General features: G+C 54.6%; 2 protein-coding genes and 1 pseudogene across 6 annotated transcripts; 1 reads left to right on the top strand and 2 right to left on the bottom strand.

The window, feature by feature from the left end:
- Positions 1-6,986: 6,986 nt before the first annotated feature.
- LOC138402103 (actin, cytoplasmic 2-like) lies at positions 6,987-8,567 on the top strand (annotated as a pseudogene).
- Positions 8,568-15,300: 6,733 nt separating this feature from the next.
- On the bottom strand, positions 15,301-25,640 carry HERPUD1 (homocysteine inducible ER protein with ubiquitin like domain 1). 2 transcript variants are annotated; one of them, XM_069497804.1, is made up of 8 exons: positions 25,416-25,640; positions 22,758-22,835; positions 22,594-22,668; positions 21,337-21,467; positions 19,237-19,359; positions 18,309-18,659; positions 16,920-17,025; positions 15,301-16,057 (listed from the first exon to the last, which is right to left on the bottom strand). In XM_069497804.1, exons 1-8 carry the CDS (start codon positions 25,554-25,556, stop codon positions 15,893-15,895), a joined length of 1,170 nt encoding a protein of 389 aa, XP_069353905.1. In that variant the 5' UTR covers positions 25,557-25,640; the 3' UTR covers positions 15,301-15,892. The 2 variants fall into 2 exon arrangements, with proteins under 2 accessions (XP_069353905.1, XP_069353906.1); XM_069497805.1 differs by having other exon boundaries at positions 22,594-22,665.
- Positions 25,641-33,073: 7,433 nt separating this feature from the next.
- Positions 33,074-67,305, bottom strand: SLC12A3 (solute carrier family 12 member 3). Of its 4 annotated transcripts, none has more exons than XM_069456681.1 (26): positions 67,024-67,305; positions 65,931-66,077; positions 64,517-64,592; positions 63,681-63,776; positions 63,270-63,409; positions 62,784-62,894; positions 62,144-62,255; positions 61,831-61,961; positions 58,805-58,889; positions 57,783-57,937; positions 57,354-57,461; positions 56,789-56,912; positions 54,988-55,089; positions 53,850-54,005; positions 53,123-53,222; positions 52,183-52,294; positions 51,737-51,877; positions 50,682-50,788; positions 49,220-49,302; positions 48,059-48,136; positions 47,305-47,406; positions 46,488-46,599; positions 45,859-45,945; positions 42,707-42,842; positions 41,221-41,288; positions 33,074-35,176 (listed from the first exon to the last, which is right to left on the bottom strand). In XM_069456681.1, the coding sequence occupies exons 1-26, from the start codon at positions 67,303-67,305 to the stop codon at positions 35,035-35,037; spliced, it is 3,093 nt and encodes a 1,030-aa protein (XP_069312782.1). In that variant the 3' UTR covers positions 33,074-35,034. The 4 variants fall into 4 exon arrangements, with proteins under 4 accessions (XP_069312782.1, XP_069312784.1, XP_069312783.1 ...); XM_069456683.1 differs by having other exon boundaries at positions 47,305-47,395; positions 48,072-48,136; XM_069456682.1 differs by having other exon boundaries at positions 65,931-66,074.
- Between the last annotated feature and the right edge of the window lie 1,919 nt (positions 67,306-69,224).

Genomic DNA, 69,224 nt, shown 5'->3' with positions numbered 1-69,224 from the left:
CTCCACTCAAGGAAGAAAATATTCCTCAAACTGTGGAAACCCCGTGTGCACCCCTCATGGCTTGCGTCATATGATTTTGGTTATCAGGAGTCATGTGTAAGAAACAATTGATCCCAGTAGAGGTGGTGAAAAGAATCTGGAGGTCTCAGAGGCCCCCAGACCCCTGCCCCAGTGGCCCATCTGTGGGCCAGGTCCCCTGCTCCCCACCTCCCCCTGCACCCACCTCACCTCTTCAAGAGTATAAGTCACAAAATGCCACCTGCCTGGGTGTGGGGAGAAGAATTTCACCATCACAGAAGAACTGACCATGACGCCCTTGTTTTGACAGGAGATCTTGGGCATCCTGAGGCAGTGGATGGTTCCTTGGCTGTGGCTGCTGGGGAAACCGCTGACAAGCGATGGAAGACCCGGGTCCCGTGGCCAGGACAGGGGACCGTCAGAACAGTGGCAGCTGCTGCCCCCAGAGATGCGAGGGATGAAGCCGACTTGGGGTCCCAGGGCTGGGAAAAAAGAAGGAAGCCGCCCGGGGTAGTGGCTCAGGGCCCGGCTGGGCTCCGAAGGCCTGTGCCCTCGGCCCTACTCCATCACCAATTGGCCACTGACTTGGTGAATTAGGACTCTTGTCCTCTCTGACCCTCGGTTTTCTCATCTATGTGCTAATGAAGTTATTCCTCGTCCTGTCCACCTCTCAGGGTGTGGCAAGGATGCCCCCAAGGGGAGGTGGGGAGCACTTTCTCTGGGAAGGGCAGCGGTGGGGGGTGTCCAGCCTCCTGGGCATGACCCAGGACCGCAGTCGGTCAGCTGGCCTCACTTCAGGACCAGCTTCAGGGTGAAGGAGATGAAGTTTGTGAACAGCGCCTTGATCCACTCGGGCTTGGGGGCAGCAAGTGCTACGGTGACCCCCTGACCAGTCCTGTGTGTCCACTGAGCGCCTTCTGCGTGCCGGGCCCCTTTCAGGGCTCTGCTAGCCTCAGAGTCCTCGTACGGCTCAGGAGGAGGAATTATTGCTCCCCATTTCACAGCTGAGAACACTGAGCCTCACAGAGAGCCCCAGGCCTGAGCGTGAACCATGACACCATCCCAGCATTCCCGTGACGCCCACACCTGTCACACACACATGTCCATCTGCTCCAAGGGGCGGAGAAATGCCTGAATCGAGGGCTCTTCCCCAGGCCCCACCCACCAGCTCCCTCCTGCATTCCAGGGTTGCCGTTGGTTGTGTGACTTGGGCCTCTCTGAGCCTCAGTGTCTTCCTCTGTGCAACGGGGCTACTTACAGCTCCTTGAAGGAGGGGTTTAGCCAAGACAAAGTGCCTCGCCCTGGGACGCAGGAGAGGAGGGTACCCGGGAGCTCAGGTTCCGGGGTCGGAGGATGCTGGTTTAAATCCTGCTGCCGCCCCCCGGTGGCGGGCCGTGTGTCCTCAGCAAGCTATTTAGCCTGGCTAGAGTTTTAGCTGTGAGTTAGTGTGATGCCCGGGATGATGGATATGAGTTCTTCTTTTCCTCCTAACTGTTCTGTGCCTCAGTTTGCCCGTATGTAAGCAGCAGGATAATGACAGAATCTATCTCCTGGGGTTGGGTTGTGAGGATCAAATTAATTCATGCACAGGGCTTGGCACACGGCAAGTTCTCAATAGCTGTTAGTTGTTTCTTCCAGCCTCTGAGGGTGTGTTGATGGGGAGGGGTGGAAAGGACCCACTGACGCTATCGCTGCCCCAGGTTTGGCTGCCCGCAGGCACGCCCTGGGTGGGGCTGACCTGGCGGGGCTGTGGGCGCGCTCACAGGATGGGGCACGTGCGGGAGAGGGGGCCACCGAGGTGGTGTACTCACCCGCGCCCCCCTCGGACATGCAGGGCCAGCGTGTGGAAAGACGGGAAGCAGCCGGGCGCCACTGGTCCGCACGCTGCGGAGCCGCAGGCTGCAGAGCGACCCCAACACCACACCAGGGCGGCCTCAGCTACTGCGTGGGAGCCACGTGCTGCTGGGCAGCTCTGGGCTCCCGGACCCCGCAAACCTCCCAGGCTGGGCCACCTTGGGTGGCCTCACCACCCTCTGCCTGTACAGCCCCCTCCCGCTCCGCTGGGGCCACCACCCACCCGAGTCCAGCCTCCTTTCCTCCCCAGAGGACGCTGGACACGTACTCAGCTGCGTGGGTATTTTTTTTTTTTTTTTTGCCTTTTTAAAAAATTTGAGAATAAACAAATGTTTCGGTTTGCACCTGTTGCCTTTGCCCACCGGAGTCAGAGCTACAAGCGTGTCCATGCCCCACTCAGCTCTGTGTTGACAGGGAGGTCGCTGGCGGAGTTGGTCTCGTAGGCGACAGACTGATCGCCGCTTAACCTGCAAAGAGCCGAGGGCCGAGGACCCTCTTTCCGCCTCTAGCCCAGAGAGGGCCGGGGCGTCGCGCCAGCTGGGCAGGAGCGCTGACCCCAGGCAGCCGTGCAGCCTACGGCAGGGCCCCCTTGGCGTCCCAGGCACGTCCTGCACAGAGAGGAGGACGGACTGGGCTTCGCCCGCTCTTCCCTGCTGCTGGTGTTGGACAAGTGGCTGCCCTGGCTGCTGGGAGAACAATCCCAGTGAGGAAGGCGGCAGGGGCCCAGGAGGGGCCGGGGGCTGCGGGAAGGGGGCCGGGGGTGGTCCCAGTGTCATCACACGGCTGTTGGAAGAGGAGAGAGGGGGAGGTGTGACTAGGGAAGAGTGGCCAGAGAGACACAACCTCGCTGGCACGGACATGGGGCAGGGCCGCGAGCCACGGCACGGGGGCGGCCTCCAGAAACCGGAACTCTCCCCGGAGCCTCCAGAAGGGGCCAGTCCCCCTGACACCTTGACTTTAGCCCAGTGAGATCTGTGGTGGGCTTTTAGCCTTTTTAACTGTAAAAAAAATAAACTCGTGTAGTTTGAAGCTACTAAACTTGTGGTAATTTGTTACAGCAGAAAATAGGAAGCTAATACAGAGGGTTTCGCTGAGATGCCGCCGGGGGTAGGGGAGGGGTTTGGAGGGTAGTCGGTGGCTCAGGCTGGAACGGGGCCCCAGCCGGGCCCGGCAGGGCCCTGAACGCAAGGAAAAGAGCCGGGCCTTGGGTCTCAGGGGTGGGCACGATGGAGGATCTGTGCTGCAGGGGGCTTGGGCAGGGACCAGAGGGCAGGGACCAGAGGCAAGGTGGTCAGTGGGACACACTCAGATTCTCTGGCCCTCTATCCACACCAGCCTCTCGCCAGGGTCCCGGCTCGAGCACACAGAATACGAACCTATAAGAGCAGCTACCACGTACCAAGCATGTGCTGCGTGGCCGGCACTGTGCTGAGAGCTTGCACGCATTTCCTGGTTTAATCCGCAAAGCCACTCCGTGAGGCCGTTCCCATTGTTGTACCCACTGAACAGAGGTGGAAATGGCAAGGACAGCTCCTGGGCTGTGATCCTGGGTCTGCTCCACTCCAAATCCCGTATGTTAAGCCACTATGAATAACAGTTATATATTAATGAAATCTATTTTATGGCAGTCTAGTCTTACTGAATTATTGATGATTTATTAAGGATAACAGCAATATTTCTTTTAACCTCTCAAGGCACTTTTGCCATCTTCGATCTCTTTTGACGTTGGTCTAGGATGGCATTATCCTCTCTGACAGAAGGGTGACCTGGAGCCCAGGGTCACACAGAGCAGGAGCTGAGCGGACCTGGGTCCCCACCCCACCCACTTAGCTGCAGGAATTTTCGTACAGAAGGTAGAGCAGCACCGCCAGCGCCCCCTAGTGGCCCAGACACATTGCCAAGGCTCTGGTACCTTGTATCTGCGTACAGCAGAGCCCACCTCTGCCGAGCCTGTAGAGGGGGCTGGGGAGGAGGAAGTTGGCTTTAAGATAAAGATCAGATCCCCTAACAGTGTCTGCCCCACTCCTGGGGCCTCAGACAGACACACAAACAGTGACCCAGGCTCCGGGACAGCCTGGCGTGCCAGGAAGGTGGCTGAGTCCCTGAGTCTCTGTGCTCAGACTGGGCCTGCACGTGAGCCCGGCCACTTCCCCTCTCTGTGTATGACCTCCAAGCCACCGAACCACTTGGAGCTCCCGTTTCCTTCTTGGTCAAGCAGGGCCATTGGGGGATATGAAAAAGATAAAATGAGATACTGTTTGTAAAGGCCGGGCCACTGGCCCACCCTTGGCTGCTATCATCAGCCCTGGGACTACAGGCGCGCGCCACCACGCCTGGCTAACTGCTTCCATTTTTAGTAGAGACGGGCTCTCACCCCTGCTCAGGCTGGTCTCAAACTCTTGAGCTCAAACGATCCTCCCACCTCGGCCTCCCAGAGTGCTGGGATTGCAGGCATGAGCCACTGCGCCCGGCCAATCATTTTTATTATAGTGGAATCATATTTACTACTTAGTGAAATTTCACCATGTTTATCATTTTAAAGTGTAAAATTCAGTGGCACTTAGTACACTCACAGTGTTGTGCAGCCATTGATTTAGTTCCAGAACATTTTCATCACCCCCAAGTAAAGCCCCGTAGCCAACAAGCAGTCACTCCCCATTTTGCTCCCGCCCCCCTTGGCAACTACTAAGCTGATTTCCATCTCTCTGCATTTGTGTTTTTGCGCATTTTGTGTAAATGGAATCATGTAATAAGTGCTCTTTTGTGCCCGGCTTCCTTCACTTAGAATAATGCATGTGAGTTTCATCTACGCTGTGGGATGTGTCAGCATTTCCTTCCTTTATGTGGCCAACAGTCCACTGCGTTGCTCTACCCACTTTGTTGGCTCCTTCAACCAGCGGTGGACATTTGTGTTGTTTTCTGTCTCATTTAACCTTCACAGCTACCGCCTGAAGTGTCTTGATTGCCTCCGCTTTATAGATTAAAGAGCAACGTGCTCTAGCTCACACAGGAATGTAGAGCCAGGATTTTTAAAAAATTTTCAGAGATGGGAGTCTCGCTCTGTTGCCCAGGCTGGTCTTGAACTCCTGGCCTCAAGTAATCCTCCCACCATGGCCTCCCAGAGTGCTGGGATCACAGGTGTGAGCCACCACACCAAGCCCTAAAGCCAGGATTTGAACTCAGGAAGTTGGGCTCCAGTGCTGGAGTCCCAGCCACTGGGACACACTGACCCTTTGTTCTTTGACACCCATCCTCTGAGAATAATGGAGTCAGAGGACAAGGACCTCGGCAGCATGGCAGCCGGGGAAGGGGCTTCCTGGGGCAGGGAGGGGGCAGGGAGGGGGCAGGGAGCGGGCAGGGAGTGCCGGGCCACAGGATAAGCTGGCACATCCTCCCATCTCCCTAATTCTAACCTGCACAACTGTGTCGTGGAGGAAAAGGTAAACCCCATGTGAACATGTAATAGACTCTAATTTTTTAGAACAGTTTTAAATTTACAGAGAGACTGAGCAAAGTTCACATATACATCCTATGCCCAGTATAAGTGAAATGATTAACATCTTGCATTAGGCCGGGTGTGGTGGCTCACCCTGTAATCCCAGCACTCTGAGAGGCCGAGGCAGGAGGATCACTTAAGCTCAGGGGTTCGAGACCAGCCTGATGCAAGAGCAAGACCCCGTCTGCACTAAAAATAAAAAAATTAGCCGGGCATGGTGGCGCATGCCTGTAGTCCCAGCTACTCGGGAGGCTGAGGCAGGAGGATCGCTTGAGCCCAGGAGTTTGAGGCTGCTGTGAGCTAGGCTGACGCCACGGCACTCTAGCCTGGGGAACAAAGTGAGACTCTGTCTCAAAAAAAAAAAAAAATCTTGTATTAGTGTGGTACATTTGTTACAACTAATGAATCACTATTGATACATGGCTATTAACTAAAATCCGTGGCTATTCAGATGTCCTCAGTTTTTACCTAATATCCTTTTCCTGTTCCAGGATGCCACCAAGAATACCACATCACATTGAGTTGTCGTGTCTCCTTAGGCTACTGTTGGCTGTGACAGTTTCTCAGACTGTTCTTATTTTTGATGATCGTGACAGTTCTGAGGAACACTGGTCAGGCGTACTGTGGGATGCACCTCTGTTGGGATTTGTGCGATGTTTTTCCATGGTTAGGCTATTTGGGTTATGGGCTGTTGGGAGGAAGATCACAGGTCAAGTGTCATTTCGTCACATGGTATCAAGGGTACCTACTATCGACATAATTCATGGTGACCTTGACCACCTGACTGAGGCAGTACTCGTCAGATGTCTCCACTGGAAAGGTAATTATTCTCCCCACGCTCTTCTAAACTGTACTCTTTGAAAGAAAGTCGCTAAGGCAGCCCACAGGTATGCCTGTCCTCCTGTAGGGTGAAGCATCTATGTGATTTATTCGAAATTCTTCTGCATAGGAGATTTTTCTCTTCTTCCCCACTTATTAATTTATTCAATCATTTATTTATGTCAGTATCGATTCATAAATACTTACTAAGGTAGAATGGAATTTGCCAGGGGCTGGGGGGAGAGGGGATGAAACTCTAAGTACAGAGTTTCAGGTTTGCAGGATGAAGTAAGTTCCGGAGATGGGCTGCACAACAGTGTTAATGTATTTCATGCCACAAAACTGTGCACTTAAAATGGTGAAAATGGTAAATTTTACATTATGTCTATTTCACTGCCGTAAAAATAATCAAACTTCATGCAAAAGATCCGTAATGAACAAAGTATCAAAACCTTAAGTCCACACTGGCTCGGTTTTAGCCAAGTGCTCAACAGCAGAACTCGCTAATAAATCCGCTTCCTTGGAGCTCCGTAATTCCACGAGGTGGATTCACGGAGTCCAGGGAGCGCTGGAGGAACCTGGTTACTCGTGGGAGTCAATTTTTTACATTTTTAGGAACTTTGTGAGCCAATTATTAAACACAGCTATTCTTAAAAATTAAATTCTATAATGGAGTAAGTGACATAAAAACAAAGTTACGGTCTCACTCACCGCCGCTGGCCGGCCACTCCGCTCCCCTGCCGATCACCGTGGAAGGGGACGTCGCCGCGCTCGTCATCGACAATGGCTCCGGCACGTGCAAAGCTGGCTTCACTGGGGACGACACCCCCCGAGCCGTGTTCCCCTCCCTCGTCGGCCGCCCCTGGCACTGGGGCGTGATGGTGGGCATGGGCCAGAAGGACTGGTACCTGGGCGACGAGGCCCAGAGCAAGCGCGGCATCCTGACCCTGAAGCACCCCATCGAGCATGGTATCGTCACCAGCTGGGACGACATGGAGAGATCTGGCACCACACCTTCCACAACGAGCTGCGCGTGGCCCCGAGGAGCACCCGGTGCTGCTGACCGAGGGCCCTCTGAGCCCCAAGGCCAACGGGGAGAAGATGACCCAGATCGTGTTTGAGACCTTCAACACCCCGGCCATGTATGTGGCCATCCAGGCCGTGCTGTCCCTGTGAGCCCCTGGTCACCCCACTGGCATTGTCATGGACTCTGGAGATGGGGTCACCCACACGGTGCTCATCTATGGGGGGTCGCTGTCCCCCACGCCATCGTGTGTCTGGACCTGGCTGGCCGGGACCTCACGGACTACCTCACGGAGACCCTCACGGAGACCCTCACGGAGACCCTCACGGAGCGCGGCTGCAGCTTCACCACCACGGCCGAGCGGGAGATTGTGCGCGACATCAAGGAGACGCTGTGCTACGTTGGCCTGGACTCTGAGCAGGAGACGGCCACTGCCGCGTCCTCCCCCTCCTTGGAGAAGAGCTACGAGCTGCCCGACGGCCTGGCCGTCACCGCCGGCAACGAGCGGTTCCGGTGTCCAGAGGCGCTCTGCCTGCCGTCCTTCCTGGGTATGGAGTCCCGTGGCATCCACAACACGAAGTGTGACGTGGACATCCGCGAGGACCTGTACGCCAACACAGTGCTGTCTGGGGGCACCACCGCGTACCCGGGCATCGCCCACAGGATGCGGGAGATCACCGCCCCGGCGCCCAGCGCCATGAAGATGAAGATCATCGCTCCCCGTGAGCGCAGGTACTCGGTGTGGATCGGCGGCTCCATCCTGGCCCCTCTGTCCACCGTCCAGCAGAGGTGGACCAGCAAGCAGGAGTGCGACGAGTCCGGGCCCTCCATCGTCCACCGCAAATGCTTCTAATGGACTGTGAGCAGATGCGTAGCATTTGCTGCGTGAGTTGATCCAGAAGGATCGATTTGCTCTGGCAAATGTACGCACCTCATGCTAGCCTCACAAAACTGGAATAAGCCTTTGAAAAGAAATTTGTCCTTGAAGCTTGTATCTGGTATCAGCACTGGATTGTAGAACTTGTTGCTGATTTTGACCTTGTAGTCAAGTTTACTGTTCCCTTGATTGTTTAACACCCTGTACATGTCTTGGATTTGAACCCTTAAGACCTGTGGCTCCGGCACCTCTGGGCCTGGGGTACCTGGCCAGCAGCCTCGGTGTGTGCAGGGTATGCGTGCGTCAGAGCTGCCCGTTCCGGGATTTCTGCAGGGGCCGGCGAGAGTCCTGAACCAGTCCTTTCCATCTTGGCAGCCTAGCAGGGTTTGGAGGAGTCCAAGCCTGAGGACCCAGTTTTCCTGTCTTTCCTGACATTTTCCTGTGGGAACACCAAGGGCGGTTACTTGGCTTCAGTTGGAAGCAGTTTGCATTGACACCTGCAAATTTATTCGTCCCTCTAATTTATGTAAGGTTTTTGTACGCAATTCTCAATTCTTTAAGAGATGCCAAATTTTGGTTTCCTACTGTTATGTGAAAACATAGGGCTCCAGCAACACGTCATTGTGTAAGGAAAAATAAAAGTGCTGCAGTAAAAAACCAAAACAAAACAAAACAAAGTTACTACTCAAAATTCATCACTTCTGAATTATTTGACTACAGCTTACTACCCTGCTCGCCTGGTTGTTGATACTATCTATCATCTCTGTAGAGTGGAAATGACGGCAGTGCAGTGGGGAGCCGCTGTGCGCTCCTTGCCAGCTTTGCATTCCGTGACATCACATTGGTAGCTGGAAACCGGGCATGCTGGGAGTACTGACATCAGAGAAATCGACAAAGGCTGCAGATCAGGCTTCCTGCCCTACTCCCCCAGGGCTTGTTGTTAAACTTTTACCCTGGCACCACTGACTAAGAGTCTGAAAACCACGCTATGCCCAGGGTCTGCCCTGCCAGCTCAACTGGCTCTCAAAGCCTGGCTCCACCAACCGGCCCTCGGCTCCTGCCATTCACCTTTCTGCCTCTAATGGCATCTCTTCCAGGAAGCTTTCCCTGATAGCTTTGCCTGGACTTCTAACATTCTTTTTTAGCTCTTCTGTTTGTGTTTATACAGGATAATCTCCCCATCTCAGAATCTTTAATCACATCTGTAAAATTCTTTTAATTTTTAATTTTTTCTTGTTTTTACCCTGTCAGATTTACATCTACATTTCACCTGAAGTTGATTTTTGTGTGTCGTGGGAAGGAGGCATGCAGCCTAATTTATTCTTCAAATGAGTATCCAATAGACCCTCACCAATTTATTGAAAAGACAGCCCTGTCCCCACCGTTGTGACCTGCTACTTTTGTCTTCAAGAAAGTGTCTACACACGTGTGACTCTGTTTCTGGGCTCTCTCTGCTTGCGGGAGTACTGCACTCATCTGAATTACTCTCATTTTTGTAGGAAGTTCTGATATCTGGTGGGAGAGAATTTCTTCTTAGGAGGGTCTTGGCTATTCTTGTCCCTATTTCCATACAAATTATAAGCAACTTGTCAGATTCCCTAAAAATATCTGTTGGAATTTTGATTGAGATTTTATTTAATCAAGATATCAGGCCAGATGCGGTGGCTCACGCCTGTAATCCTAGCACTCTGGGAGGCCCAGGCGGGCGGATTATTTGAGCTCAGGAGTTTGAGATCAGCCTGAATAAGAGCAAGACCCCGTCTACTAAAAAAAAAAAGAAAGAAATGATCTGGACAACTAAAAATACATAGAAAAAATTAGCCAGGTGTGGTGGTGCATGCCTGTAGTCCCAGCTACTTGGGAGGCTGAGGCAGGAGGATTGCTTGAGCCCGGGAGTTTGAGCTTGCTGTGAGCTAGGCTGACACCACGGCACTCTAGCCTGGACAACACAGTAAGACCCTCTCTCAAAAAAAAAAAAAGATATCAGTTTGAGGAAAGCACTTTTTTAAAAATGTCATCTGTTCACTGGATGCTGTCCTGCGGGCAGGCTCTGGACACATTCTTGCCTTCCACAACTCTGCTTCCTGTCCCCATTCTGGGGCAGAAGCTGCTGACTGAGACAGGGGCTCAGCCTCAGAGCTCTGATGAGAACACAATGGCCCCGCCCCCTTTTGTAGGAGACATTTCTGAAGGGCAGAGAGTCCCTGGCACGGTTCTAGAATCCTGGGGTGAAAAAAAAAATGGAGTCTGGGAGGAAACAGACCAAAAAATGCAAACGGAACCACCCTGAGTCCCCGTCTCCCTGTAGCAGGGCCTCGTGCCCTGTGTGCGGGGGCCCAGGGCTCCCCTTGCCTCACTCACCATACCCCAGCACCCGCCTCCTTGCCAACAGGTGGGACGCTTCCCACTCCTCTCTCTGCTCTTCTCTGCCGCGGGTCCCCCAGTGTGCTCTGTGGTCACAGACCAAGTTCCACGGAGAGGCCAGTCACAGCAGCAGCGGCTCACGCAGGCTGGCTGACGCGGCAGGAGAGGACAGGACCAGGCTGCCTAGAGGAGAGAATTGTTAAAGGCATCCCGGGCATGAGAAGGGGATTAACAAGATGGGGTGAAGGCCAAACGCAGGCGGGAGTGAGATGCCCAGGGGCCACGCATGGACGGGGGTCCTGTAACTCTCCGAGGCTGCTCGGGCTCCCGGTGTCTTGCCTGCCTGGCGTCCACCAGATCAGGCTGCCGTCCCAGCAGTTCTGGGCTGCTCCAAACTGTCCCAGTAGTAGGGACACCATCTCCCCAGAAGGAGATGTGGGACCTGGCAGGTCTGGCCAGGGGTGACTGGACAGTAGGCAGGGACAGGAGTGTAGGGGCCTAGGATGCAGGGCTGGGAGGAGGGGTGGGGGCCTGGAGGGAGGAGTAGCCGGCAAGGGGAGCCAGGTGGATGGGGGGGTGGCAGAGGGGCGGCAGCCGGGCAGGAACGCAGCCAGAGCTGGACATGTAGAGCCTCGGGGTGGGGTGGCGGGAAGGGGAAGGATTCGTCAGAGCGGGGAAACCGGTGGGGCAGAGAACAGAAAGAGCCGAGTGATTCTGGGGAGGAGGCTGCGGGCCGGGATGCTGAGGAGCAAGGGGAGGAAGGATGGTTTTGGGCCAAGAGCGTGAAGGAACAGGGGGAGGTGGAGGCCGGGGCCAAGGCCGAAAAATCGGAGGGAGCTTTCTTGTCATCTTCAAAGGAGACTTCCAAGTACTCGCTAGTCCAGAGAAGTCAGAATGAGTAACTGGGATGTGCCCGAACTTCTCTCGTATTTATGTCCCGCCCGCCCCTCGCATCACCCGTCACAGAATGCCCTTTGTGACTCGCACAAGCCCCTCCCCCGGGTCTAGCGAGTAGGCAGAGCAGCCAGGAAAACGGCCCTAGTGTCCAGGTGGAAGAGCAATCATGGAAATAGCAAAGGGGAGAAACGGAGATGCAATATTAGTTCCCTGTCGTTGGGTGCCGTTCTTCCCCAGAGCAGGCAAAGAGTGTTCCAAGGGCTAGGATAGAGCCAGGGGCTCGGGGCCGCAGAGGGCATCTCTGAGCAGGAATTGGGAAATGGGGAAGAGATGCGACCCAGTCTCGTTAACGTACCACATTTTTCAAAGCCCTTTCACATCATTTATATCATCATTTATATCACTGCATGAATATGCGTGATTGGCAGAGAGATGCTATGTCCATTGCACCAATGAGGACCCTGGAGACCAGAGAGGGCCCTACCACAGGTGGGCAGGTGACAGAGCAGGTGGGACTGGAACTCGGGACTGAAGGAGGGGGCAGGCAGGGGTGAAGGGAAAGACAACCAACAGAGCCCTCTTTTCCCTCCCACGACAGACTCATTAACTCCTCCAGCATGTTGAGTGTGTACATCTGCCGTGCGCCGGGGTCCAGGAGCAAACCGGACACACACGGTCCCTGCCCCGGGGGAGCGTGCGCAGTGGCGAGGGAGGACGCTGCGCCCACACGTGCGCAGTGCGCTGGCGGACAGAAACCTCCAGACCTCAGTTGTCACTCTGCCAGTCACAGCTTTTGGACCTGGCATTGGACCTGGGTGTGCAGCGAAAGATTAACTCGCCAAATCTGGGCTATCCACATTATAAAAAGGGGCTTGAGGCTGCTCAGAAAATGCTGAATGAGTGAATGCGAAAAAGAAAGTCCACCGGCTGAGAGGCAGTGTTCATAGTCTCCACTGCCCCTTACGAGTCTGTGACCCTGGACAAGTGTGGCACCTCTGCAAGCCTCTGCAGAACGGGAGGACACCTAGATCCCAGGCTTAGCTGGTAAGACAGACTATACTATGCACATCCAAGTACTGTGAAAAGGACCAAGCGATCATCATGTAAAACCAGAGATTTCTTCAGGTGACCTGGAGCCTCTCCCTTGTCAGACTATACATAGGTACATGTTCTTACCTCCCTCCTGGCTATGTAAACAATATTCACGTCAGCACGGGGAGGTGGCTCACGCCTGCCATCCTGGCACTTTGGGCGGCTGAGGTGGGAGGATCACTCAAAGCCACGAGTTTGAGACCAGCCTGGGCAAGACTGAGACCCCTGTCTCTACAAAAAATATAAAAATTAGCCGGGCATAGTGGCTTGCACCTGTAGTCCCAGCTACTCAGGAGGCTGAGGCAGGAAGATCGCTAGAGCCCAGGAATTCGAGGTTGCTGTGAGCTACGGTGATGGCACTGCACTGTAACCAGGGTGACAGAGCAAGACTCTGTCTCAAAAAAAGAAAAAAATTTACCTCCATTGTTTATTGTGTAAAATGTCACTTTTAACAAAAAGTACCTGCTATTTAGGATACCAAACGTGTTAAGTAATAACTTATAACTGCATTTCCCAAAATGTGGCCGCAGGGACCAGTCCCAGGCCGTTGTCAGGAAGGAAAAGCCCAAGCTTCAGGCACATCAGCGTATTAAAGGCCCCAGAAGGCCTCAACCTGAGATTTCCAAAATGTACTTGACCATAGAGCTCATTTACTGCAGTGATTCTACTGTAGAACTAGGATTCAAGAAAATACACTTTAAACAAAGCAAACTTAAAAAGCTGCTATGGGCCAAAGCTGACATCTGGGGTTTTGTTTTTCAGCTATTTAATTACTACTTAACAAAGACCCAAACCAGTAACTTCCTAAGTACTCAGAGTGCACACGGCATGTTATCGTACCACACTGGTAGCTGTTGCAAAACCACTGCCGTTTCCCCCACGTCCCGCTCGTCGGCTGGCTTGGGCCTTAGCTGCTGTCTGAAGGTCCCCCGTTTGCCCCAGTGGTGACTTGGCCCATCTGAACCCTGGTCAGCTCGGCTCAGGGGCAGCTTCCTGCCGCTCTTTATCTTGGGCCCGTGGAACCCAGAGTTTAACCCACAACCTGACACCGCAGGGGGCGTGGCCTCACTACTTTAGAAACAGATGAGCACCCCCAGCAGCCTGGGGCCTCAGGCTCCTTGCCAAATGGTAATGTCCTGGCCTCAGAGAAGCAAGAGGCTTTTCTACCCAAGACTTCATGAATTTTTTTTTTTTTTGAGACAGGGGCTCACTGTTGCCCAGACTGGAGTACAGTGGCACCACCCTAACTCACTGTAACCTTGAACTGGCTTCAGGTGATCCTCCCGCCTCAGCCTTCCAAAGTGTTGGGATTACAGGCCTGAGCTACCTTGCCCGGCCAATTTTATGAGTTCTTAATGATCGTTTTTATAAACCACCAGGACCTAATTCCCAAGCATGCCCAGAAGCCAGCTGTTTGGCAGGAGGGGCAAGGCCCATGGCTGTGCTTTTGCTCTTGCCGTGACCCTTCTCACCAGCTCCAAAGACCCTTTCCATCATTTCACACCTGCTTCCTTGCCTGTAAAACTCTAAAAACTCCAGTGTCGAGTCATTTCTTCCTTCAAGCATCGCCTCACAATTTGTCCATAACCACAGCCTTCTGATAGTTCCTCTATTGTCGAGCCATGCTGTTATTTGAAATGTTTTGCCAGTTAATTCCTTAATGATCCTAGCAGGCCTTTGAAAGCATAACCAACCGTACATAAAACACTTTATACCTACCCAGCATCTTGCTATGAATTGTTCAGTGGATGTTTATTTGATGTAAGTGATGTTTCCAGTAAAAATTAAGTTAAATGATCACAACCATGATACAAAAGGCTGATCTATTTTGCCAAAAAGGGCCGGGCGCGGTGGCTCACGCCTGTAATCCTAGCACTCTGGGAGGCCGAGGTGGGCGGATCGTTTGAGCTCAGGAGTTCGAGACCAGCCTGAGCAAGAGCGAGACCCCACCTCTACTAAAAATAGAAAGAAATTATATGGACAGCTAAAAATATATATAGAAAAAATTAGCCGGGCATGGTGGCGCATGCCTGTAGTCCCAGCTACTCGGGAGGCTGAGGCAGTAGGATCGCTTGAGCCCAGGAGTTTGAGGTTGCTGTGAGCTAGGCTGACGCCACGGCACTCACTCTAGCCTGGGCAACAGAGTGAGACTCTGTCTCAAAAAAATAAATAAATAAATAAATAAAAATAAATAAATAAATAAATATTTTGCCAAAAAGAACACTGATCAGGCCTTTAGCATCCTACCCCTAAATATTACACATGTGAAAATACATAGAACTTTGCTTTTAAGATTAGTCTCAAAATTAATAAAGAATGGATTAATATCACGTAAGTAAGCTCAGCTTACAAAAGCATGACATTTGAGCGTGAAAATACTGCAGAATCGCCAAGGTGGAAGGTACTCAATGGCACTGACTTTGAACTTTGGGAATTTAACTTTGATGGGTTCCTATATAAGCCAGTATTGTTTAAATAAGGAAATGGGGGGAAACACAGGTATATTCTTATTCTTAGTAAACTAAAACTTTCAAGTTGGGCGTGGTGGCACGTACCTATAGTCCCAGCTGCTTGGGAGGCTAAGGCAGGACTGCTTGAGCCTAGGAGTTTGGGGCTGTAGCACACTGTGATCGTGCTTATGAATAGCCACTGCACTCTAGTCTGGACAACGTAGCGAGATCCTGTCTCAAACAGACAAACAAACAAACACCAAACCACTGTCAAGGCCTTACTTCATCATTCTTCACTAGTACAAATCGTCTTTTTATAAAAAGAACCATTCAGGTTACTTAAAAATCAACAACTCAACTGTTGAGAAAATGGACACAGAATAAACTGCTAGGATGACAGGAGTCTCTGCCAGGGTCATTCATAGTAAAACTTTATTGAACAGAAAACTCAGCAAAGGTTTTTTACCTCTGCAAAGCTCCCCCTGGTTTAAAGTAAAGCACTGCATTTTAAAAAGCAATTTATACATAAGTCTTTCCTAGAAAAGTCCTGCTAAAACATGTCTAGCAATTTCATTGATTATATAAAGTAGTACACTTAGTGTAATTTAAACATTCCAACAGGAATCAAATCGTACCAGCAGAACCATTTCTGCATCTATGAATTCTATATACAAACACACATGCAGACACACATCTGGAAAGTTCTTCAAGCATAAACATGCGACACTTAATGCCTTCTACTTACAGTGCCTATTGAACTACATACAGGATATATTAAAGCTCTTCAGAATAAAGACATGAGAAGCCTTGGGAATTTTTTGTTCGTCAATTTGTATCACGGCTTCACGTCTTTCTGCTTTTGCTTGATCACAAAAGCATATCATCCTTGTTGGTTTTTTAATAACTCTGTCACTGCCATGTCCAGGTGAGGAAATCTAGCTGGAGTCAGATGATCCATTCCACTCCTGTCAGAGCCTACAGCAGCTACAGCACAAACACCATCAGTTCGCTATGGCTGGGGGCCCTTCTGGAAGGAGAGAGGCAAAGAAAGTCTTGAAGACGAGCCATGCTGTGCTCACAAATGAAGGGCTGGTCTGCTCGTCATCCAGTACGTCCCTGTCTGGAGGGAGGTGGTTGGCGTCTTCAGTTTCAGGATCGGTGTCTTCCTACAGGTAATGAAACATAATGAGACAACAATTAGGCTGCGATGAACACCACCTACCTCCCTGGCTCCTTGTCCCATAGAGGCAGCAGCCAGGCAGCCAGGACCTCAGGAAATGACGCCCTAAGCTGGGCAGGGCTCTTTCTCAAACTTCTATAGCACAACTGTGCTGATGACGTCTTCATAGTTTGAATACTCCAGGCAGCAAAGAACAAAGCAAATGAAGCAAATATCTTCAACTATTATTAAACCAGTAATTAAGGTAACCACTTCATAGAGCCGAACACTCAAAATAGTTGCTTTAAAAAAACATTATTCACATATGCAAAAATGCAAATTGCCTCAAGACAAAAGTACCAGATTTTACGGCACATTCGACAATTTAAAAATAGTGGCTCACGCCTGTATTCCTAGCACTCTGGGAGGCCAAGGCAGGTAGATCGTTTGAGCTCAGGAGTTCGAGACCAGCCTGAGCAAGGGCGAGACCCTGTCTCTACTAAAAAAAAATATAAAGAAATTAGCTGGACAACTAAAAATATATAGGAAAAAAAAAATTATCCAGGCATGGTGGCACATGCCTGTAGTCCCAGCTACTCGGGAGGCTGAGGCAGGAGGATCGCTTGAGCCCAGGAGTTTGAGGTTGCTGTGAGCTAGGCAGACGCCACGGCACTCTAGCCTGGGCAACAGAGTGAGACTCTGCCTCAAAAAAAAAAAAAAACCAAAAAATAGCTGCTACTGTAAAAATAAATCATGAAATATTTAGCCTAATAAAATGGTAATCCATAAGGCTAGAAATCTAAAGGTTCAGGATCTGAGGTCCTGGCATATCCCATCAAGCTCCCCCAGGCTCCGTGGAGACTCCATACCTGTAAGTTATTGTTGGGGTCCTGATTAACAGCTTCAGGAGGACGACCATCATTTGGGAAGTTCTGAACTGGCCTCTGTCTGAACGGAAACCACCCAACATGATGCCTTCAAAGGAAGCACATAAAAGTCTGTCTCAGCTAATGGCACAGTGAGACTGACTCAAGAGTCTAAGATGGCCCTCCTCTAATCACGGCAGCACCTGGGTGAGAAGCTCCCGGCAAGACCACCCGCGGAGACAGTCTCCTAGACCTTCCCACTGGCTTGTCAGGTTCTTGAACGCAGGGACTGTTTTACTCATCACTGTTCACCCAGTAACACAGACAGCACTTGGCACACAGTATGCGCTCAATACATGCTTATTTAGCAGAACCGAACCTCACACTTGAAAATCTGAACACAGCGGGGGGAAATACATACACACCCAAAGCTGTAATTACATGTAGTATATAACATAATGATAATATCCTAAATTTGGTCACTTAAATGTATGACTCTAGAGACTATAGAAAAAAACTGACTGAAAGCTTTATTTGGAGAATCCAATTAAATCCAAGTCTTGAAGCAAATATGACAAAATATTAATGACGATTAATTGTGTATATATTAGTGTTTGTTATATGCTAAGTATTTCCCAATTTTTTAAATTTTTAAAAACTGAAATGAAAAATCCATTTTTACTGTAAAAGAAAAACAACTTCTTTTAGTTTCAACCACAAAGACCCATTACGCTGGACCAGGCTTTCTCAGCTTTGGCACCAGTGACATATTGGGCAAAATATTTACTGTGGGAGTTGTCCTGTGCATTGTAGACAATTTAGCATCCTTTGCTTTCACCTACCAGATGCCAGCAGGACCCCCTCTCCTAGTTATGACAGCCAAAAGTGTCTCCACACACTGCCAGATGTTCCCTGGGGAGGGCGGGTGCAAATCATCCCCATTTGAGAACTACTGCTCTGGGCCACTGCTAAAGCCAAACACCAGGTCTGTGAAGTTCCCCTGGTCCTTCAGGACTTCACTAACAGTCGGTGGCTGACTTTATCCTAGAAGGCAGATGTAGCCTGATAAATATGTTCTTATTCAAAACAAATAAAATTTTCCTTTCTGTGTCTCAGCATGGCTGTATCATTGTGGTTCATGAGCCTGAAAAGCACCTTATCTGCAGAGAAAGAGGAAATATTCTTCTTGTATCAGCACAATATTAATGTGCTCTTGTGAACATACAACCAAACCATGAAATCCTTGTACTAAAGGTACCAGAATAATACACAATTTAAACACAACTCCTTTGGTAATGACCGACTGCTCAAAAAAGAGCAAAATCTACTTGGTTTGAATCACAGTGTAATTTGTAGTAAGGGGGGAAAAGGAAAGAGAAACCATCCGCTTACAGGTACATAACCACGGTGGCCCCCATGACCATGAGGAATCTGCTTAGGGAGGAGTAGAAGTAGAGGATACTGAGGAAAACGGAGAACGTAGCTGCTGAATAGGTCCAATCCAACCAATCTCGATTTATCTCATCATCTTCTTCCACAATAGGGCCACCTTGTGCATTCATCCGCAAATTTTGATTGGCTCCAGGATTAACAACCACTTGAGCAGCAGCATTCTGATTGGCTGGCTGGTTTTCGGCTGGAAACTGGTTGTGAATAGGGGCTGGAGCAGGTGCAGAGACCACAGGTATCTCTTGTGCACTTGGTGATGGGACAAAAGCCCCTGATGCAGCAGTGGCCACTAAACTAAAATAAAAATGATACAGACAGATACTGTTGAGAGCAAGGCACCATGAAGACCGCGGCTCTCATAACCTTATTTACACCCAAGTCTTTTACTGCTAAGAGTTTTAAGTAAGTACATACACAGTTGATTTTTCTTCAATTTAGTGAAGAATTTCTCTACTAACAGTCTTATCTATAAATGTCTTTTCTAGGTCCTATCTGTAAATACCTTTTCTAAGAGAAGCCACACGGTAAATTTCATGTGGAATTAAGTATCAAGGCCACTACAAGATTACGGCACAGTAGCAAATTAAAATTTTCACAAAGCTTTAAAGATATCACAAATTCAAAAGAAGTAGCATATTCTAAATAAAGTCACTGAACTATGTATCAGACAACATACCCTACATCAATACACAAATCAGGCAGCAGCTGTCATTTACGCTCCACTCCACCCTCAGAACCAGGCAGAGCAGGGCTCTGCAGAGACTTATGAAAATACACTCATCTCTCCATTCTGAACTTTACAGGTGACACTGGTGGATTTCCCTCAACTCCCGGGAGCCCTGGCCACACCTAGCATGGCAGAAGGACTCACTACTGCATGTAGTACTGCCGCGCGTACATCTGCTGGAACCAGGAGAGCTGCAGCCACCCATAGGGTGTGTAGCCGGAGAAACCGGGTCCCAGACCTTGGAATGCCTGCTGGGCAGCTTCAGGCCTATACACAGATAAAAAAAACAAACAAAAAAACCCCACTCATTATGAGCTGGTTATGACTAAATTAAAACTAAGTTTAAAATGAGATATTCAAATCAAAGAGACAGAAGAATGGGCTTCATGGCGGTTACACGGTAGCTGACTGCACCATGCACCTGTGTAACCCAAGCACGGAAAGTGCCGAAGGACAGAGCCCTCCCTCCCGCCGTCCAGATCCCACGGGAAAACAACAGCCCTTGCCAGCTGCTGCTTTTGTGCACAGATGTATACACAGGCTTAACCTTTGCAGGTTAAGTAGATCCCACCCAATTTTTGACTTGCTGAGTCTCACTAACATCTCAAAAGCCACATTTCTTCCAAAGTCTTTCCTGAAGGAAATTTCTCCCCCCAGCCTAGATCTGAATCGATAGTTACGTGTGCGTGTGGTATCCCCTGGGCATGCTTACTGACCACTTGGTGTCTCGTACAGGTCGCTAGATCCCCAGCAATCTTGTGCGGAGGGGGCTCTCACTCCCATCTTACAGAGGACAGCCCAAGCACAGCTTAGGGAAGCCAAGGGATTTGTACACGGCCGCTGAGCCAGTAAGTGGCAGAGCTGGATTGGAGACCTGCTTTGTTTGGTGCCAACTCATGTTTCTTCAATCATGCAACACAGCCTTCAACCGTTTAAGGCAGGGCACGTACGTGGGAGTCAACTCCGGCTTTGTGCTTCTTATACAGCCAACTCCTTTGGCAGCACCTCACAAAATGGAAATTTTAATAGAACTGCAGGAAGATCGGGAGTTGGTTATGTGGTCATCCCTGCAGGTCAAGTCATATCGCTAAGCAAAGTTATATGCACTGGATGTTCAATAAATATTTGTTAGATGAAATTAACAAGTTTAAATATGGTGAAATTCAAGCAGTCAAATATGGGCCTCAATGCTCAAGTTGTTCAGCCAGAATAAGGGAAGGAGTTTTAAGGTTTTCTATCCAATAATTGCCCATTTTATATGCTGACAGTCTTTTAACCAAATTCCATACCCAAAATATTTCTAAAATAGTATTCCAATACAACTAAGTCTTGGTATGATCCTGCTTTTGATCATTTAAAAAGTTACAGTGCATGGAAATGAGAAGATAAAGTGCTTTTTAAATTTTGTTACATCTGAGGATGATGGCATTCTAAACACATAAGATAACTAAAATGTTTTTACAGCTATATACTGAAGTATGTAGGGATGAAATAACATGATGCCTGGGATACTTAAAAAAAAAAAAAGGGAAGGGGCAATGGATGAGGCAAGTATGGCAACACCTGGATCATCGTTGGGCCTGGGTGACGGTGTGGGGATTCACTATACAGTCCCCTCTACTTCTGTGTATATTTGAAAGTTCCATTAAGGAAAAGAAAACCTCATTCATCAAATACCTCGCTTTATCAAAAATCTAAGAAAGGGGGCACAGGGGAATTGGAGAATTTCAACTTGTACTTACTTAACAAATTATTTTTTTCCCAAAAGTACTTTCATAACAAGGTGGTTCCAAGAATGATAAAAATCCAAACACCAGAGCATTTAGTCAGTTCTGGCTTTTGCTCTAAAGAAATGGACGTTTTTTTCCATTGTTACAATAAACAAAGCACAGAGCCACTCAGCAAAGCAGCTGCACAATGCTAACCACAGCCCTTCTTTCCGCAGCAGCACTGACTGCCTATCGTGAGGGCACCCCAGTGGTCAGCACAATGGAAAGCACACCCACGCAGGAAGACAAATGCCTGCATTTTCAATACATGTGTCACCTACTTTTAAAAATATTTTACTAAAAGGCTGTGTATTAAGAGAAGTTAAATATATGAGATCTTTAGTCTCTCATAAAGCAAAAGTTCTGTACATTTTGAAGTTCTGACTACGTATGTGTAAACACGTCTTATTCTTACATTGATGCAAATATGGCACATGCATGTTGTATAAATCTAGTTCTTTATTGTAACACTCACCTTGAGATGTTCTCCCATCCAGAGGGAGAAAGGTTCCGAAGAACTTCCCTTTGCCTTAAACCATCGCTTGAGGAATCCCCAGGATACTCTCCTTGATTAGGACCAGTGGGCTGCTCTGTGGATTCAGCAACCTAAGTAAGTGTAATAGGAACACAGAACAAAGGATCTGATGCAACTGTCTGAAATCAAGCTAAAAGAATTATTTTGCTGTGAATGGCTTGTCTCCTACCTCCCACCTTTGATCGTGACAAAATAAAATAGATGCAATGTTATGCAAAAAGTATTCTGAAACAGAATTTTCAATATACAGATACTAACAAAATTCGTATTTTTTTCCTAGAGTAACTGTGCTGCAGTTGCACTAAAATCTCCCAAGGATGTTATTGGTGAGAATGTTTCTTGATAACGCTTTATACGTCTTATGGTACTAAATTTACTCATCCCAGAAATTAAATTTGACCAATAAGATTTATAAATACAACCAAGCTAGCAACCTAATGGAAAAGGAATTTCCTATGTTATGCTCAGATGTCTTAGCAAATATAGTTGTGATACAAATTTAGAATGAATCACCACACTGGCTTATTTGAATAAACATTGTGAAATGAAAAATTAATGCTTTTGACTGTCAAACATAAGTCTTTAGAGCCAGGCACCATGGTACATGCCTGTAGTCCCAGATATTCGGGAAGTTAAAGCGGGAGGATCGCTTGAGCTCAGGAGTTCAAGACTGGCCTGGGCAACATAGCAAGACTCCATCTCTTTAAAAAAAGGAAAGAAAGCAAAGCACATGTAAGTCTTTAGAGATCACTTGATAAATACCGTGGCCTTTTCCAATCCAACTAAATAAATAACAGTGAAAATTTCCAAAGGAAATATATTCACTTTTTTACTCTTTATAAAGTTAATAGTTCCTTAGAAGAAACTTATGTGCTAAAAATCAAAAACCCATTTTCAAGCGCCCTGCTAGTCCAGTGATGTGGATACATGGTATTGTACATCAAATCATATTTCAGAAGAAGTTGTAATGTCTAACTCCACTTTTCCACTATAGCACTAACAGATCGTTCTACTACTATTATAGTAAATGCTCACTTGTATTGGTAACACAGTTTCTAATTCTTGGAGAAGAAGTAAATTATTACTTGGTAAAAAAGACTATAAAACCTCTCTTAAGAGTTTTATTCAACTTCCTTTTTTACTCCCCTGAGAGTCTGAATGATACAAATTGTTATGATCATGAAAAAGCAGGCATACCTTTGTGCTGATTTCTGGCATTTTTGAAGGACTCTTCACATTGCACACCAGATGCAAAACATGTCGTTTTTCCTGCTAAAAGCAATAAAGGAATTACTCAAGGACATGAACTCAATCTGGTAAATGCTTAAAAACATTCAAAAGTTAACATGGAAGTGATGTACCTTTGGAAGCAAGTCCCTGAGACACTGCTGATCCAGCAACAGCTTCCCAGAATAAATTAACCTCTGGTCCTCTGGACGCTGATCATGGAAAGAAAGAGTAAACACAGGTTAACACTTAGCCCTCACAAGTCCCCAAACACATAAGAAACTGTTGCATACAAATAATTTTAATATGTGAGTTTTCCCTCTTGCATCACAAGAAAATACGGTTTCAAAGGCCCTATATACAAAACTTTTATTTAGAAAGTGCTTAACTTTAAGCCGGTCTCTCACATGCAAATAAATTTAGGATGGCAAATTATCTCCAGTCCACAAAACCTATGGCAACATACTTGACTTCTTAACTCCCAGTGAAACTGCTTTGTGTCACTAAAAACACAAATTTTATCTAGGGCTCCTACGGCAACTGAGTTTGGTTTCAGAGAAAACTCAGGGTACTCACAAGGTCAGCCTTCACCAAAACCACCTAGCATTGCCCCGGAAGTAACATGAAGCAATTCTAAACTTAAGCTCACACCGTGGATTTAAGGGGAGAAAGTCTGAGAAATTGACTTGTCCAAGGTCACCTGCTTCTAAAGAGTCAAGATACCAACCCCTCTTCTCTCCCATACCTTAGGGACTTCACACACTTTGATGCAAACATCACTTTTAAAATCTATTTTTAACTCCTTAAACTGTACTTAAAAAATAACAGTCTAAAATTATACATACCAAAGTCAGTACACTGGCAATTACCAATTTGTCAACCTATTCTTTTCAGAATAACTGATTATGCAAAAGTTGGGATAAAGGTGTTCCTGCCAAACAGCCTAGGATTACAAAGCAAGTTTTTAAAAACAAATAAAAGAAAACAGAAAAAAAAACTGCATCTACTTATCTACATACATCAGGACTTTTTGACACTGTGTAACTAAAGCAAAATAAACATATTGGATGCTGTGTTCACCACTGTTCTCACTGATGGACTTTATAGGTAAACACTATACACATGAATTTGTAAATTACTATCTACTGTATACGTGGAGTCCTGCTTTACAGTAAAGAGTCCAACCACCAGAAAAGGGGTGAAAACCACAGCTTCCCGTGGTTTTGAATTATTCTCCCCGCCTTTAAAGACCTGAATTAACAATGTCCTCACTCAGAAGGCTGATTTGAAAAAAAATTAAATATGTTAAGCAAACAACTATCACAGGGTTTTTCACATTATACCATTTTATACTACAGAAAACAAATAAGTATGCTTCAGCTGTAATAGTTTTTAAACACAAATTTGTATACTTGAGAGATCTATTATTTACATTACAGTCCTAGGTCTTTAGACTTAACAGACAGGAGTGATGTCCCTCATCCAAGGAAATCCTCAAGGAAAACTCTCCTCCAAAACAGTGCCTTTTACCAAATGATGCAACTAGAGGCTACACCTGCTTCACCAATTTGTGTACCTAATCTCACAGCAGCAAGGCCGTCTGGTTTCTTCCAAGCAGCTATGATGAAACTGCAGAGTGTGCCGAGGTGAATTCTAAAGGACACTGGAAAGGAAGCTTACTAAATAAATAAGCAAATTCCAACATAGCAACTGAGAAGGAAAACTCACTTCTACATTCTTGACCATATGGAAAAAAAACAGACACAGGAGCTACCCCCGGTTGGAACTCTTCAGATAAGAACGCACAACTTCAGGATCTTTTCCTGCCTGGATGCCCTCTCCTGTTTGATGGAGAATTACACTTGTGGGCAGTAAAGAACGCTGCTGACACTTACATAATATCAGAGCAGAAAGTAAATACAGGAAGGTCCAGCTCACAGCCTCATCACGTGGTAGGGAGGGCGGGCTGCGCTGAGGTTGATGCTGACAGATACGACAACCAAAACAAAGCAAGGAAGTCTCCCTAATTGAGGGACTGAAGTCTTAAAACCAGATTCAAGGTTACTCTTGCCTGCTTCCCTTCTAAATCTTTCTTTGCCACAAAGTGCACGGGGCTCCTCCCTGGAACCAAGCAATGGCCGTGCAGTCCAGCGCGACAGGGAGGGGCCAGGGCGGAAGGTGGACAGGGAGGGGAAGAGCCACGTCCTGCTACTGGGTGTGGGACCTTAAGCACACTGGGCCTGGGCGCGCACCATCCTTCTCTGGCCACTGGCCGGGCGTGGAGAGCTACATTCAGAAACCTCATTTCACAGCATTTATTTGTTTCTTATTCCTAGCCACCGGATGCAAGCCAAATTAGGAACACCTAGTTTCTCGGCCACTTGGTGGAAACTGAGGCTTGGAGGGTGAAACGACTCACCCAAGGTCAAACTGCTGTTTCGGTGGTTTGGCTAAAGACGGAAGCCAGATCTGGGGACGAGGAAGGGGTCTGGGAAGGTTGGGGCAGGAGCGTGACAGCCTTGGGGGGCTTGAGAACACGACACGGGGAGGCCAGTGACACAGGACGGCAGCCCGCCGCAGGGGTGGGTGATGGCGGCCTCGGAGGAGGTGACGGACACTGACTGGGCAAGGAGAGGGGCGCCTACGGCGGAGGGGCAGGGAGGCGGGAGACCACAGCCCTGGGGCAGGTGGCCAGGCGAGGGCCAGCCGGGAGAGGACGCCGGCGAAGTAGGCGGCTAGAGGAAAGGGGAGGTGGACGTGGCATCCCTAACGGGAGGTCGGGGCTCTCTCACCGGACGCTCGGGGTAGACGCGGCTCAAGTGGGCCTTGAGGTGGCCCACACTCCAGCTGCGGTCACCGCTCAGCTCCAAGTCGCGGTGGCGCTGGTTGGGGCTCTTCACCAGGAGCGTGACCGGCTCAGGCTCCGGCTCCATGTCGGCGGCGCTCGGAGGTGCCAGGCCGGCTGAGTCCCGTCCCTCCGCAAGCTCCGAAACGACGGTTCGCGTCTTTGGGGCGGGCGCCCCCGCCGCGGAAGCCTTTTATCGGCGCCCCGCGCCCAGGCCCTGCGGCCAGAACCTTCTGTGGCCGCCGCCCATTGGCTGAGGCGGAGGCACTGCCCGAACGTGGACCAATCGGCGCCCAGATCCGGGCGGCGAGGGGCGGGCCGAGCACGTGGGCGCGGGCTGATGCAACCCGCCGCCGTTGCGTCACCCCAAGTCGCGGCTGCGGCCCGGGAGCCCGGCGGCGGCGGCCATGTTGGGGTGCGCTGCGGCCTGCGCGCGGGGCTCGGTCCTGAGGAGCCGGGGTGGGGCGTGGGCATCCCGGCTGACTCCGGGTTAGCAGTCTCTGCAAATTGTTTCCTCACAAGGCGGCGCCCCCGCCCCTTTGCACCCTGGCGCCAGGGCCCACTTCCCTTGCCGTCCTCCGGTGGCCGCACAGCCGGCCTAAAGGGGAAGCCTCCCCACCTGACACTGGCCTCGGTTCCCGGAATAGCTGGGCGGACCCCCGTGTCGGCCCACCCAGGGCGCTGTCCAGATGCCCGGCAGAAGGGCAAGGAAGAAGCAAGTCCCGATCTTCCTCAGACAGAGGCAGGGGACGTCCAGGCAGCTGTTGCCAATTTAGCTGGCAACGTCCCACCCCCAAATGACAGCACCCTTGTTACCACGGCGAGCCGGCCACTGCGGCTCACGCTGAGGGACCCTCTTTATAGGACACACACGTGCTTTCTGTAGTTCGGGCCGAGACAAGGAGGGCAGCGCTCTCAGATTCCTGACATGTGACCACAGAGGCCTCTCCGTTGTAGGCGCTCGCTCCTCCTTTGTAGGAAAAAAAGTCTTGAAAAACAAAACTGACACTGTCCTGGTCCCATTGTTGTTCCAAGTCCGTTGGGACACCTGTTTTTCCAGATGTGTCGGGAGCTTGACAAGGGCAGGAGGGTAACAGGAGGAGCCTGGTCTGGTTCGTGGATGTATTGGTTTGCTGCAGCTGCCGTGACAAAGAACCACAAACCCGGTGGCTTGAGCAACAGGAATATTGTCTCACAGTTCTGGAAGCTGAAAGTCTGAGATGAAGGTGTCGAGGGTCGAGGGTCGAGGGTCGAGGGTCGGTTCCCTCTGAGGCTGGAAGGGAGAGTCAGTCGGTTACTCTCCTAGCTTCTGGTAGTTCGCTGGCAATCTTTGGTATCCCTTTGCTTGTGGGTTTATCACCCCAATCTCTGTCTGCATCTTCACATGGCATTTTCCGTGTGCGTGTGTGCGTGTGTGTATGTTTGTGTGTGTGTGCATGTTCACGTCATCTTCCCTCCAAGCATGGGTCCAGGGTTTCCTTTTGGGCTGATGAAAATGTTTTGGAGCCAGATAGTAGTGATGGTTGCATAACATTATGTACTGAATACCACCAAACTGTACACTTAAAAATAGTTGAAATGGTGAATTTTATGTTATATCTTTTACCACAATTAAAAAACAAAACAAAACAAAACACCTGCCTAGGCTTTTCTGTTCTATTGAATGCTATTTCTCAGCCTTTCCTCCAACGGAGGGAGGAATCCAAATAAAATAACCATCACCACACAACAAAAATCCTTACTAAAAGGGACTTAGATCTTGGATAGAACAGGTAGGTGGGTGGCGTCTACCTGATTTAATAATCTCTCTGTGTGAACGCTCCGCTTTGCTCTAGATTGCTCTAGGTTTATGACCCTCCCGGCTGCCTTGGTCTGGCTCCAGGACAAACAAGAGTCAGGTGGACCCTGCCCTCCAGGCCGGCTTCTAGGGCAAGGGTCAGGGCTGATCTCTGAGGCCCCAGGTAACCTCAGAAGCCCATGCTCTTGTTTCCCCATCAGTCTCTTCTAAATATTCTGACTGCAGTCCAGCATTGTACCTTAAAGAGAAAACAAAAAAATTATTTCTCTTAAATTTCATGTACCTTTTCATGTACACAATCTTTTCTGTACTCTAAGAAGAATGTGGAATTGCATGTTTCTTTCTTTTGTTTTCCCCAAGCAAAACCCACACCTTCCCCAAGCTGATTTCAGACTAGACGGAGCACTTCAGCAACAATGCTACAGAAATAGCTTCTAGCAACATCCTTGTTAAAATGGTGGGACTTTTTCGTCTTCTCCATGAATTTATTTCTGCTTGCTCAGCCCTCCCATTCAACCCTGGACTTTTCCTCCTGTCTGTACCAGCCTGTGCAAACACCTCATTCTTCCAACTCTCTTGTCTCTGACCCGGTCGGGTCAGCCTTTCCTGCCCCATACCCACGTCCACTGCGCAGGTCTCAGAAATTAATCCTGGGTCTGGTTCTTTGTGAACAGGCGCCAGCCCCTCCCCCTGTACCTTGCTGGTGCTCAAAACCTCCTCACATTAATCAACCTGCCTTTCTCCAGGAAAGAACCCTTGACTATCGCCTCCTTGAAGGAAGCTCTTTCCCCACTCCCTCCCTCCCATTGCTCCTCCTAGGGTGGCGTGCATCTTAGCAGCCTTTCTTGATCTGAAGGTTTACCTGTCTGCAGGTACAATCTATTGCCCTCTAGGGCTCTCCTCCAGGATCTCACCCAGCACCTTCGCCAACGGGCTCACGTGCTTCCTTTCCATCCCTTGCCCGTCTTAAGGGCTCCAGCATCCAGGCCACGCTCGCTCTCACAATGTCCAGCTTCACCTCCCCTTATCTTGTCCCACTCCACTCGTTGCTGTGATCCATTCATTCATTCACCTGACAAACATTTATTGAGTGCCTACTCTGTGCTGAGCCCTGAGCTGCATACTGTGGTGCAAAGATGAGTCATATGTGGTCACCCTCAGAGATGACATGCAATCATCCAGCCATCTCAGCAGTCAAGACACTGAATACCCCTGTGCCAGTTGGTCCCTAGCCACTGCCCTGAGTACCCTCCAGCTGCCCTGGTCCCTCCCCTGAGACTTCAGGTCTCCCTGCCATCCAGCAGTGACTAGACTCATCCCAACTGCCACCTTCGGAGGCCTCATAGTCAAATGGTGGACACCATAGAGCTTGATATTGCTCACAAATGTTTACCTCCTCCAGAATGTCAAATTTTGGATTGCACATGATCTGACCTAGCTCTCTTTTGTCCTTCCCCGTGTCCCCTTCTCCCGTGCCTGCTGCACATCCTTTGTGTCCTCATGCAACCAGCCCGTCAAGTCTTCTCAACCCTTGCAGCTCACTTCCGGCCTCTCCATCCACCTTGGAGCTCATGGTCAGCCAGGTCCATGTGCTTTGGTCATCCTCCTTGAACCCCTTGTGCCTTGGCCTTCCATCCTTCTTGCTCGACCAGCCGCCTCCCTGGAGAACATGTCACTTGCACTTTCCACATGTGCTCTCTGAACTGCTGCTCACGAGGACAGGGGTCCTGAGAGTTTTGCATCCACGGGCTACCAGACTTCATTCCGCTCTACCTTTCCTGCTGCTTGGCAAACACGTCCCCGCATCGTGTTGGTTTGCCATTACTACCTCTTCTTCAGCTACCCTCTTCCTCATCTTAACCTCCCCTCTGACCTATAAATACACTCAGGTCTCCATTACCTACCCCTACCCTGTAACCCTGTAACTCAAGGAACGTTCACATGTTCCCCCGAATTTCCCAGCACACTTACAGTTAGGTGGAGCCACGTGACTTATTTGGCTAACGGGCTTTGAGTGGCAATAACACGTCCTTTCTGGGCGGAAGCATTTAAAAACCCGTGCATGACCTTCCAGCTCTCTTTCCTTCTTTAATGAGCTGGAAGCCACTGGCTGAGGCGGTGGCCTCACAAGATGGGAGTAGTTTCCATCACTGAGTCTTGAGACAATGTGGAGAAGAGGGGCCCTGAAGAGCTGCCTGGCCATCAGAGGAATATTTGTAAAACAGAAATAGATCTTTGTCATGGAAGCCACTAACATTTAGAGGCTAATTTGTTACGCAGCACAGTCCAGCATTACCCTGACTAGTACACCCCCTAAGATAACAGCAATCAAACACCTTCCCTTGAGCCTGTGTTCCCTCAGTTTTCCACCCTGTTTTCCTCGCTCTCCCCATTGCTGGCTGGCTCAAGTATGAGGTCTATGAGCATGGCCACTGCTTTCCTTTCCCCTCCACAAGTTCATTCCTCAGTCCCTGGTCTCTGACCCACCACTTCACCAAATTGTTCTATGCAAGGTTCCCAGTGATGCTGAGAACCCCAAATCCAACAGCACTTGGTGGCCGCGGCTGGTTTTCAAACGGATACCATGTGGTCGCCTCTGTCCTCCTACCCTGTCTCCGGTGCTTTCTCACCTGCTTTTCCTCCTGCCCCTGCACTGCTCTTTTCAAGGCTGCTTTACTGGCTGTCTCCTCTTCATCCTGCCTCCTGCTACAGCCCTGCCCGAGGTCTAGCCTCCGCCCTCTGTTCCCTGTACTTTCCCTCTTGATCTCGCCCGAGCTGTGCCTTCCGTAGCCCTGGCGTGAGCATGACTCCCAGATCTCCTTATGTTACTGTTCTCAAAGAGCTTCAGGCTAACGAGGAACACCTTGAGCTCTTCCCAGGCTCCAGGCCCACAGTTCCAACCACCTGGGTGTTCTCACACTTACAACACCAAACCCAAACCTATTTGCCAGTTCTAACCCTCCTGTCTTCCCTATTACACGGCTAATTCATCTTACAAGTGCCTAAGCTCAACGTCTGGGGTGCTATCTCCATTCACACATACATCCTGGCACTTCCCAGTTCTGGAAGATTCTATTTCTTCATGCCGTCCCCCACCTCTTCCCTCTTCTCCATTCCCTCTGCCACTCGGAAAATGCTGAGCCCTGTGCCTCTGAGTTACTTGGTGGCTCCTCAGCCTCATAGCTGGGGCCTTCACGTTTCGACGCTCTCAGCCTTACGTTCCTGTGTCCACACCCATCACACTCCAGGAAAACGGGTTTATTTCTTGTTCTCCAAACGTGCCCAGGGCTGTCCTTACTCTGCCCCTTGCTCAAGCCATTTCTGCCACCTGGAATGCCTTCCTCCACCCCCACCCAGCTCTCCTTTCTGTCTTTCTGTTGAATCCTACCAATCTTTCCCAATTCCTTGACTTTATCTTTGCTCCCTCTTTTGCAAACCTAGAGCGTTTTATTTGTAAATCTTATACAAGTTGGAATAAAAACACTAGTCCTTTTCTTTGTCACCGTCTTTCGTCCATGCGACATTCTGCTCTCTGGCCTCCCAGCCAGGTTGCTCTTCGCAAAGTATTTTTAGGAACTGAGTTTGCTGTGCTCCCTTTCAGGAAGCGGGTACCTATGTCGTATTATTCGTGCTTTCGGTCACAGGATTAAACCTCGCTTCAGGCGGGGAGTTACCAGTGAAGCTGGCGGCTGGGCTTTCCTGGGGCCTGTTTCTGTGAACAATTTTGGAGTTGGCAGCATTTTTTTCTGACTTCCTGAGCTATACATAGCTACAAGCGAAACCTAGCTGTTTTGCATGTGCTTAGGGGCCTCCCGGCCAGGTGGTTCTTCTGGAACATTCTAGCTGATCTCATCCCTGTGAAACCCTCCTCCCCCTGCGTCATATTAGAGAGGCCAGGCAGGTGTCTAAAAGGGAATTCAGTCCCAACGGGGACTGTCCATGTGCTAATGAGCCCCACAGTTTTCTGCCTGGGGACGTGGCGCTCGGAGAGCCTGTTGGATGGAGAATGGGCCGCCCGGTACTGACTTCCAGGCCACAGCAGGTCTGGGCAGGAAGTGAAGGAGGATACTAAATGTGGAGGCCGAAATGCTGAGGGGACAATGGGGAGCTAAGTGGCCAGTGGGTCCCAGGGGAGAGAAGAGGGGAGACCCTGCTGGGGTGGCCAGAGTGGCCGAGGCCGGGCCCTGTGACCCGCCCCTCTGTGGGCCAGGTTTTCCACGCACAGCGAAAGGGAGGACTTCGGGGTAGGACTTCCCACCACACAAGCTCATTAATGTGAAGCACTTTGTCATCTAAAGGCAGGGAGAGGCCAGCATGGACCCAAATCTTTTACCCTCCTGTTGCCTGATAGGCCAAACTGTGACCGGGAGGGCCTTCGAGATCCCCTGAACCAAAGGCTCACAGCAGGGCAGCAGGAAGTGAAAGGGGGGTGGTGACTGAAGAATGTGTACCCCTTCCCCCAGGGCCCCGCCCCCTGCTGCATCCACAGTTTTGGTCAACTGTGCCTGGGCTACACCACGGACATCAGCAGGCCGGCTGGCTGGGGACACCTGCTTTGGTCCAGTTCTCTCATTTCACAGACTAAGGTTCAGAGAGGTTAAGGGGCATATCTGAGGGCACACAGCAGTTTGGGGGAGAGACAAAAACTCTGTCCAAGTCCCCTGGTGGCCATGCCATGACTCTTCCATTCGACTTCTTTTCTCTCGGCTTAAGGCAGGATCGAAAATGCTGGGGGACTTTCATAAAGGCCGAGGAAAACAGACTCCCAAGCGAAGCAAAGGGAAAATAAATGGCTCCTATAAATATTTATGTAGAAACCTGGTAATGTGACCTACAGAATCCGTGGAAGCTCAGAGAAAAGTTCAATCCAGGGTTGAAAAAACAATAGTTAATTTTTTTTCAAAACACTCAGCAGAGTTGAAAAACAGCATGTTCCAAAACAAATAAGTTCTGTTGACTAAGTGAACATATTTTTTATTCATTTCATTGTTTATGGCTTCACTGTTACCTCAAAGCCTTTTTTTTTTTTAAACAAAGCTATTATTATTGTTAAAAATTCACTGTTTCTAACATAGTGAAAAAAATTTTTTAAACACCCAAAACCAAAACAGTCTCTGTTCTTGGACCAAGGACTCCGTGAGGTTTGGAGAACCAGGAAATTGTTTTCCACGTGGCTCTGGAAAGGCAGGCATTCCCTGATGGAGGCTTGGCCTTATCTGGAGTTGGCGGGTTGGTCCCGGGGTCCAGCTGAAAGGCTCAGGCCCATTCTTGAGGTCCCTCAGGAGCAGAGGGGCCGTCCCCAGCAAGCGCGGCCAGTCTGTAGTCTCTCACCGCAAGCTTGGTGCCATCAAAGGACGGTGGGGGCTTTCGAACAGCCTCGGAACCCAGGGTCTTCTGGTCTTCGCAGTGGGGTGACGTGAGAAATGCTAAAGTCCTTTGGGTTCTAACCCAAAGAAGGAGACTTCGGCCCTCATCACTAAGTGCGCACTGCAGTGCCCTTGGGGAGGCTGATGAAACCCAAAGATGCCTGTTCCTCCCGTCCCCCTAGTGCCATCAGAAGAAGCTGTCTCACCTGTCAACTCACCTTTATGCTGCTTGGTTATGTCTAGAGCCGTTTCACTTTGTCTCACCCACTGGCGTTCGGTGGCTCTTGCACCCTCGCTTTGAGGGCACAAACACTCAACCTGTGGTGACCTGAACACCTTCCCTGAGCCAGGTGTAAGTCCTTCCTCCATTTCCCAGCTTCTCTCCCACCTCCGGCCCCATCTCACAGTCACCGCCTCCCTCTGCCCCCACCCAGCCCCAGCCCCAGCCCCAGCCCCAGCCCCAGCCCCGTCCGGTCTGCGGCTTGCTCTCTTCCCACCTCTTGCGAGTGGCTCCCCCTCCCTTACCCTTTCACTGGCCTTGGCTGGGCTTGGACCTGCCCAAGGTCCTTCCCATCTGATGCCAACCTCACCACCATCTCTGACATCTTTGTTCCTCCCCCATTCCTGACATCTTTGTTCCCCATTCTTAACCATGCCTGAAATTAACACCCTTCCACTTGACTTCCTCAGTCTGGCCCCTTCTTTAGAACTCTTTCTTGACACTCCCACACTCTCGCATTCCTCCTCCTCCTTCTCCTCCTTGCCTGTTTTGTTCATTCCCTTTTCTTCCCTATGTGATGAGCTGGGAAAATGGCAGCGATGTCCCGCAGTGGCCTTTCCCCAAATCAGCTGGGCTCCCTGTGCGTGGACAGACACAGGGCGCCAGGGAAAGTCAATTGTGTTTTTCAAATTGTGAGTTCACACCCATCAGTGGGTCCAAAAATCATTTCAGTGGATTACAACCAACATTAACAAGAGAAAAAGAGGCCTGGCATGGTAGCTCACGCCTGTAATGCTAGCACTCTGGGAGGCCGAGGCAGGAGGATCGCTTGAGCTCAGGAGTTCAAGACCAACCTGAGCAAGAGCGAGACCCCGTCTCTATTTAAAAAGAGAGAGAGAGAGAGAGAGAAATAAAAGAGAAAAGTAAGATAAGTATTGTTTTGTAACACTTTTGTTTCCCCTGTCGCTGTGCTTGTGCATTGCAAGTCTTGATGTAAATACATTCCTTACTGTGGGCTGCAACAAAAAGGGTTGACAGTCCCCGGTCTAAAGCATCAAGGAAGACTCCGAAACTGTGAAGTAAAATAAAAATCTTAAGGCTCACCCCCCACCGGCTGACTGAATGGACCCCTCTTGGCCAAGGAGATACCTTAAAACTAAATTGCCTGCCCGCAGGAAGGAGGTCAGAAGGGCCTCGTCATGCCCCCTCCCTTCTTGGAGACATCCTTTGTAACCCATTAACAGGCCTAAGGGTATTCAAGACAGACCTGTGGGTCCTCAATTTACACAACAAATGTATGTCTGGTGGCTTGTCTCTGATTAACAGCTTCTTATCTTAACACATTCTAAGCCTTTAGACAAAGCTTCATTCATGTCTTTAACCAATTACAAGCCAAAGAATCTTCAAACCCACCTGTAACCTGTAAGCCCCCGCTTCGAGATGGCCCACCTTTTCGGGCCAAACCAATGTATGCCTTCCATGTATTTATGACTTTACCTGTAACCCCTGCCTCCCTGAAATGTGTAAAACCCAACTGTAACCCAGCCACACATAGTCCACTTGCTCAAGGCTTCTTGGGCGTGGCTCCGGGTCATGGGCCTCAAATTTAGCTCAGAATAAATCTCTTTAAAATTATTTTACGGAGTTTGGCCTTTTTTCCGTTGACGAGACCCAGTATTGAAATGCAGGGAGTGAGCGGGTTAGAGAAATGTGCTTTACTGGGGAGGCTCAAAGACCTGGCTCCTGGGGACGCTTTGCAAGCGCACAGTGGGGGCTCTGGTTCCCCTGGCAGGAGGAGGAAGGAAGCTTTGTGTAGGAACTCCTGCGGATTCACACCCGCCACTCTGACCCAAATTTCCATATCAATCAAAGGCCGAAATCTTAATGAGTGGTTATCAGGATCAAAAGAAAACCTTTAAAAGGAATAGGACCCTTCAGGTAATTTTAGAGCTACTATATCTGCTACTTCTCCAGCCCATAAAAACAAGGCCCTGAAGACAGGTCAGATGACGGTGGAGTTCAGCCACTGTTGGGAAATCTACCATCGTCTTCAGCGGGATTGTCAGAGGCTACCACTTATAGTGCAATAAAATCCGAGTCTTGTCCCCGGGAACTGGAGCAGGTCACATTCCAGCCCAGCCTGCGCACGCTCAGCCTCGGGCAGGGCTGGCAGGGCCTGGAGTCACTGGCAGTAAAAGGTGAGCACGTTTTCCTGGTTTCCTCGGATCAGGATGACCGGAGGTCTGAGGTCCTGGGACAGGGTCTCCAGCCAGGCCATGTACAGCGAGCTCGGGCACTTCCCCTTCCTCCCGACGGGCAAGGTGCTGCAAGGCAGGAAGAAGCAGCGCAAGAGAAATCACCGAGGGGCCTGCCCACGCAGCCCAGCGCACAGTTTTCTGAATAGGAGGTCTGTTTACCGTCCCCTTCAGAGTTCCTTCCCACCCTACCAAAGGATGCCTCTCTGCTTTCCTTAAATGCATTATTCAAAATGTGCCTTCAGCCTTGAAGCATTTCTAAACAAAGCCATGACCCTCAAAGCCCACACGATCTAGTCCTTGACAACCCACACAACCTCACCTCCTCCCACCCCCAGCCTCGCTCACCCCTGGAAGCCACCACGAGGCTTTCTTTCCACTCCTTAAAAAAACTTGCCAAGCTTGCTCCTGCCCCGGGGCCTTTGCACGTGATGCTTTCTCCACCTGGGGGCTCCGTGACATCACTCAGGTCTCTGAAAGTGCACCTCTCTCTCTGGTCACTCTCCAGGGCAGGCCACCTCTTTCCCACATCACCCCGTCTTACTGTCTTCACGGCCCTTCACAATCGCAAACGCATCTTTTGATTTGTCTGTCTGTCTCCCCCATTAGAAAGTATGTTCACTCACGAGCAGTCTGGGTCTGTCTTGTTCAGCCCCCTGTCCCTGAGCCTAGAACAGTCTGGCACGGTGTTAAGTGGGTCAACCCCCATCAGCTCACCCACATCATACCAGGCCTGCTTCTCTGGCCACACACCTGCCTGCGGCCACAACAGTGTGATGTGTTTGCGTGATTCACCTGAGTGTCCTCGTCCTACCTCCTGCCTGGGTGGCAGGCCGGGAGCAGCTGCACCATTGCCTTTGGAGGGCCCCTTGGCCCGACCGCGCAATGCTGCGCACTTAGCCAGACCCGGGGAACGCTGTTCAGACGTGTGTTCCCGGCTATGTCAGCAAGTGACTTTTCTCCTGAAATCTTGAGAATTCCAAAAATGCATGGGGATGGCCACAGCTGCCCAGCTCTCGGCTTCTGGAGGAGGCTGCGTCTCGCAGATCCAGCCGGCCTAGTGAAGCTGGGCCTCCAGCCCCTTACGTGGGACTCTCCTGACAGTGTTTTCCCAAAGTATCAACATCACAGCCCTTATTTCACCTGAAGCTCAGCACAGCCCTGGGAGCGGGCAGGGCTGTGGCACCGCTTCCTTCACAGCCGAGGGAACCGGACAGGGGGAGGATGCCAGCCACACTGGGGTCAGAGCGCAGGCCCTGGCATCAGAGCAGCTGCGTGTGGCGTGGCCACTCCCTCAGCCACAGGACCCTGGCACGGTGCCTCCCTGCCCCTGCGCCTCAGTGGTCTCTTCCCGGAAGCGAGAACACGAACACCTGCCCTGTAGGGTGTTTGCGAGCTCTACAGAAGACAAAGCACACGCAGGGCGAGCACGATGCTTGGCGCGTAGTAAGCACTTCGCGGCGCCAGCAGCTATTCTCCACACTTGTCATTATCGACCAGCATGAGGCGACCGCATGGTGGTGGCAGAGCTGGGACTGGAACCAAGGTCTTGGGATCGTCCCACCCCAGCTGCCTCCGCTCACTGCAACGCCCCGCTCTGCTGCTAAGAAGGGTAATTGGGATCCCTGAGCAGCTGCCTCGCGATTGAAATTCCAGCCACTTCACTTGGGACAACCACGGCTCTCCTCGGAAAGGCACGATCCCGAAAACTGGGGGAGGCCCGTGGGAGCAAGGGCATTTCATCAAGCTGCTGTCATCTCAGTTCAAATGCGTTTGGTGACTCTCCAGGGAAAAGGGACATGGGAGTATCGAAACCAAACTCTTCTGACTCAACAGTGATGCCCGAGGCTGAAAACGCCATCTGGGAACGACTACATGACTTTTAGGGACTGAATTCAGGAACTTGAAAGACCACGAGGGAACTGGTGGCTGCATTGTCAGGGCAGGGGACACCCGCCACTTTCAGGCTTCAGCATGATGTTTCCCCACCCCACCCCCCAGCAAAGCCTGTCCACCTGTCCCGGGGACAGCTGCCCTTCAACCCACCCCGCGCCAACCAGTGACGCGCTCTGTAGCCGCTCCCAGGCTGTGCGCGCCTTAAGCTGCTAATCTGCAGAAATGACCCGCGCCAGAACAGAGGAACTTTGTGTTCAGAACTGCATCTCTTAGCCACAAAAAGGCAGCCTTGGACCTGACCTAGACGTGGAACGGTAGCCCTGCTAGCGCCAGAAGCGGAGTCAGACCTCGAGATCCAGTCCCCACTTCCCACCGGGGGATTCTGGCCAAATAGCTTCACTCCTCTGAGGGGTTTCCTCGTCTCTGAAATGGGGACTTGTAGAGTGTTGAAAATTTATACGGCTCAATGCCTTGAGTATCACAGAGGCTCAATCAGTTAGATGCCACGTTGATTAGGACTATTTGGCTTTGAGGAGGGAGTCGTTATAGAAAAAGGTGTTTGGACCCAAGAGGAACAGGTTGTTAGTCGAGTCAAGGGCTGTGGGGCTGTTTACAAGCCTAGTTTATCAGGGTTGTCCGAGCTCAAGCACGGGCCCTTGGGCAGATAACCTGCTGATTAGTAGACGGCAAACCACCAGGCGCTGCCTCAAACCGGCTGTAGAAAATGGCCCAGGTGTGCTCTCTGAAATGCTAGACTATATGATTCTGTCATTTCACCAAGGCTTGGGAGAGTTTTTCCTCCCTCCAAGTTTCTGGGGAATGCAGGTTCCTGGGCTCCACCTCAGACCCGGATCTGGAAGGAACTGGAGAATTTGCATTTTCCACATTCCCCTGGTGGTTCGCGGGGCATGCCTCCAAGTGGTGGATCAGTCGTGCAGAGATGCGGCTGCTCTGGCCTCCCAGGGCCCTTTGGGCAACAGCCGTAGCTGCTGGCGTGGGGCAGGACGCTGTGGGCAGGCGTCTTCTCTGAGGTGACTGGACTCATCATTACTTGTATCAGCTAATCCCACAAAGGCTGGTGGGTGGGGGTTGGTTTTCCCTATGAGGTCAGGAGCTGGGAGTAGGGGTTGGGGGTGGGAAGGGAGAAATGTCAACAGGTGGTCACTTCCCAGGATGAAATTCCTCATCTGTGGCCTGAGAGAGTGACTCATTTTAATGGCAAATAAACTTAGAATCACAGCATATTAGCGTGAATCTCGGAAATACTTGCGTTAAACTCTTTTTATAATTAAGGAAACTGAGGCTAGAGGGACATGCAGTTACTTAAGGCCAAACAGTGGGCTAACAACAAAGACAAAACGCAAGCCTGCTTCTCGGAACAGCGGTGACATTCATCAAGCCAGGGTTTGGCAGACGTGTGCGCACACGGCAGGTGCCACACGCAGGGAACAGTCTGGGCAGCTACCCCAGGATGCAGCCACGTCCACTGTCTGACCCAGACCCCACCCTAGAAATGCTGCCCGAGGAACATTTTCTGCTAGGTATTGGCCAGAGGCTTGGAGATCAACCCAGCACCTTGCCTCATCCCAGTTCTCATACCAAGGAAGCACAGAGCACTTTCTTTGTACAAAAAAATCATGTCCCTAAAGCCCCAGGAAGCATCGTTCTGGGCAGAGCCAGCTTCCTGGGTGTGCATTGTGCGCAGCTGCACGGGGCCTTGTGCTCAGAGGGGTCCCATGCTTGGTCTAACGCTCTGCTGTCCCCATCTCGACACTTTTTTTTAAATGCCTTGTTTAAGTCACACAGGAAAGTGTTGCGAGTGTCCCTCCCAGTTGACTACACCGTGAGTTATATCACTGTCGGAGAAATGAACACACTGAGCAAGTCATCCTTCAGGAAAATCACACGCTGGCATGGGTGGCATCTGGGGCATGGGAAGTGCCTGGTCCCCGGAAAGGATTAGCAACGGTCTGCTGTCAGACTTCCGTGCTCTCACACTAATCTGCTGAAAAGAATGATTCCCACGCTGCGTAGGAGGATGTCAGGAGTCGTTAGGAATCTGTATGTGCGGCTGTGTACTGACACATACAAAGAGACCGGGAGGAACAGAAACTTGGTAAGTCACAACCATGTGCTATCGTCTGATATTCACGTCCCCCCCAATTTAAACTTGTTACGAATGTTACCTTCAGGGTGACGGTTTTGGGAGGTGGGGCCTTTGGGAGGTGACCAGGTCATGAAGATGGAGCTCTCATGGATGGGATTGGGGCTCCTATAAAAGGGGCCCCAGACAACTGCCTGGCTCCTTCTGCCAAGCGAGGACACGGTGAGAAGGCCGGGTGTGACCCAGAAAGCCGGCGCTCACTAGACCCTGAATTTGCTGGTGCTTTGATCGTGGACTTCCCGGCCTCCAGAACTGTGAGAAATACATTTCTGCGGTTTCTAAGCCACCTAGCATATGGTATTTTGTTATAGCAGCCTGAATGGATTAATTCCTAAACTCCACTCGAGTGTAGGGAGTATCATTTGAGTGTTGTCTAAGCATGTCTCGCACGGCCTGGGCCGCTTTCTGCTGACCAGACTCTGGAAGCAAACGTTTCACCTCTGTCCTGCCAGGGAAGGGTAAGTGATGCTGGTGCCTCCTGAACCCTCGTGAACCTCTTCAGACAAGACTGCAGGTCCAGAGACCTCCCAGGCCCGGTGTCCAGACTGGCCGCTTAGCTGCGACCATTCGGCACTGCCCGGGGGGGGGGGGGGGCTCAGGCTTTATCTATGTATCTGCTTGAACCCATTGGCCATTTTGATCTCCTCAAAGGGGGACTTACAAACCCTAAAAGGGACGTTGCTGGCTCTCTCGAAAGAGCAGATGCAACAGTGGGGATTTGTGCAACTTGTACAGTACTTGAGCAACCGAAGTGCTGGAAAAATAGGGTTTCAGTTGCTTTCATCACCCTCAATGGGCAGCGTGGTCTGAGGTCCCTTCCCACAAATCCCCGTCCTTACGTCCTGGCATCCGCAGTCCAGGTCAGATGGTGGCAGGTGTGGGAATGGGCCGTATCTGCTGCGCACACACTCCAGGATCGGGGTGCGGCGCCAGGTTTGGGGGCCTCCTCTGCAGAGAGAAGCAAGCTTGCTCGCAGTGCCCTGTCTGTGCTTGCTCTCCAAGGCAGAAGGCGTTTTGCAGGTTTATGGAAACGTTCAACTGCGTGAACACCGAGAAACAGCATGGCCCACGTCGTCTGTCTGTGGCAATTACCACCTGTGATCGATTGCGGTCCGCCACTGTCCCTTCCTTCTTCCCACCACCATGAGATTTTAAGAAAACGAATTCCATACATCCCACACGAGAATGTAAGGAGACTGCTTTGGAAAGGAGGACCACGTCTTGACATTCTTAATCATTGGTGAACAAGGGGCCCCGTGTTTTCACTGTATCCCAGGCTCTGCAAATTGTGCGGTCAGTCCTGGATTCAGGGTATGAGAAAACAGGTTCAGCAGGCTTCCTGGCCGCACCGCGGGATTCCCGGGCAGTGGCTCCCAGGGAAAGCAAGAAAGGCCAGCTACTGCCTTGCGAGGACCCTTCCCCACTGAGCTGAGGACTCAGAGGGCTTGGCTGACCGTGTTCTCCCTACTGGCCTCAGAGAGGGCACCGCCACATTGAGACCCTTTCTGTGCCACTGGCCCTCCCACACTGTCTTCTGCTTGCTCCGTCCTGGCTGACACCCGCTCTGGGTGGCTCAGAACCTGACAGGGCTCCATGGGAACGCCCGGGCATGGGGCAGGCCCCTGTCTCAGTCGCCCAGCCTTGGCACCAACATCATTTGGGGATGGCCGACGGCCAGAGGGCCAGACAGTCCCTGAGCAACCAGGAATCGATTTCCTTCTGGAATGAGTGGGGTCCCCCTTTGCCATGCGGAGCCGGGCAGGAAAAGGCAGCCAACGGGAGAAAGCAGTGGTCAGAGGTGATCACCCATGTCTGGGACGCACGCAGCCCCACACCTCTGCCAGCTGGCGCTCAGCCGTGGGGCACACGCAGGCCCAGCCACAGCCGGGGATGCCACCAGGGCTGTGTTTACTACATTCACGGGAGTTTGGGGCCCTTCTGCCTCCCAGGGGAGAGCTCGGGTCCTCGGCGGTGCCCACCTGCCGAGCCCCTTCCCGACCCGAGACTCCTGACCTCGACAGGCCCGTCCCCCTGCCGGCCAGGCGCTACTCACATGACGACCAGGGCGGCGTCCCGGGAGTAGTCCAGCAGGATCTCGTTCAGCCTCACCTGCCGCAGGGACTGGGGCGGGAAAGGCAGGTGGTCACTCCCCACGTCCTCAAGAGCCCTCGACTCCTTGCCAAGTCCTCAGGCCTCTGTTAATGTCTCCAACTGGATGTGTGAATCACTCCCCCTAAATTATTACGGACATTCCCCCCTCCAGGGAGGAAGGAGACCCCGCGGTAATCAAGCACCAGGTTCTCCTCCGGCAGGAATTCCTCCGGGCGGACTCGCCTGACTTCGTCACCGTCCCCAGCGGGGTGGAGGGAAGAGGGAACACTTTACTGGGTTCGAATCGGCCCTGATATTTCCTAGCAGGGAGAACCTGAGCGAGCCACTGTCTTATCCGTGCATCGCGTGACGATACCCCCAGGGGTTGGGGAGGACCCGCCGAGATGACCGGTGCGGAGGCCGCAGGCACGGGGCCGGCACACGGCAAAGACAAGTGGACTCAGCAGGGACGGAAGGTCCCGCGTCCTCTCCAACAGAGCACGGGAGCCTCCTGTGGACACCAGGCGCCATCCAGCATTTCCCAGACAGCCTTCGGGGCAGGGGCTCGGGCCGACGGCTCAGGGAACTCCCCAAAGCTTGCGTGGGGCTGGGCCGGGGTCTCTCTCCAAATCGTTCATGAATGGTTGACACTCGGGTCTGACGGTGAATGCGCACCCCGTTCTAGAGACCGGGAAACTGAGGGCAAGGGAGTTAACCTAGATCCGGGATTCTCAGCCTCGCACTGCTGACATTTCGGACAGACGGTCCTTTGTTGTGGGAAGTGTCCCGTGCATGGCAGGACGCTCAGCAGCAACCCAGGCCTCTGCTCGCTTCATGGCAGCACCCCCCACACCTGGCTGCGACAACCAAAAATGTCTCCAGAGGTTGCCAAGTGTTCCCGGGGGCAACACCACTGACGCTGGGAGGAGCCCTGATGCCTGTCCCTGTCCCTGTCCCTGTCCCCAGCCCTCCTGGTGCTGGCTCACCTTGATGGGGCCACACAGCCCTGACAGGTCACCCCCAACGTGCACGCACTCGCACGCCCCTCTCACAGCCCTGAGGGTCCCGCAGGGGCTGTCTGGGAAGGGGGCAGGGTGGCTCTGGGCCGTGTCTGGGCCAGGTAGCTTTGTTGGCCACAGGACAAACTAGACCTCCACCCTCACCACGCATGTCACAAATCCCTGCCACCAGGCACTCAGGAATGGGGCAGGCGGGGGAGAAGGACTGCTGGGGGGCACCAAGGAGGCAGGAGGACCAGGCTGTCACTCCAGGATGGCGTTGAGTTCCACAGCCGGCCTACCCTCCAGCCTGAGCATCTGCGGCTTGAGGAGAGCTCGGGGCAGGGAGGGGAAGGCAGGGCTGAGGGTCAAGGGGACACACGGGACACGCAGTCCTGCGTCAGTGGGCACCTTGACCCCCCCCCAGCAGGGCCCGACCCTCCCCTGCACCTTGACTCTGTTCTTGTTAATCTCCTCATCTGAGATCTTCCAGGGACAGTCACGCCTCATCTCTGTGACAGTGGCCTCGTCCTTGAAGCCGTCATTCAGGCGGAAGGGTGCGATCATGTCCTCAAACCGCTTGGTGCTGAGGACGAGAGAGCAGGTGAGGCCAGGTGAGACGCCCCCATCCCCCAGCTCCCGGAAGCGGGTCCCGGAGGGGCTGGAGGCGGGTGCCACAGGACACGCCTTTCAGGCTGAAACCCGCGGGACGCTGCCACGTACATCAAAGTGGCTTTGACCCACCCTGTGCCCGCCCACCCGTTCAGCACGTGTTCACTGAGCATGGTTCTGTGCCAGGCTCTGGGTTACACAACAGGGAACGAATCAGACTGTGCCCCCTCCCCGCCGTCCCCACCGAGCTCACGGTCCGCTGGGCTATGAGCCAATAGGCAAATAAATATGAAGAGAACGTTTTGTGAAGCTACAAACAGAGAATAAGAAGGGTGGGGAGGGCCTGTCTGGGAGCTGACGGACGTCCGTCCTGCCGAGGCCGGCTGTGCACAGGGCAGGGGTGCTGGAGCACAGAGGAGGAATGTGCAAAGGCCCTGAGGCAGAAGTGGGTTTGGCCTGGGTGAGGGGCCGCGAGGGAGCCCGTGTGGCTGGAGCAAGGAGAGCTCCAGGGAGAGAGGGAGGAGGTGAGGACAGACAGGCAGGGAGGGCCGGTCGGACAGGGCTTTGTCACCTGCCCCGAGTGAGACAGGAAGCTGCTGGGGGGTTCTGTGCGTCATTACAGTTAGAGAGTCAGGGCCGGTCAGCGTTCAGCTGACACCGTCTGAAGCCACACGGATGGCTGAGCTCACCTGGGGCAGAGTAAAGGGAGAGAAGGGAAGAGGGTCTGGGCCACACCCCGAGGGCGCCGACAGTGCAAGTCACGTAGAGGGGAAGGAGCCAGCGCAGGACCACCCAGTGGGAGGACCATGGAGGTGGGGGGTCCCTGTGTTGAGCGCAGCTGAGAGGTGGGGACAGGTGAGGACAGAAGCGGGCTCTGTGGATCGAGTGACTTGGAGGTCACTGATGATGCTGGCCATCGTGGTCTCAGGCAGAGGGGCAGCGGAGGTGGAGCCAGACTGGCCTGAGCTGGGGGATGAAGGCAGGAGGAAGGGGTGACGAGGAGCACAAACGTCTCTGGGGTTTGGTGTACAAGGGAGGAGAGGCGTGGTCCAGGAGCGGGAGGCAGCTGAAGGCTCGGGGGAGGGGATTTTGAAGATAAGAGGAGCTCGAGGGGGTCTGTAATCTACTGCCGCTGTCCCCTCCACCCGGAAGTTCTTCCCCCAGCGTTCTCTGTTCATCAAAGCTTTGCTCCTCCACCAACCCCGATCACCCTATTCTCTTTGGCCTCCTGGTCGGTCTCTGCAGCATTCTGACTGCCCTCGGCTTCCTCCAGCCTGCCCTTACAGGGCAGGGGTGCAAATTTCTCATCACTGTCCCTGCAGTGCCAAGCACGGCCCCCTGCAAATGGCAGGCAGTGTATCCATCAGTATGAAACAGTTCTTTCCCCGTGTCTTGATTTCCTTCCCCGTCCAGCTCACAGCTGAGGGACATAAGGGAGACGTTAGGTGAGGAGGAAACTTAATTTACTGAGGAGAGTCCTGGAAGACCTCGTGCAGACTAATTGACATAATGCAAATCCTGTTTGTAAATGTCATATTTTAAGAATAGGAAGCTGTATCATTTAGAAAGCAAATGATCCCTTCCGACCCCATGATGGGTCCTTGCTACAACTTTGCACGGGGCTTTGCTGAAAGTCTTTGCACTTGCCGTTGCATGGAGGGAGAAAGGAAGCTATTGCCCAGATCACTCAATGTTTTTTTTTCTTCTTTAAAAAAATTTTTTTTGTAGAGATGGGGTCTAGCTATGTTGCCCAGGCTAGTCTTGAACTCCCAGCCTCAAGTGATCCTCCCACCTCGGCCTCCCAAAGTGCTGGGATTACGGATGTGAGCCACCCGGTGTGGCCCCCACTCAACACTTTCCCACTCCCAGCACCCACATGTTAATGTAACAGCAGGGGCAGCAGCTGCCTTGCCCAGCCGTCCCCTGATCCCCAGGGAAGGGCGCACCCTGCCACAGTCCCTGTAGAAGCTGTGCTCTCTGACCCTGTGTTCCGGGTACATGACTCTGCCAGCTCTGGCTGTGGTCAACGGCACCAAAGGTAGCCAAGAAATAGGCTGCCCAGTAGCCTCCACCTTGGCCTGGCAGAAAGGTACAGGCCGGGCCAGGTGCAGTCCCTTCTGTAGGAACGGAAATCAGGCGGCCACGCCTGGAGAAGGTAGTTTGTAGTGGAGCTGGCAGGCCGGGGGAAGGCCGGGATGCAGAGAGAGCTCAGGAGCCATGAGGAAGCAGAGGCCACAAACCCAGTATTTGCTGAACACTGACTCTGGGCTGGGCACCCGCTAAGCACTTTACCTGGATGGGCCCTCAGACGGCGGTTCCCAAAGTGGGGTGCCTGGGCCAGCAGCACGGCGTCACCTGAGAGCTTGTCAGAAATGTAGGTTCCCGGGCCCCACCCCAGACCTACTGCATCAGAGTCTTGCGGGTGAGACCCAGAAAGCTGTGTCTTCACAAGCCCTCCAGGGGCTCCTGACACACCGCAGGGTCTGAGAATACTGAACCAGCGTCACCTCCATGGGGAAGATCAGCCTTTCGTGAGTACAAGCGGGCTGAGCTCGTGAGTGCAAAGCCAGAGGCTCTCTGGAGCCCCCGGACGGTGGGGGTGGGGGGGGGTCCCTTATGATGAAATTTTGGCTCAAGTGGCAGAACAGCCACAACCTGCACCAGAATGAGCTTAAAAACCACCTGATCCAAGAAAGGCATGAACGTGAACATTCATCCGTCTCCAAGGCCAGGCATATTTCTGGCAAAGACCAGAGCTCTGATATGCAAAGACCAGCAGGGCGAGGAGGAGAAACACAAATGCAAAAATAAATGCTGTCCACAGTGACTCTTCCTCTTTCTTTCCGTGAGCCCCGCCTAGGTGGGGCTGGGGGACAGCTCCTGCTCTGGGCTCACCAGGGACAAAGGGGAATGCGGGCAGAGGGGACCGAGGGGACCGTAGGGGACACAGCTGGCGCTTCTGCCCGGAACCCCCGACGCAGAGAACTCACTGCTCAGCCCGCGGCTTCTGGTTGATGTCGGGCAGGATGTGGACTTCGTGGAATCCCAGTCGGAACTTGCTCAGCAGAGAAATGATCCTGGAGGACAGACAGAGCTTTTGTAAACTGCAAATATTCATTCAACTCATTTTTATTGAGTGCCTGCTGAATACACAGCAGTGAGCAAAACAGGTCAAACGCTGCCCTCGTGGGGTTGCCATTCTAACATGGGGGTGGGGCAGACAATGCACAAAAACACCGATCCAGTAGGTCGATGACGACGAGTGACGTGGAAAATAACTGACCAGAGTCTCCCACCTCTCTGGCCACCATTTCTGTACCACTGCACCTCATCTTAGCGTGTCTCCCATCAGCTGGGGTCCTGTTACTGTGCGGATTCTAATTCAGCTGGGGCCTGCGCGTCTCCATTGCCAACCAACCCCCAGGGGACGCGACGCTGCTGGTCACAGACCGCACTTGGAGTAGCAAAGGTCTGAGCGATAGGGAAGTTGAGCCAAGGAACTTACGGAGTGCCCGAGAAAACAAAGGTAACACGCAAGGACTAAGCCCAGAGCGGGGAGTATGAAGCCAGGTGGCAATGGACCAATACGCCAATGGCCCCGTGCTGTCCCCCGACTTACGCCTTCCTCTCCTGGTCCATCCTGCTGATCTGGCCCCCGACGAACACGCGCATCTTGCATTTGCTCCACCTCTTCTTGCGGCCGAGGAGGTAGGGGATGAGGAGGGTGAGGCCTGGCAGGGAGGGTCCCGGGGCTCAAGACAGAAACTCTCGGAACAGAGCAGGAAGCGGGGTCCCGCCCCCTCTCTTGATAGCAAGCCCCTTCCCGTCTCTGCACCTCAGTTTACCCATCTGTGTAACGAACACACCTGCCTAGACCCAGGTGCTGCGTGGGGCCAGGTTTGTTGGGCTTGGGCCATGTGTTTAAATAAACAAACTGGCATCTGACAACTGGGGGTCGCACATGAAAATCTAGGTCGCTGGCAGTTCTCGAAGACTGAAAATTGGACCACGTTCTATGGGAGCGAGACATTTTCTGTCCACCTGTGACTCTATCAAAGGTAGGAACAATGAAGTGGACAGTCATGTTTTAAAGAAAAATGCTTCCTGCAGCCTTCCTGTGGCCTGGCCCATCTCCCCCTTTATGTCATGTGCCTGAGACCACCCCAGGGCTGTCCCGTCGGAAGGTCCCAGCTCATGCTGACCTCAGCTCCTCCCTTAAAATTCCCCATTTTACCACTAAAAGACGGGAGGCCCGGGAGAGGGGCTCAGCCAGGCTCCCCCGAGCTCACTGGTGGGCCCAGGGGTCCCTGTCTCCTTTGCTGGGCTCTGGGCCCCCCGGAGGCCTGGACGAGAGCAGGCAGGAAGGGCAGGCCAGGCAGGCGGAGGATGGATGGACGCCCCCCCCTGGGAGAGCCCGTGGCCGGCCGGGCACTGACCTCCGTCGTCGAAGAGCCAGTAGATGTCGACGGTCTTCTTGCCCTGCTCGGCCTGGAAGACGGTGCTGGCCTGCTCCTCCCGCACCAGGGCCTCGGGGGCCGCTGCAGGAGGGGAGGGGCGGGTCACCATCCGTCCCCGGGCCAAGAGCACCCTGCTGCGGGCTCGCACCTAGGCAGGCCTGGCCGGAGCACCGCTAACGCCTTTCCTGTCACTCGGGCTCTCGGGCAGGGGGACCTGGAGCTGGGCCGGGGCCACACCATGCTGGGACGTGGACCTGACTTGCCCCCAGTTCCTCTCTCCCGGGATGCTGGTGGGCACGGGGAGTCGGGGAGAGCCCCTGAGGCCGCCCGTCGGTAGGGAGCACACTCCGCTCTCTTCGTCACCCCCTGCGCCCCGCACAGGGGCCTGCACCGCAGGTCCCCTGCCCCCCAGGGCACCAGTGGGAGAGGAGGAAGCAGAACCCCTTTCCAGTGCTCCCTGCCTGGAACACACGTACAGCCAGAGGGGCCCTGGAGGGGGCAGGAACAGGCCCCAGAGCCCTCCGGGTGGGTCCCCGTGACACCCTCACCGCGAATTCCCCACCAGGGCCCGCGATCTCAGACACAGGCCGAGCCTCTGCCGTTACCCAACCCCCGTTACTCGGGTGCCACTATCACGTGGGAACACTGGCTGTCCCTGACCACGTTCCCAGGTGACCAGCCACTAGCTGCCCAAGGGGGGACAGTGCCCTGGGCCTCTGAGTGGGGGACCGACATGCTCCGGAGACAGAGGGCCTGGCTCCGTTGGCGCTGGCTTCCTTGCCGTCCTCTGCTGGGTCGAACACGGGGTTAACTGCAAAGGAGGGGGCGGCTTTGCTCACAGGCTCCCCTTGGCTGGGGGCTCCCCTAACACTAGGAAGAAGGTCCCGGCTCCTGCCTGGCCTCCACGGCCCCCCACTCCGGGGCAGCCTCCCTCTGCTCTGACCTGCCGCCTGCCCTGGCCCCCCACGCCCCAGCCCTGCTGGAGCAGGCTGAGCTCGTTCCCCACCAGGGCCCTGGCGGTAGGTGGCCCAGCCCTGGCACTCTCAGCGAAAGGCCCCCTCCTCGGAGAGGCCTTTCCTGTCCCCACTCCCTGTGTCCGTACCCTTAGACTGTGACCACGGTCTGAGACGACTCATGGGTCCACCTAAGGGTCTGCCTTTCCCACTGGAAGGTCAGCTCCTTGAGGACAGAGACTTCGCTTTGGTCCCTGCTGTACCCAGAGTGCTCAGAGAGCATCAGTCAGGCAGTAGTAAATACGTGCTACTCTGTGAATAGTGGCTGCCTAAATATTTACTGTTCGGCCGCACCGTGCCAGGCACGCCCCCGGCACAGAGAAGACCTGGCCCCTGCCTGCAAGACACGTAGATTCCAGCCCCCCGGGCTCCCCACTTTTTGTCATATGTGCTATTTCTTTCCCACCCCTAAATATTCCCAATTCAGAGTCTGCGTCGCCATACACGACTTTAAGATGTAAACACAGCCGTACGCGGTGCCCAGAGACCGTCGTCCAGACCAAACGTCCCGTTTCCGCGGCCGTTGTGTGTTTTCACGCTGGGCGCCTTTCTGTGAGCATCTCCTCTCCCCTCTCCCTGTTTCCTCTCTGTTAGACCCTTTTTATCCCCCGATTGTGATTCAGGGAACTCTGAGTTCTAGTCCTGGCTCTGCTCCCAGCTGCGAACTTGACCTTGAACTATGATAGTCACTTCCCCTTTCTGGGCCCTGGTTTCTCCATTCGGAAACACGATAGGTTCTGAGGGGCCATCAAGGGCTGACTTTCTATTCCTTACTAGTTTTTCCCTCGCTTCCTGCCACGCTTTAAAAAATTGGGTTCTAGAACCTTCTGGGGTCCTGTTCTGGGTTTTGACAGGTGCTGAGCAGGCAGGGCGGTACTCACTGTGCGCCTGCATCACCTCCGAGACGTCCAGCCCCTCGCGCATCCTCATGACACACACGCCGTAGTTGAAGTCAAAGGCGTCACTGCAAAGACAGGAGGTGGGTTTGGCTTCTCCCCAGCGCCCCTGGCTCCCAGGAGACCCGATGTCCAGAGTTAGCCCTGCCTCCTACCATACCGTTTCTCTTCTCTGGGCCTCAGTTTCCCCGTCTGTATAACGTGCAGGCAGAACTAGAGAGCCCCCCCACCCCCCAGGACTCCTCCAGCTCCACCGTCTGTGGCACTGCGGATCCTGTGTACCCCGTACTCGGCGGAAACCAAGTCAGGCCCTGTTCTTCCCATACATTGGCTAATCCTCACAACTCTGCCTGCAGAGTGGGGATAGTAATTATTGTCTCCCATTTTACAGATGTGAAAACTGAGTTTTGGGGAGTAACTTGCCTGTGACCACACAGCTAAGGGAGTGACTGGCTGGGATTAGAATGACATAGCTGAGACTGTAAACCTAAGGACAGACATGCACACAGCCACGGCCTCCCTCATGCAGTGGGCCATCTCTATGGCGTGTCTAGAAGATTCCTGCCCCAAAAGTATATTTCCTCTTGACTGACACAGAGCGCAAGAGCCCACCGTAACGGCAGGAGCGCATTGCCCTCTCTGAGTCCCTCTAATCACGCATCCCTGGGACAGGGACCTTGCAGGCCTGCGCACTGTGCAGTCTTGGAATGTTGGCGCTGGAGGGAACCTAGAGAGGAGGTGTTGCAACGGCTCCTGTGGTCATTGTGTCAGAGGCGGCGGAGACGGCTGCTCTGGGTAACAGCAGACCTGGCAGCAGGCCCAGGGCCCAACCCCCAGCCTCGAGTTCCTTAGTGACACTGCGCACTGCCTCCCCGTGCCACATCCGTGCGGGAAGCTACCCCGGCAGGCGCTCTCGGGACCTTGCACAGCAAGAGCTGAAGGAGACAGGGCTTAGACTCAACCCTGAAATCCCCAGGGAGTTCAGTCCTCAGTGGCACCACCTTAGTGGCTCTGGAGCGCACTACTTGTGGGCCCTCCAAAGCCCACGGGGGGGGTGGAACACAAGGTTTTCACCTAAAACCCACATTTTCAGCTACGCTGAAAAATTAAAACATCTGGCAACAGCGGGCCTACATTTCTGCACAGGCACAGTAGGCTAGAGCCAAGTAGCAGCTGCTCTTTGCAGGTTACCACAGTCCCCACTGCTCCTTATTGTCTCGCACCTGACCCACGTCATTCTCTGTGTTACGTGCCCAATCCCTGCCGACTTTGGAGTCCGTGACCCATAGGTCAGGGTGGGGCGGCCTCAGCCTGTTTCCCCCCAGCTTTGAACGAGTGGACTCGGCTTCTTTTAGCACCTACTGCCTCCCTGCCCCCTCCCAAGGCCCAGGAAACCCCAGTGGCCCAAATCAGCAGATCCCAGCTTGTGCCCCTGTGCCGCGCTCACTGGAGGATGCCGATGTAGTCTTCCACCGTGGCCGGGTGAGCCGACTGCCAGTTCTTCTTGAACCCGACCACCAGGATGTTGGGCTTCATTCTCCCGAGACCTGCAGCCTGCCAGGCGGGTGGGGCGAGGTGAGGGGACAGGCAGAGGGACAGAGCCACCATCAGGTCACGGCCCGTGGGGGCTCTGTTCGGTGACTGGGGGGGCTCAGGAGACACAGACCCCCGGTCACCCACAGTCATCCCCCATGGCTTCTCCAAGCCCGAGCCAAGGACCAGACTGTCCTATTGGTTCTGGGTTCTCCCAGCTCCTGCTAAGATACTTGAATTTGGACATCAAGCTTAGGGTATTCCTGAGTCATCTAATACATACATCTTTTATATTTCTCTCTTTTTTATGTTAAAATTTAAAAAAAAAATGGAGGTCAAAATTCACATAACAAAATTAATCATTTTAAAGTGCACACTTCAGTGGCATTTAGCACATCCGCCATGTTTAGTATGTTCACAACACCATTGCCTCTACTCCCAAACATGTTCAAACCCCCAAAAGAGACCCCATATAGTTTTTTCTAATTTTGAGAAATATTTAAAACTATTGAAAAGGATTCCCATATGTTGACTCAGAATGAACAACTGTTGTTATTTTATCCAGGCATCTCATTTAACACGTGAGAAAACTGAGCAGTAAAATGAATTGTCTAGTGGAACATTCTAGATCTCGATCCGAGTGGTGGCCATACACCACTGGGTGGAGTCTATGTATGTAAACATTTGTCAAACTGTACCTTTAATGTGTGTTACTTTAGTGTATGCAAATTATATCTTTAAAAAATAAAAACAAGAACAAGAACTGGCCGAGGTCGCACGGCCCCCCGAGTCAGTTTCCCGGGTCCCGGGCACTCCGAGAAAGTGCCCTGAATCGGCACATCTGGGTCACGGGAAAGATGGGATTCCTGTTGCCACAGAAAGGGCTTCAACGCGACCCCCAGGACTTTCTGCCTCCCACGTTGTCACGCCAAGTAAGGAGTCCTGTCGGGAACCCCAGGCCCCGGGCACCTGCATGAGGATCTGGACGCCGCTGCGGAGGTCCTCCGCGATGACGTCCGAGTAGAAGGCCTTGATCTTCCTCTTGTTCAGCCACTTGGTGTGCCCGCTGGCGATGAGCCGGAGCTCAGGCATCCTCTGCTTGTGGGGTCCCTGTGGGTGGCAGGGCAGGTGACATCAGGGGCTGCCTTCACCCTCCGGCCTAGATTCAGCCCTCTCCTGCCCTGGGGCTGCCGCACGGGCTCCGCAGCACCTAGAGGTGCGCGTCTTCCTTTGCAGAGTTGAGGGAGGGAAAGAGGAGGAGGAAGGGAAGGGGGAGGAAGGGAGAAGAGGAACCGGGCAAGAGGCAGGGTGGTGAGGAGAGGGCCAGGAAGGGGACGGAGCTGGGTCCCCACCTTGCCACGAGAGGGGACATGCATCCAGCGTACCACCCTGCCCTGCCTCCAGGGGACACTCACGATGAGCACATGGCCGCAGATCATGAGGCTGAGGCTCCGGGTGAAGGTGCCCACAAAGTCCACCAGGGCTGGGCGGAAGTTGGGGGGCCCCGTGAGCACCAGGCACTGGGGGCTGAGGGGGAGAGAAAAGGGCGTGAGCGATCACTGGAGAGTCCACAGGGGTCTGGATGCTGAAGGCACCTCCCAGCTCCTTTGGTGGCTACCACACCAGGTCTCCCTTGTCCTTCCTGCTCAAGCCACCAAACATGCCACCTGGTGCTCCTCCCTGCCCTGCCCGGCCCAGCATGGTGGTGGGAAGAATAAAGCCTGGCCATAAGGAAGCCCGTCACTTATAAAGTCACCATATTACCTGGGCAAGTGACTCAGCCTGTGTGTCGAGAGGCAGCACTGGCTTGTGGTCAAAGGCCATTACTAGAGTCAATCAGAGCCAGACTTAACCGGCAAATCACCAGCTGTGTGACCTGGGGCCAGTTACTTAACCTCTCTGTGCCTCAGCGTCCTTGTTGGGGACTGGGGTTAGCAATTCCTGGACCTCAGAGGGTTGTGAGGCTGTGTGAGGTGCTTTGCAAGTACCTGGCTCATGGTAAATGAGACAGATATTTCCCGATTATCTTCGTCACATAGGGTGGGAAGGGGTGGCAGGTGCATATCCGTAAAGCCAGCTTTGAAGAGCACCCGGGGGAGGTTTTATCACCATCGGCCTCAAGGGATTGTCAGGATGGGAATTACAATGGCAAATTGCCCTGATAACAGAGCGTGTTCCACTGTGGAAACCGAGACACAGAGAGGTCCCTTGACTTGCTTGGTTCCTCCTGATGGCTGGGCGGTTCTCCTCTACCTCGGTTTCCCCCCCGAGTGGGGGCTGCGCCCACCCTGGCTCTGCCTGGGGCAGGGGGTAGGGGGCAGGCCCAGCCCAGGGGGCCCCAGAAGCTCTGCTCACCGGTAGTTCTTGATGTGGTCTTCCACCTCATTGAGGCCCACGGCGTGGCTGAGGGCCAGGTTGTAGGAGCCGGCCTGCACGGAGGAGCCCCAGTTTACCTCTGGAGGGGTGAGAGCCGGATCAGGACTCCCCAGAGGAGCCCAGACACGCAGAGGGAGGGAGGAGGGGAGGCCGGCCTTCTCTGGGTGCTGGGCGCTGTGGGAGCAGCCTGCGCCCACACACAGACCGGATGGCTGCATGTTTAAAAGTTATATGTCAAGATACGGAGCTCTGCAACATCTCTTCCTTGTCACACAGACCTTCACAATGGCCTGGAAGCCCAGGTTCAGATTCAGAATTCTGGGCTTCCTTGGAGTCCTGCTTCTCGCCGTCCTGCCGGGACCCCTGCCCGCCTGCACACAGACACCCCTGCCGGGACCCCTGCCCGCCTGCACGCAGACACCCCTGCCGGGACCCCTGCCCGCCTGCACGCAGACACCCCTGCCCGGTGTCCAGGCTTCGGCCCCTGCCCTCCAGCAGCCGCCCCTGAGGCCCAGGCATGCACACCTGAGGGGCCCTCTCGGAGGACGGGCTGGGGAAGAGGTGCAGGCCCCAGAAGCCGACTCAGCGTCCCTGGGGCAGGGAACCCCCGGGTCCGGTGCCCAGGGGTGGTCTAGAAGCTGAGGGGTGGGCGCTGAGTGGGCGCATCCCTTTGGGAGGCCGGCCGAGCCCCGCAGCCGAGACGCACCTGGCTTCTTGTAGATCACGTAGAGCAGCAGGAAGAGCACGACGCCGATGGCAATGAGGGCCGCCCACCAGGTGAGCAGGAACATGATGACCACGGAGATGACCGCCCCGAACAGCGCCGCCCACTTGCTGTAGTATCGGAACGAGGGTCTCCACCCTGGGCCGGCAGCACGGGTCAGTGGGCACGGCTGGCACTCGGGAACCTGCTCCTGGGCCAGAGCTGCCGGGCGGGGCTGGGCGGCAGTGGGCCCGAGGGGTCCCGCCCACCCTGCCTCCCGGGGCTGGGCCTGGAGGCTCCGGAGAGGACCACGGCCCGACTCCCTGGCACGTCCCCGTGTCCACAGGCTACACCAAGGAGGAAACGTCCAGCTCTGGCCAAATGCGGCCACGGACGTCCCACGTCAGCAAGTGCTGGGGCGAGATGGAGGGGGACATGACTCTGCCTAGCTCCACGCCAGCGGGACAGGCCAGGGCTGCCACTGCCACTAGTGACAGGGACACCATGCACATTGAGGTCTACGTAAAGGGTGGCCTGGTAATGGACACTGGCAATTTGGGGCTAGTTAAAAAAAAGTCTTTTTCCTTGTGGCTTTTTTTTTTTTTTTTAGAGACAGGGTCTCACCCTGTCGCCCAGGCTGGAGTGCAGTGGCATCATCATAGCTCACTGCAGCCTCAAACTCCTGGGCTCCAGTGATCCTCCTGCCTCAGCCTCCAGAGTAGCTGGGACTACAGATGCATGCCACCACACCCGGCTTCCTCAAGACCCTTTACTGCCATCTGCCAGGAGTTTTTCACCATGAATCTCTGAATGGCGCTCCCTAGAGCTGTGTAGTGTGCAACCTGCAACACTGTATGTGACAGCCCCAGCTGCGACCTTGGGCAATTCTCTTCCCTGTCTGAAGAATCAGACTCCTAACTTCTGTAAAATTGGTGACAGAAAGGACTAGAGAAACCTCTACAGACTGTAGACAGCATATGAACGCATGGAAAGTGCACACTGTGTTTGAAAAAGGACAGCTGCTATGAATGTCCCCCTTAATCAGTTTCAGTCTGAGAGAAGACTTTGAGCCGCCCACCCCCACCCCCAGTGCCCCCGCCCCGAGGTGCCCCCTCCTGCGGCGGGTGAAGGGCTTGCTTACCAGGCGAGTTGGTGATGGAGGCGTGGAAGCAGCTGAAGTTGATGAGGGCGTAGGAGCACAGGAAGAAGTTGGAAATGATGGGGGCTATGGTGTTGAGCTCGGCTTCAGGGACCCAGGGAGAAAGAGGACAGCCTGTCGGGCGACTGCCAAGGAGCCACCTGGCACTGTCCCCCCCAGGGTGGGGGGCCCCAGACAAGCCATGGAGGCTCAGTCAGTCTCAATCTTCTCATCTGTGAAATGGGTCCATCATTTTGTGACGCTCAAAGGGACGATGTTTTGTAAACTGTAAGTTGGCTTTTAAGAGGGTGGGGGGCAGCGTGGGAGTAGACCCCATCAGGGTATGGGACGACCAAGGGCAGTGGCTGTCACGCTTTTCTGATCACAAATTATAGTAAGAAATACATTTGCAGCGTGAGCCGGGACCCCCAAGACCACATCACAGTTCTGCCCGCAGTGGTGACCTGCTCAAGAACTGGCTGCTTCTCTTCCCGGTCTCACTGTCCCACCCCCTGCCACTGCCCCCAGCACCCCCAGATAAAACCTGCGTGTGATTCTTGTCCCAGGGCCTGCTTCTGGGGGTCCCAAAACGAGACTAGCACCTCTCTCGTGCTGGGTCCTTCTGTCTGTGATTCCATTTAATCACCCTCAGAACCCCGTCCCAAGCGTCCGCAGTCACGGTCCCCGGTCTGACGTCAAGCCAGAACCACCCAGGCAGAAGGACATCGAATCCCAGTCAGGGTGCCTGGCCGGGAGATGGGTGTCTGGGCCCAGGGACACCGGGCCTGGCTGCCTTTTCCATCCCGAGTGTGGCCCTGCGGCTTCCTCATTGGTTCGGGATCCAGGGGCGCCAGTGTCTGGAAAGCTTCCCTTGGGCGACAGTGACTAGACTGTCCGGGCAAGTCGGACGGATTGGTGGTGCCGGCCCGAGCGGCAGGGCTGCGGCAGTGGCAGGAAGGTGCCAGCAGCCCCCCCCACCCCACTCCTGCTAGGGAGCAGGGCAACGGCATGTCACAGCACGGCCACTGTCCTTGCTGGCATGGCCACCTCTCTCCTAGCGAGTTCCGCCTCCTTGGCTAAGTTAATCAGGAAGTACTGGGTATACGCACACATGTGTGTGTCTGTGTGTGTGTTAGCGCACATGTGAATGTGTGGGTGTGGGTGTGTCCATGCGGGCGAGTTCGTGCACGCACGGTCTCTTCTGGCCCATCGGTGACACACCTGTTATGCACTATGGCTCCCATTATGCAGATGAAGAGACGGAGGCTCAGAGAGGTCAAGTGACTTGTCTGACATCACACAGCTGGCACACGGCAGAGCCAGGGTAGAAGGTCAATCTAAGTAACTGACTGGGTTCTTTCTCCTAAGGCGTCTCCCACCTTGAAGCCCAAGGGGTCTGGAAGCCCAAGGTCTGGGAAAATGGGTTTGTCTAGTTTATACACCTATGAGGATATTGATCCAGCCATTTGTGTCAGCTCCCGAGGAGGGACAAGGCAGCTTGTCCTGGGCTCCAGAGGTGTCCTGGGGGCTCATTTAGACCTGGGGAGGGAGGTGCCAGCTGCCAGGACACTGGGATGCAGACCAGGGAGAGCAGGTAAGTCCCTTTCTGACGAAGCAGAAGGGCCACTGCCTGGCGTGGCTTGGGAGCCACCTGCCTGGGGGTGGGAAAGGGTCAGTGGCTTCCCCATGTGTCCTCCCGGGTGGGGCCTCCCCACTCGACAGCCCCCCGACTGCCAGGCCCGGCTGAGCGCTGGGGCCGAGAGGTGAGTGGCAGGGCGGGAGCCCCCCAGCCAGGCAGACTCACCGATGATGATGAAGGCCACGGCGATGGCGTAGGCCAGCAGGTAGCCGCGCACGGGCTCGTTGTTTTTGCCGTAGCCTTTGCCGAAGAAGCCGATCAGCGGGTACAGCTGGTCCAGGCACAGGCACTGCGGCATCGGACGCCTCGCTCGCCCCTGGCCTGGGACCCGCCACCTCCCCTGCCCCGGGGCCTCCGTGGCCTCAGCAGGGCGTCCCCCGTCTGGGTCCTGATGCCTGTCTCTGTCCAGTAGGGGTGAGCCCCCCGCCCCACCCCACCATGAACACCGTGAGGGGCCGATCGCCTGGGGTGAAACTCGGACGGTGGGGTGCGCACAGGCCGGCAGGGGCACAGGTGAGATTTGGGTGGGAACGTAGGTGTCCTTCAAATCCCACCGCAGGGGGGGCTGCTTCCTTCAGGGGTTGGCTCAGAACGCCCCTTTCCCTTCCAGCTGGAGACCCTGGTCACATGACACCTCCGGGTCTTCGAAGTGATCACCCAGGGATGCTTCTAGCTGGGCCTCCCGACCCAGACCCCCCACCTCCCACCCCGCCCCCTTCCGTGGCCTCACCTGGAAGACTTTGGCGGCAGAGACGAGGCAGGCCAGGGCGGAGGACAGGGTGGCCCCAAAGATGCCGGCCGTGATCAGAGGCCCGAAGCCGGACACCATGCTCATGGTCTGCGGGGGCGAGGGGTTCAGGGACTCCCACGGTGGGGCAGAGCCTAGACCCCCCCCTGTGGCACCCCAGTGCCCCCCTGTAGGCAGGAGCCGGGCCCTGAGCCTCCGCCGAGTCCACAGCCCTCACCTGGAGCTCCCAGGGCCGCAGCCCTCACCTGGAGCTCCCAGGGCCGCCCACAGACAGGACCGAGCACACCCGAGCGCTGCAACCCCCCTCGAGCCTGGGGCCCAGCCCCCCAAGCCCTGTCCTTGCAAACTGCCAGCCCACGGCCCAGCCTCTGGCGGTGGCCCCCTGCGGAGGCCCAGGACACCCTGCGGGACCTGGTAATAGTTGATGAGGCCGTAGTGGCAGCTGTGCTGCCGGGAGCACTCGGTGAAGTTCCAGCCGTAGCCACAGGCCAGCCCCTCGCAGGCACCCCAGCCCGGGGCCACCGTGTCGTTCAGGACCCCGGAGGCATCACGCACCACGCAGGAGCCTGAGGGGAGGAAGAAGGGCGTGGGGAGGCCTCCTTTCCCCCCCTCATTCTGTCCTCTCCCACCCCCAAAACACGGGTCACCTGTGCAGAGGGCAAGCTGCGCAGGTGAAATAACAATGACAATAGCTAATACGCAGGTGCGTTACGACGTGCTAAGTACTTGACCACAGCCCAGGAAGCAGGTATTACTATTATTTTTCTTGTCGTGGCCATTTTACAGGGTTGCAGAGAGACTAAGTGGCCTGCCCACGATCACAATGTCCTCCCTAAAGCAGAGGCCTGGGCCAAGTCCCTTGGCCATCTGTACACAGCTTGCCTCAAAGGGGGTCGCAGGGAGCAAGTGCACCTGTGAGGCTCTCAGCTCAGGAAGGTGTTAACAGCCCAGGCCTGGGTTGAAAGCCAGTTCCACCACTCAGTAGCTGTGTGACCTTGGGCTGGTCACTTAACCTCTCTGAGCCCCCATTTCCTCCTTTGCAAAACAGGGGAAACGACAGTACTGGGATTAAATGTGCTAGGGCATGTCAAGGGCTGGCACGTGGTGAGTCAGTTGCTAGATCCTCCTCCTCCTCATTATTCCTAGGGTTGGAGCACGTTTTATCCTGCGAATCTGGAACCTCAAGGTTTAGGAGGGATCAGAGGAGCCTGGTCTGACGCCCCAACCTTGCCACAAACTACCCCTCCCATGAAGACGGTCTCGTCATGGCCAAGGTACCCCAGAATAGGGTTCATCCTGGGTCGCCACATCCTCCCAGCCCAGCTCTCCCTGTTAGAGAGTCAAACCCCACCCGCGGGTCCCCTCTAGTGGTCTGGGCTCACGACACTGCGGGGTGGGGCCTGGGTCCTGCCCCTCCCCACCTGGCCACTTACCAATGGTGGCTGAGATGGCCAGGTAGGACACGGTGGTCCAGAAAATGGCCATGAGTGTCCCCTTGGGGATGGCCACAGCAGGGTCCTGTAGGAGGGGGACAGAGAGGAAGGGAGGGAGAGCGTCAGGCAAACTCTGGCCTCCTCCCAGGCCCCGGCTCTTGTCTGAGGCTAATGCGGGGGGGCAGCCTCCCGTGACCTTGGCACAGAGCGGAAGGAGCCTAGTGCTTAGGACCGACCCACAGAGGTGGATGGACACGACCAAGATCAAGGGGCTGAGACCCCACCCAAGGCCCAGGGAGCCCGAGGCAGAGAGGAAATCCAACGGCCCCGTGCCTGGCCGCAGAGAGCGCTCGGCCAATGCGCTGTGAGGGTGGCGAAGGGCGGGGGCCGGGGTGGCCGCGCTCTGGAGGTTCCAGCCCCCGCCCCCCACCCCCGGGTTCAGTTGCCGGGGTGGCTGGGCCGTGTGCTGCACTCCCGTGCCTCGGCCCCCCATGGGTAAGGGAGGCGACACAGGATGTCAGTAAAATGAATTAATCCACATCAAGCTCCTAGACCAGGACCCCCTGCCGTCAGCCCTCACGGCGTGTTAAGTCGCTGGGCGCCACTGACTTGCCTGGTTCTACAACAATAGGCAGCCAGGACAAGCCTCAAACTTAATCCTTCCGCTCCAAGGAAGAAAGCTCTGCTCGTGTTTCCCTAACAGTGATAACCTCACACACACATCACACGTTCCTCTCTTCTAGGCGCTTTCCCAGTTGTCATTTCCTGAGAAGTGGCCTGGGGACCCCACCCAGCTGGTGGGGAAACTGAGGCCAGAGAACTGTGAGGAAGACCAAAGTCCACAGCCCCAGGCTCCGGAGGCAGGTCCTGGGCACAGCAACACAGGCCGGGACGTTTACAGCAAGTTCAAGACCGGCCCGGAGGGAAAGGCCACGTCTGCCGGGAAGTAGATGCATGAACGTCCCTCCCCAGCGCCCCCTGGGCTGCTCTGCTCACTGCCCGGGCGGCACGTGGAACCACAGGTTGGGGACAGTCAAGGGTGGGGCTGTGAGCAGGAGGCGAGAGGAGGCTGTGGGCGGCCAGGGGAAAGTGGGAGCAGAGGGCTGAGCTGGCGTCTCTGGAGCCCCACGTCCGCCGGGGTCCCTGACCAGGCCATGCACACGGTGTCCCTGCCCTCAAGGCCAACAGACCAGGCCGGCCTCCCACTCTGCCCAGAAAGGTTTTAAGAGACTTGCCCAAAGCCTTGACGCGAGGGCTCCTCACATCGCAGCTGCTGCTGAGGACATTGTCGCACAGGATGGGCAGAGAACCAAGTCCAAGAGCCCAGGGCCCCGAGGGCACTTAGGAGATGGATGGTGCCGGCCTCACCCAGCTCTGAGACAGCCCAGTGGCCCTGACCCTGAACGCTGGGCCGCCGTAACCTGAGAAGCTTGATGAGGCACCGGGATAAATTCCCAGGCAACGATCTAAGGGGGTTGGAGGGATCCAGGCTGTCTGAGCAAGGGGCGACCTCTGCAGGCGCCTCGGGCCGACAGACCAGGCCTCTGTTGGCCACGCCCCAGGTAAAGGACTGAGACAAACACTCTCTGATTCCCAGGCCCCCCCTGGACCACCAGGACACAGCCAGTTAGAGCCCGTCCGGCTTCAAGATAGTCTCCAATGCACAGTTCTTAATCCGATTAAGAACATGCAGCAGGCTGGGCTCACGCCTGTAATCCTAGCACTTTGGGAGGCTGAGGTGGGAGGACCGCTTGAGACCAGGAGTTCTAGACCAGGCCGGGCAACATAGCGAGACCCTGTCTCTATAAAACAGAAAAATTAGCCGGGTGTGGAGGCGCACGCCTGTAGTCCCAGCTACTCGGGAGGATTGCTTGAAGCCAGGAGTTGGAGGTTGCAGTGAGCTATGATGATGTCCTGCACTCTAGCCAGGGCAACAAAGCAAGCCCCTGTCTCAAAAAAAAAAAAAAAAAAAAAAAAAAAAGGAAGAAAAAAGAAAACGCATCAAGGAGCACCTTCTGAGCGGGACTGGAGACGGGGCTGAGGGGTGGCTGTGATTCCAGCACAGTGCCAGGCTCCTGGCCGATCGCCTCGCTGGCCGCCACCTCCTTTGATCGTCCTGCCTGCAAAGGCTCCACCGGCTTCTCCTCTTTCAAAGCCGAGCTCTAGCCCCAGCCCCACCTCCACCCAGAAGTTTTGCTGGAGCCCCTGCCAATATCAGCCTTTCCTTCTCCCCCACTGGACGGCGCTTTGCACTTCTGCTCTAACGCTGCATTTCACTAGTATTCAGTCAACAAACATGTACTGAGCACCCAGTACGTGCCGGACTCTGAGCTGGGAGGGAAGAGGGAGATAGAGGGGGGTTCTCCAGATGCAAGGGGAACTGACACATGACTGGCCCCTCATTCGTGAGGAGCCATGACTCTGATGGAAGGGCTGGGAGAGATACAAAGTTGCAGGAGCTATTTGAAAGACAAACAGCTTTGTAAGACAAAAAAGCAAGGATGTGGAATTGCAGGTAGACAGCGCAGCACAGGCAGAGGTGTGGAGGAGGGACAGGCAACATGGGCAAAGCAGAGAGACCTTGGAGCTGGAGCAGGGGTTGTGGGAATGGTGGCCGTGCTCAGGGATGAGGTTGGACAGGCAGGTTGCAGCGTTGAATGCCGAGCCAGAAAGCCTGCCTGCATGAAGGCAATGGAGAGCCCTGGACTGTCAGCCCAGCAAAGATGTGCATGATCAAGGCTGAGTTCTGGAAGGTCACAGCTGGGCCAGTCTTCCCCTAAGGCTGAGAGTCCCGGGAAGTAGGGAGATTAGCATTTTGGGTGTCCCCCGAGGCCTGGAACGCAGCTCGGGCCAGTCGACAGTCTCAGAGGGCTGGAATGGAATCGATTTGGACCGGACTGGGCTGTATTTTAGGGGCTCTGCCCACTGGTCTCAGCGCCAGAGGCGGGTCCTGCTGGGCAGGGAGCGAGACCCTGCCCACAGCCCCTGCAGTGCCGGGACGCAGGAGGGACGGGTTCTCGGCTCACCTTGAGGTCCCCGGAGATGTTGGCCCCGGCCAGGATGCCTGTGGCCGAGGGGAAGAAGATGGAGAACATCCCGAAGAAGCTGCCGTCCGCGCCCCGCCAGTCGGGCACCAAGTTCTGGACGAAGATGTCCGCTGGAAAACCGAGGCCCGAGTCAGGGCGAGTGGCGGGGGGCGGGGGGGGGGTGGGCTTGGCGGGCTGTCAGCACCCCCGGCACCCCTGGATCCCACCCTCCCGGTGCCCACACAGTGGCCAGATTCCCGGACAGACTGTCCCTGTCCCCAGAGCCATGGTCGGGGCCCCAACCTGCACGTACCCCGGTAGCTGAAGAAGCCTTTGGACGCCTTGTCCTCGGAGGGCGGAATCAGCGTCCCCACCAAGTAGTTGGCAAAGGAGACCATGATGACGAGGAAGAACAGCACCTGGGCCTGGGGAGAGGACCCCGCCGCTTCAGGGAGCCCCACGGGGGGACTTGCCCAGGGTCCCTCCCTCCGTTCCTCACCCACCCGCTGATTCATTCATTCAACGCCCACTGAGCAGCAGGCTCTGTTCGATGAGCTGCGGGGACAGAGTGGACGGGACGGCCAAGGCCTCCCCAGCGGCTCTTCTTCCCTCTCCCTCTGACAGCACTGTGGGCCTGGTGCCGTGGCCATCACGGACCAAGCGAACGAGGGCCACACCAAGGGACAGAGGCCACAGGACGGAAGGGGTCTGGGTAATGGACCCCCCAGAGCCACCGTGCCTGCCCTGGACCACAGGCACCTGGACTGCTCCACAACAGACACAAAGCCGCTCTTGGCTCAGGCGCCGTTCCCTGGGGGCTCTTTGTCACAGCCGCAGAACGTGATGCCCAGCTGATACACACAAGACGCAGGACCGGGACCAGAACCCAGGTCTCACGATTCCCACTTCTCCAGCTGACGACCCCCACGTCCCGGCTCCCTGTGCCTCCTTACCTTGGACTCCCACTCCATGCCAGCCAGGGAGATGCCCAGCAGCACGGTGACCGTGACCACACCGATGATGCGGATGTCATTAACAGGGTCCACGATGGGCGTGCCGTGCTCCTGCGGGGAACAGGCCAGGCTGCCTGCCGCCCCCCGAACGCCCCCCTCATTCTCTGCCCCGGAGGTCCGTCATTTAGGGGGCCCTCTGACAGGAAGTGCAAGCTCACGCTCCTCCCCTGCCAATAGGTCCCTCAAAGCAGCCGCCGCATGGGCCTGGACAAAATGTGGCCCAAAGGCCACATGCGCCCTTGAAGGAGACTTGGGGGAATGGTCCTTCTTTGATAAGATTGTTACTGTCACCCACGGTGATCAGACTGTGGCCTTGGTTCCTGGCAGGTGGAATCCAGGGGGGGAGTAGAGGAAGCCCCAGCTGACCCAGGTAGGGTGGGGAGGGGACACTGGGCTCCCTCCGCCTGGGGTCCCGCCTGGCCTCACCTGGAGCAGGTCCCGCACGGTCTCTGCGAAGCCCACCGTGTGCATGGCCACACCCACGGCGTTGGCGAAAGCGAAAATGAGGCCGATGGAGCCCCCCAGCTCTGGGCCCAGACTCCGGGAGATGAGGAAGTAGGTGCCACCTATGGGGACAGAGCCAGGAGCCGTGAAACCAGAGGGGTCGGCTGGCCGGATCGGACTTGGGGCAGGCAGAGGTCGAGGACGGGGTGACCATGGGGCCCACGGGGCAGGAGATAACCGAGGCCATCGTGTGTGTGGAGAGCCTGCCTGGAGCCCTCACTGGGAACCACAGGGGCAGCTGGGGTGTCCCATGGAGGGGCAGTTCAAAGAGCCACCCGTCCCCAGGGCAGAGACGGGGCAGCCTACAAGACGAGGGCCTTGGGGGGGCCCCACCTGACTTGACCTTGCCGTTGGTGGAGATGGCGGAGATGGAGAGGCCCGTGATGGAGGTCACCGTGACCGAGAGCAGGATGATGATCCAGGTCAGGACTGCGGGAGGGTGAGCGCCCCAAAACTCAGTCAGGGCATTTCCCAGGGGAGGAGCCACGGGAGGAACCTAAGTCTGCCTACTAAGTCACCATGCAAGTCAAGTCACTTCCCTTCTCTGAACCTCAGCTTTCTCATCTGAAAAAGCTCTCTGTCTACCTCCTGGCATATTCTGAATAGCCAGGGAGCTCATTAGCCAACACGGAAAGGATTGTGAGGTATGGAAGGGAAGGTACCCTGCTTTAATAATAAAACATAAAGTAACACTTACGACTTGATGAGCACCTCTCGGTGCCAACTCCCGTGCTGTTTTACCTGCAGCATATAAACCCCACAATGGCTCTGTGAGGCGGGCACTGTTACCAGCCCCATTTTACTGATGAGAAATCCAAGGCTCAGAGAGGTTAAGAAACTTGCCCAAAGTCACGCAGCACGGCACAGAGCTAGCATCTGACTCCCAGTCTGTCCGGAGTGCCTGCTGCGCAGTAGAAATTGGCTCAGACAGGTTAAGTGGCTCATTGAGGGCAGAGTCAGGGAGAGCCCTTAGGGCTGCTGACCCCGCAACCAGTGTGCCTCTGCCACACCACCCTGACCCCTGTCGCTTCAGGGGCCCAGCTCTGCACTGGGGAGGAGCAGGCCCGGCCTGAGGTCTCTGCAGCCCAAGCTCAAGCCTGCTCCCACAGGGCCTTGGAGGACCAGGGTGCAAGCACGCCCTCCCTCCCCTCCCCGGAGGCGGCACTCACCAATGCCCGCCTGGGCCGTAATCCAGGGGAGCCGCAGGTAGAGGATCACGCCCCAGATGTTGAGCATGCAACGGATCTGGGGGGAGAGTGGGGTCAGAGGCCACCTGGGTGGACACCCCAAGGCCAAACACATAAGTCCGTGTCCCTGGTTGTGGCGTGGCATCGGGCACCTAGGCCTGGGGGACACCTGGGTCCTTTCTTTGCTTTTCCCACTTCAGTAGGTCTGACTCTCCTGTCCGTGGGGCAGGCGGGTGAGAGGCACCCGGAGACCCACCTATCCCTCCCCGCCCTCTCCGGCCCTCCCAGCGAGGCCTGAGGATGGCTGCAGCCTCATCACCCGCGCCCTGCTCCAAGCCCAGGGTCCTGTGTCTGCCGGCGCCCGCCTGGCCCCAGGGGCTGGCTGTTGGCCCAGGGCCTGGCATTTAGGGGGAGCTCAGCAAATGCCAGCTGAGCCCATGCTCCGCGTGCAAGCAGAAGTCAGAGCTCAGATGGCTGTGACTTCAGCTTCCAAATTTAAAGCAAACCCGGAGGCCACGACTGAGGCTGAAGTTCCCAGGTGGGAGGGGCTGGTGTGGTCCTTGTTGGGAAAGGGGTGTGGCGTTCGCAACCCAGGGAAATGTCTGAGGTCCTCCATCTGCCCTGAGATGCTAAACAGGGCCACGCCAGGCTCCAGCCACCACAGTCGGGAGGGGACCCCAGAATCTGAATATGAGCCTCTGCAGGTGGGGGGAGGGCTTGTGATTCAGATGGAGAAACTGAGGCACAGCCAGTTGGCAGCTGGCAGAGTAAGATCAGAAACCCGCCTCCTGCCTCCCAGAGCAGGACTCAAGCTTTTTCCTACATCCCATGTGGTCCTCTCTGTAAAGTCCCATAATGTCTTCCAAAGCCAAGTTCCCTTGCTTCCTTCCTGTCTGGGGACTTACTCGTGCCCTACACTATGGCAAACCTTTCCCTTCCTTCATGGAGAGTGAGAAAAAAATTACTATACTAGTTTGTGGATTTGTGTGTTTGGTGCTGCCGCCTGGTGGCTTTGGGGGGAAATACAACTTCTTCTAATAACTCCCCGGCAGGGGTTGATCCAATGACTTCGCATCCATTAACTCATCTAATTCCCACCATGTGACAGATGAGAAAACCGAGGCACAGAGAGGGTAGGAAACTTGCCACACGACTAGTGAGTGGCCAAGCAGAGATCTTCCCCAGGGCCAGGTCTCAGCCTAGGGGACAAAAAGGGGGTCTGGAAGCACAAACCGGAGAAAATTTGAGGTCACTGTGCAGATGGGAAAACTGAGGCCCAGGCTGGGCCCTGGGTCTGCCCCGGCCACTGGGACCTGAGAGTCAGAGCTGAGCCCGACGGAGCTGTGCTTCCCCACCCCCACGTCTGGACACTGCGGCGCAGCCTCACTCCGCTCACCATCACCCCCTTGACCCAGCCGAAGCGCACGGGCTCTCCAGGGCTCTTCTCGCCGCCCGCGCCTGCCTCGTCCTCCACCAGCCCGTCGGTCATCTCATGGCTGGGCCGGCCGTCGAAGGCCAGGGCGTGCAGGTGTCGGCCTTCCTGCTGGGAGCCCGGAGACCACGCGTCAGGCAGGCGGGGGTGCTAGGGACTGGGTCACTGTGCCCAGCCCCTGGCCTGCGCCTCTGTGGGATGCAGGCATCCCCAGACCCCTCGGCCTCCCTGGGTGTCAAGCTGCTTGAGGGGCTCCCCGGTGGCAGCAGGGAGCAGACGCCATGGGAGGCCGGGAGTCCTGGGCGCCCCTGTTCATAGCACCTCCTCCCCTCGGGAGCGCAGTGGCCTTGGAGGGGGGCAGGGTTAGTGTCACCCTGGAGAGGTGAAGCAGCTTGTCCAAGGCCACACAGCCAGTCCCCCAGTCCCCGGCAGGGCTGAGTCTGGAACCCAGGCCTCTACCTCTGGGGAGTTTGTGTCCCAGGTGACTGAAGCCCCTCCTCCAGGGCTTTCTTCCTGGTGCCACAACTCAGCAGCCCCGTGTGGAGCAGAGGGCCACGTCCGGTCCGTGGGGACCAACCCGGGGGTTTGCTCTGGGGTGGGGAGGAGCCCTGTGAATTCGGCAAGCCCCAGCTCCAGAACCAAGAATGATTCTGCCCAATTGTCAGATGGGAAAAGTGAGGCCAGACAGGGCTTGTGACAGTCCAGCTCCCAGCACCCCCCACCCTTCACAGTCCAACCTCCCAGGTGGCAAACCCAGTGAGCCCCCTCTCCAAGGTGGACCTTCTGTGCCCCTCCTTTCCCTGTCTCTCCCAGGTATGGGCAACCTCTGCTTGCATGCTTCCACTGACTGAAGGCTCATTACCTCTATAGCTGCCCACTCTACCTTTGGGCTGCCAGTGATTAGACAGTTAACATATAACATGTGCCAAAGCTTTACAGCCCATGAGGGCATTCATTTGGCCTCATGGCACAAACAGAACCAAGGCTCAGAGAGGTTGGGTAACTGGGTCAAAGCCACACAGCAGGGAAGTGGCCAGTCTTCTGAAGCAGCGCTTACCTTGAGGAAGGAGTGCAGGTCGGCCAGCGTGGGCCGGACCTTTCGGGGCTCCCCGGGCAGGTTGCTGTTGGCGTAGTGCTCGTAGGCAGGGACTACGTCGATCGTGTTGTAGCCGAAGGTGCGCATGTAGAGCGTGCTGCCGTGGGTCAGGTGGCTGGGGTGGCTGCTGTCATAGGCAGCTGGTGGCGGGGGCTCATCGCCCCCCAGCAGCGTGCTGATGGTGAAGCGCCCGCTGCACAGAGCAGGGTCCCCGGGCGTCTCTGACGCAGGCAGCTCTGCCATTGTGCGTTTGGGTGTCGAGGGAGGGGGCCAGGGTCGGCAAGGACACTCAGGGTGGTTTTATAGGCCGGGCCTGCACCGGGGAGGAGGCAGGGAGGTCGGCCCAAACCGCCCACAGCTGGCAAGCAGGGTCCCCGGCAGGGCGGGAGGTGGAGCACGTGCCCGTGGCTTCCACCCACTGTGTGATCACTGAGCTAGGGGACCCGCCGTGGGTCTGGGGGCCGGGCTGGCCCAGAGCCAGACACGCCCCTGAGTCCTACAGTGGCTCTTCTGAGTCTGGGGGCAGCAGAGGACACCAGCCAGGACCCAGGGAGGAGCAGTCAGCAGAGAGGACCCTAATGGACCCTGTAAGGGACGCTAGAGATGGCCTGGTGGCCTGAGGACCTACTGCAGGTCCCACCCTATGCAACTTCAAAAACCTCTCATATGAGCATATGGTCTCTTTATTATTTTTGAGTAGGTGAATGGTGTGACATTTTAAAAGATGCACACACACGTATATATGTAAATCCAGTCTCTCTGGCTCCAACCTCTGTCTCCCAACGTCTCATGTGTCCTTCCAGAGACATTATCGACAGGGAGCCCCACGCCAGAGCTCGGCTGATCCGAGGTGTGCTCTGTGTCCACCAACGGGGCTTGTGGCCAGCCAGTGGCCGCCAGGGCACCTCAGCGTCCCCTCAGCGTTCCCTGGCTGCCCCAGGCTCTGCCTCCAGGGCCACCGGGTTATAGAGCCCAGGGAGCCAGCGCCTCCCCCCTCCACTGGCGCCATCGAGGACAAAGCGCCCCCAGCTCCGCCAGGGGACCCAGCTCTGCCTTGAATGCACAGTGGCAGGGGGGGCAGCACTCTGGTCACCGGAGGCGCTTAGGCCGTTGCAGGGGCAGTGGTTGGAATCTGAGTTGTGGGGGATGAAAGAGGTGGGTCGAGTTTCAACGGAGGAGTTAGCGGGAGGACGCTTGGTATGTTCTGGAAATGAATGTCGAAGGCTCTTGGTGCCGACCCCTATGGCGATGGCCTCCCCTGCAGTCACCTTTCCCCAAGATGCCAGCATCCCGTGGCTGGTGGCTGTGGGGCACAAAGGCCTGGGGCCCTGCCCCACTCTGGAGGGCCATCCCCGCTCCAGAGCTCCGTGGGGTGGTCTGGGCTCTGAGTCTACACCACGGTCCCCTTCTCCCTCTGCCCGCAGGAACCGACCCCAAGAGCTGGCTGATGAAAGCCCTGCACACTCACCTCTGTCTCAGAGTCTGCTGCCAGGGGTGGGGTGGCCTAGCGGGTCACAAGAGAATCACTGATCCCTTTGTCACCTCTTCTGGGTTTTCCATCTTGCAGCCATTCCCTCAACAACTGAGCCATGGGTGGCGGCAGGTGCCAGAGACACAGACGGCAGGCACTGCGCGTGCCGGCCCAGGGCTGGGCCCGGGGCTGAGCTGGGGCAATGGGCATGGAAACAGCTGTGCCGGGAGGGCAGTGACAGCAGAGATGCTCCTGGAGGAGGGTCAGGGTGGGGACAGCCAAGGAAGCCTTCCTGGAGGAGGGGACCCCAGACCTGAGCCTTGAGAGATGAGTTGCTACTCCTGGAGGCAGGGGAGGGACAGAGGCCAGAAGGCCACCGCCAGCTCTGGGCATCTGAGCTAGGCTTGTGCTCAGGCTCCAGTCATCCTCGGGAGGAACACGGGGGGACACGTTTTCTCTCCCTCCCATCCCTGCCTCTCAGGCCGGGGCTCTGAGAGCTCACACAGGCCCCCAGGGAGCCAGCTCGGTGTCCCTGGGGCTCCACGACCTCCAACAGCGAGTCAGCCCTAGCTAGTGGAGAATTCGCAGAGCGGGTGCCGCCTGCCCCGGTCCGGAGGGGCCGGGGTGCAGGAGGGGGCAGCTTGCCGTGCTCGGACCGTGAGCAGCAAACCATCATGGAGTCACCCTCCAA

The sequence above is a fragment of the Eulemur rufifrons genome, chromosome 23, assembly GCF_041146395.1.
Source record: "Eulemur rufifrons isolate Redbay chromosome 23, OSU_ERuf_1, whole genome shotgun sequence".
NCBI lineage: Eukaryota > Metazoa > Chordata > Mammalia > Primates > Lemuridae > Eulemur > Eulemur rufifrons.
Note: the sequence above shows the minus strand (reverse complement) of the source record. Positions and strands in the feature narration are given on the sequence as shown.

Coding starts and splice junctions, on each gene's coding strand:
- SLC12A3 (XM_069456681.1), bottom strand. CDS start 67,305: ATGGCAGAGCTGCCTGCGTCAGAGACGCCCGGGGACCCTGCTCTGTGC. Junction 66,078..67,023: donor ACCTGCACTCCTTCCTCAAG/GTAAGCGCTGCT, acceptor CCGGGCTCCCAG/CAGGAAGGCCGACACCTGCA. Junction 56,913..57,353: donor CTGCCGCCAAAGTCTTCCAG/GTGAGGCCACGG, acceptor CCGATGCCGCAG/TGCCTGTGCCTGGACCAGCT.
- HERPUD1 (XM_069497804.1), bottom strand. CDS start 25,556: ATGGAGCCGGAGCCTGAGCCGGTCACGCTCCTGGTGAAGAGCCCCAAC. Junction 22,836..25,415: donor GCGTCTACCCCGAGCGTCCG/GTGAGAGAGCCC, acceptor TTCCATGATCAG/CGTCCAGAGGACCAGAGGTT. Junction 17,026..18,308: donor GCCACCGTGGTTATGTACCT/GTAAGCGGATGG, acceptor CTTCCTTTGAAG/GCATCATGTTGGGTGGTTTC.